This window comes from Pristiophorus japonicus, chromosome 2, assembly GCF_044704955.1.
Source record: "Pristiophorus japonicus isolate sPriJap1 chromosome 2, sPriJap1.hap1, whole genome shotgun sequence".
Taxonomy (NCBI): Eukaryota; Metazoa; Chordata; class Chondrichthyes; family Pristiophoridae; genus Pristiophorus; species Pristiophorus japonicus.
Window position 1 is genome coordinate 244,367,668 of NC_091978.1, and position 64,855 is coordinate 244,432,522.

Genomic DNA, 64,855 nt, shown 5'->3' on the forward strand with positions numbered 1-64,855 from the left:
TATCGTCCCCGCAAAAAAAGCCGAAAGTCGCGATCCCAAAAATGGGCGATGTTCCAGTGATCATGAAGGCTGAAACATTGCCCATTTTTTGGACACTAGCGATCTAAGTGCAAAGTCTAGCCCCTAGTCTGCGCAGGCACTGATCATCATTCAGATTCCTGTATGAGAATTGGTGACGGAAGACCCTTTGTCGATATTGTCTTCCGCCCCCACGTCTGTGCAGCCATCTTGCTCTCTGTTGTGCCTCAATGGCTTCTCCCTGCTGCTCTGCTGGCTCCTCCACCTCTGCAGGCTGCTGCTGCCCAGCATTTGCCTCCGCTGCAGGCTGCCTCCTGTCCCGCTGACCCAGGATCTGGTGCGGGGGGTCCACGTATCTCGCTCTCCTCCTTAGGGCATGCCCTTGCTGAGGGCCTTCCTGTGGCAGCTCTCTTGCCTGCCCTCTGTCGCCATCTCCCTGGGTCGCCATGATAACTGTGGCTCTTGCCTGCTGACTCTGCAGCCATTGGACCTAGTCCCACCTTCTCCTGTGTGCCTCAGCGGCACACACACTGTGCAGGAGCGTTGGCCTGCCAGCACTGCCCCCATTTCCAACCTCTTGCCAAGCCGAGCCTCCTCAAAGTCGGCTCCCTGTTCTGCAGTTGGAGGCGCCTCCAGCACTTGCAAACAATCGCGCACTGTATCCTTGCACTGCTTCTCAAACACGTGGAAAAAGTCGTCGACACAAATTCAACAAAAACCAACACAACTTTAAGGCATGCTGGCAGCATGCATCAGGAACTACGCACCACCTGAAAAAAACAATTCTTGGCACTGAGCGTTTGGACGATTTTTATAATGGAATATTGCTTCCGGCACAGGGCCTCAGCGGTGCGCACTGTGATGACGCACTTAAGAGTGCTGCCCAGCAACGCGGCCGAAGTAGGAGGAAGGGGTGCAGTGATGGGAACTGCCGGGAAACTGCGGCAGGGCAATTGGGCGGGCGACGGCCATTACATGAAAAGTCGGCGGCCACTCCATTCCGAAGCATGGCCACTGATTTCCGGTAATGGGTCTTAAGGAAAGGGACAATTTCAACCCCTTTTACTCTAGATTGTTTCCTGGCCTTTTCCATCGCTAATCTAAACCTTATGATGCTATGATCACTGTTTCCTAAATGTTCACCGACTGACATTTGCTCCACTTGACACACCTCATTCCCCAGAACTAAATCCAGCAATGCCTCCTCTCTTGTCGGCCCGGAAACATACTGATCAAGAAGGTTCTCCTGAACACACTTCCCCTTTTCTGCCCTTTACACTATTACAATCCTAGTCTATATTAGGATAGTTGAAGTCCCCCATTATCACTACCCTATAGTTCTTGCACCTCTCTGTAATTTCCGTGCAAATTTGCTCCTCCATCTCTTTCCCACTATTTGGTGGTCCATAGAATACACCTCGTAGTGTAATGACACCTGTATTTTTTCTTGACTCTAGCCATATAGATTCTGTCCTTGACCCCTCCAGGACATAGCAACATAGAAAATAGGTGCATGAGTAGACCATTCGGCCCTTCGAGCCTGCACCGCCATTCAATAAGACCATGGCTGATCATTCCTTCAGTACCCCATTCCTGCTTTCTCTCCATACCCCTTGATCCCCTTTAGCCGTAAGGGCCATATCTAACTCCCTCTTGAATATATCCAATGAACTGGCATCAACAACTCTCTGCGGCAGGGAATTCCACAGGTCAACAACTCTCTGAATGAAGAAGTTTCTCCTCATCTCAGTCCTAAATGGCCTACCTCTTATCCTAAGACTACGTCCCCTGGTTCTGGACTTCCCCAACATCGAGAACATTCTTCCCGCATCGAACCTGTCCAGTCCCGTCAGGATCTTATATGTTTCTATGAGATCCCCACTCATCCTTCTAAACGCCAGTAAATCAAGGCCCAGTTGATCCAGTCTCTCCTCATATGACAGCCCAGCCATCCCTGGAATCAGTCGGGTGAACCTTCGCTGCACTCCCTCAATAGCAAGAACATCCTTCCTCAGACTAGGAGACCAAAACTGAACACAATATTCCAGGTGAGGCCTCACTAAGGCCCGGTACAACTGCAGTAAGACCTCCCTGCTCCTATATTCAAATCCCCAAGCTATGAAGGCCAACATACCATTTGCCTTCTTTACCACCTGCTGTACCTGCGTGCCCACTTTCAGTGACTGATGAACCATGACATCCAGGTCTCGTTGCACCTCCCCTTTTTCTAGTCTGCCACCATTCAGATAATATTCTGCCTTCATGTTTTTGCCCCCAAAAAGGATAACCTCACATTTATCCACATTATACTGCTTCTGCCATGTATTTGCCCACTCACCTAATCTGTCCAAGTCACCCTGCAGCCTCTTAGCGTCCTCCTCACAGCTCACACCGCTACCCAGTTTAGTGTCATCCGCAAACTTGGAGATATTACACTCTATTCCTTCATCCAAATCGTTAATTTATATTGTAAAGAGCTGGGGTCCCAGCACCGAGCCCTGCGGCATCCCACGAGTAACTGCCTGCCATTCTGAAAAGGACCCGTTTATCTCTGCTTCCTGTCTGCCAACCAGTTCTCTATCCATGTCAGTACATTACCCCCAATACCATGCGCTTTGATTTTGTACACCAATCTCTTGTGCGGGATTTGTCAAAAGCCTTTTGAAAGTCCAAATACACCACATCCACTGGTTCTCCCTTGTCCACTCTGCTAGTTACATCCTCAAAAAACTCCAGAAGATTCGTCAAGCATGACTTCCCTTTCATAAATCCATGCTGACTGCGTCCGATCCTGTCACTGCTTTCCAAATGGGCTGCTATTTCATCCTTAATGATTGATTCCAACATTTTCCCCACTACTGAGCCAGGCTAACCGGTCTATAATTACCCGCTTTCTCTCTCCCTCCTTTTTTAATAAGTGCCGTTACATTAGCTACTCTCCAATCCATAGGAACTGATCCAGAGTCGATAGATTGTTGGAAAATGATCACCAATGCATTCACTATTTCTCGGGCCACTTCCTTAAGTACTCTGGGATGCAGACTATCAGGACCCAGGGATTTATCGGCCTTTAATCCCATCAATTTCCCGAACACAATTTCCCGCCTAATAAGGATATCTTTCAGTTCCTTATTCTCACTAGACTCACTGTCCCCTAGAACATTCGGAAGGTTATTTGTATCTTCCTTTGTGAAGACAGAACCGAAGTATTGGTTCAATTGGTCTGCCATTTCTTTGTTCCCCATTATAAATTCACCTGAATCCGACTGCAAGGGACCTTCATTTGTCTTTACTAATCTTTTTCTCTTCAAAAATTTATAGAAGCTTTTGCAGTCAGTTTTTATGTTCCCTGCAAGCTTCCTCTCATACTCTATTTTCCCCTTCTTAATTAAACCCTTAGTCCTCCTCTGTTTAATTCTAAACTTCACCCAGTCCTCAGGTTTGTTGCTTTTTCTAGCCAATTTATATGCCTCTTCCTTGGTTTTAACACAATCTTAATTTCCCTTGTTAGCCACCTTCCCAGTTTTATTTTTACTCCAGACAGGGATGTACATGTGATCTTTAAATGTTTGCCATTGCTTATCCACCGTCAACCCTTTAAGTATCCTCTGCCAGTCTATTCAAGCCAATTCACACCTCATACCATCGAAGTTACCCTTCCTTACGTTCAAGACCCTAGTTTCCGAATTAACTTTGTCACTCTCCATCTTAATAAGGAATTCTACCATATTATGGTCACTTTTCCCCAAAGGGCCTCGCACAACAAGATTGCTAATTAGTCCCTTCTCATTACACATCACCCAGTCTAGGATGGCCAGCTCCCTGGTTGGTTCCTCGACATATTGGTCTAGAAAACCATCCCTAATACACTCCAGGAAATCCTCCTCCACCGCATTGCTACCAGTTAGGTTAGCCCAATCTATATGTAGATTAAAGTCATCCATGATTACTGTCGTACCCCTATTGCACACATCCCTTATTTCTTGTTTGATGCTGTCCCCAACCTCACTACTACTATTTGGTGGTCTATACACAACTCGCACTAGCGTTTTCTGCCCTTTGGAATTCCGCAGCTCCACCCATACCGATTCCACATCATTCAGGCTAATGTTCTTCCTTACAATTGCATGAATTTCCTCTTTAACCAGCAACGCCACCCCGCCTCCTTTTCCTTTCTGTCTATCCTTCCTAAATGCTGAATACCCTTAGATGTTGAGTTCCCAGCCTTGGTCACCCTGGAGCCATGTCTCCGTGATGCCAATCACATCGTATCCGTTAATTGCTATCTGCGCAGTTAATTCATCCAGCTTATTCCAAATACTCCTCGCATTGAGGCACAGAGCCTTCAGGCTTGTCTTTTTAACACACTTTTCCTCTTTTGAATCTTGCTGTAATGTGGCCCTTTTTGCTTTTTGCCTTGGGTTTCTCTGCCCTCCACTTTAACTATTCTCCTTTCTATCTTTTGCTTCTGCCCACCTTCCATTTCACTCTGTCTCCCTGCATAGGTTCCCATCCCCCTGCCATATAGTTTAACTCCTCCCCAACAGCACTAGCAAACACTCTCCCGAGGACATTGGTTCCGATCCTGCCCAGGTGCAGACCGTCCGGTTTGTACTGGTTCCCCCTCCCCCAGAACCGGTTCCAATGTCCGAGGAATTTGAATCCCTCCCTTATGCACCATTTCTCAAGCCACGTATTCATCTGAGGTATCCTGCTATCCTGAGACATCCTCCCTCTCCAGCACTGTAACATTCTCCTTAACCAATACTGCCACACCACCTTCTATCTTTCCTTCCTTATCTTTCCTGAACACGTTATAAATGAAGTAATGCATTTGGGGGGGGGGCTAACAAGGAAAGGGAATACACATTAAATGGTAGGACATTGAGAAGTGTAGAGGAACAAAGGGACCTTGGAGTGCATGTCCACAGATCCCTGAAAGTAGCAGGCCAGGTGAATAAGGTGGTTAAGAAGGCATACGGAATACTTGCCTTTATTAGCCTAGGCATAAGAGCAGGTGGGTTATGCTTGAACTGTATAAAACACTGGTTAGGCAACAGCTGGAGTACTATCTGCAGTTCTGGTCACCACATTACACAAAGGACATGATTGCACTGGAGAGGGTACAGAGGAGATTTACGAGAATGTTGCCGGGAGTGGAGAATCATAGCTATGATGACAGATTGGATAGGCTGGGTTTGTTTTCCTTGGAACAGAGGAGGCTGAGGGGAGACCTCATTGAGGTGTATAAAATTATAAGGGGCCTAGATATAGTGGATAGAAAGGGCCTAGTTCCCTTAGCAGAGGGGTCAACAATCAGGGGACATAAATTTAAAGTAATTGGTAGAAGGTTTAGAGGGGATTTGAGGGGAATTTCTTCATGCAGAGGGTTGTTGGGTTCTGGAATTCACTGCCTGAAAGGGTGGTAGAGGCAGAAATCCTCACTACATTTAAAAAGTACTTGGATATGCACTTGAAGTGCCGTGACCTGCAGGGTTATGGACCTAGAGCTGGAAAGTGGTATTAGGCTGGATAGCCTCTTGTTGGCTGGCGCGGACGTGATGGGCGACATAGCCTCCTTCCATGCTGTAAACTTGAATGATTCTATGATATCCAGGAATATTTAATACTCAATCCTGTCCTTTGAGCCAGGTCTCAATTATTGTCACAACATCATATTATCAAGTTATAGCAATGGAGCAGGACCAGCTCCAAGGAAACTCTGGGCTATTGCGAACTAGCTTGTACCATGTGTAAATCTTCGTATCCTTTGTAAGTATCAGACCCTGATTAGGTCTGAGAAGGGCGGTATGCAAATCCTGGGCAGACACACTGGGTATGTTATGGTATATAAATATGGAGAAGCTGGAGGTGAACTAACAAGTTCAGATTGGTAATGAGGTGGTGGTGCACTTACACAACTATGCATTTTTCCTGTCTGCAGACATTTAGATGACCTCAAAGGTCTATCACAGTTCAATCACATTTAGCGATCACAAGTCAGATAGCACTCTCCTAAAATGAATGTCCTTTGTGTCCTTTACTGTTGCTAAAAGTTAACTGAATGAATTATCTGACAAGCATCCTGGTACTTTTGGAGGGTTCATCCCTCTGCCTGATTCACTCACCCCATTATGGCACCTAAAATCTTAAACTTAAATAAAGCCAATTACATAGGTATGAGGAGTGAGTTGGCTATGGTAGATTGGAAAATTACATTAAAATTACATGACGGTAGATAAGCAGTGGAAAACATTTTTAAAATTCTCAATGAATATATATTCCATTGAAAAATAAAAACTGCATGAGAAAAGTGATCCATCCATGGTTAACTAAAGACGTTAAGGATAGTATTAGATTAAAAGAAAAGGCTTATACATTGAGAAGAATAGCAGTAAGCCTAAGAATTGGGAGAGCTTTAGAAACCAGCAAAGGATAACCAAAAATATGGATAAAAAGGGAGAAAATAGAATGAGAGTAAACTAGCAAGAAATATAAAAACAGATTGTAATAGCTTCTACACGTATGTAAAAAGGAAGAGAGTAGCAAAGGCAAATGTTGGTCCCTTAGAGGCTGAAACAGGAGAAATTATAATGGGGAATAAGGAAATGGGATCGACTTTAACAAACATTTTATATCTGCCTTCACAGTAGAAGATACAAAAAGCATACCAAAAATAGTGGGGAACCAAGGGACAAATGAGATTGAGGAACTTAAAGTAAATAAGATCAGTAAAGAAAAGGTACTTGAGAAACTAATGGGACTAAAAGCGGACAAATATCCTGGATCTGAGGGATTACATCCTAGGGTTCTAAAAGAGATAGTGGATGAGTGATCTTTCAAAATTCCCCAGATTTGAGAATGGTCCCAGCAAATTGGAAGGTCGCAAATGTAACTATGCTATTCAAGAAATGAGGGAGAGAGAAAACAAGGAACTACAGGCCAGTTAGCCTGACATCTGTTGTCGGGAAATTGCTGGAATCGATTATTAAGGAAGTTGTAACGGGGCACTTAGAAAATCATAATGGGCCAAAAATTGCAGGTGGAGGCTTCGCACAGGCAGATGCTTCCGACCAAAATTATTTTTACAAACATACCTGATGGTCCCAGAACAACGTAGACTTGTACTCCAAGGCTTAGCTGTGCAGACCAGTGTACGGGCCCACGTATTCCAGGAGTGTATGTGCAGCCTGGGATCACGTGAGCCGGACCAACCAATGAAAATGGCATATCCCCATTCACAGTAATGGTGATCTCCATTTGTACGCCGATCACCATTTCTATGAATGGGGATACCCCCAAAAACAAATAAACATTTTAAATAAATAAGAAAAACACTTCACATATTTAAAATTAATTGAAATTTAATTAAATTATATGTTTTAGACAAAAAATTAATTTTTTGAATATTTTTTATATGTTTTGATAGGGGTAAAAAAGAACTTACCTTAACGGACAGGGTTTTTAATATAAAAATTATTGATAACATTTTATTTTTCTATCTTTTAAAATTCTTATGCTGGTAAAAGCAGGCCTTACGCCTGCTTTTGCCAGGCGTAAGATTTTGAAAGACATTCGCTGGGCAAGAGTTGGACAAACAGTCCAAATCTCCACCCACGAAGGCCCTTCTCCCGGGGATGTGCATTATGCGCCGAGAATCGGCACTTGCGGGGTCCCCACGGGTGCGTGCACACACCGTACTTGCCCGTAGAGATGCCAGTTTTTGGCCCCATATGCAAGGTAGAGTCAAGATGGTTTTATGAAAGGGTAATTTGAGTCAATATGGTTTTATGAAAGGGAAATCGTGTTTAACAAAGTTATTCAAGGTTTTTTGAGGATATAACTAGATAAAGGGGAACTTGTGGATGTTATATATTTGGATTTCCAAAAGGCATTCGATAAGGTGCCACATAAAAGGGTTATTATGCCAGATAAGGGCTTACGGGGTTGGGGGCAATATATTAGCATGGATAGTGGATTGGTTAACGGATAGAAAAAGAGAATAAGAATAAACGGGTCACTTTCAGGTTGACAGGCTGTAAATTGTGGGGTGCCGCAAAGATCAGTGATTGGGCCTCAGCTATTTACAATCTATATTAATAAGTTAGAAGAAGGGACCGGGTGTAAGGTATCCAAGTTTGCTGATGATACAAAGCTAGCTGGGAAAGTAAGCTGTGAAGAGGACACAAAAAGCCTGCAAAGGGATATAGACAGGTTAAGTCAGTAAGCAATAAGCTGGCTGATGGATTATAATGTGGGGAAATGTGAGGTTAATCACTTTGGTAGGAAGAATAGAAAAACAGAACATTTTTTAAATAGAGAGAAACTATTAAATGTTGGTATTCAGAAAGATTTAGGTGTCTTCATACAGGAAGCACAGAGAGTTAGCATGCAGGTACAGCAAGCAATCAGGAAGGCAAATGGCATGTTAGCCTTTATTGCAAAAGGATTGGAGTACAAGAGTAAGGATGTCTTGCTACAATTGTACACGGCTTTGATGAGACCACACCTGAAGTATTATGCACAGTTTTAGTCTCATTAACTCAGGAAGGATATGCTTGCCTTCTGGCAGTGCAGCGAAAGTTCACTAGATTAATTCCTGGGATGAGAGGGTTGTCCTCTGAGGAGAGATTGAGTAGATTGGGCCTATATTAATTATTTTGCTTTAGTGTTTACCAGGGAGATATAACGGGCCCAAGTTTCCACAAGAAAAAAAACGGGCGCCCCTCCAAGCTGGGCGCCCGTTTTTCACGCCTAAAACGGCGCCTAAAAAAATCCTTGGTATTCTCCACCTACTTGCAGGTCCTGTGGCCCTCGGCGCAGCCAGCACGAGCTATGGGGGGGCGGAGCCAGGTCCCGGCGCTGAAAACAGTGCCAGGACCTCTGCACATGCGTGCTACAGTCGGCACGCAAGTGCAGTAGCTCCAGGCGCCGAACTGTGTGGGAGGGGCCCGAAGCACGCAGCCCCTAGCCCTGGCCCAATGGCCTCACTGGGGCTGCGTGAATGAGGCTCCTCCCACGGCCAGCTCCTGCTCCCCGCCCGACCAGACCCGACACTCGCTCCCCCCGCCCGCCCCGACCCGAGACCCGCTCCCCCCCCCCCAACCAGACACCCGCTCCCCCCGACCCGAGACCCGAGACCCGCTCCCCCCCCCCGACACCCGCTCCCCCCCCCCGATCCGACACCCGCTCCCCCCGCCCCGACCCGAGACCTGCTCCCCCCCCCCGACCCGACCCGAGACCCGCTCCCCCCGACTGACCCGCGCTCCTGTTCCCCGACCCGACCCCCCCACCCCTGCTCTCTCTCTCTCTCTCCTTCCCCCCCCTCCCTCTCTCCCTTCCTCCCTCCTCTCTCTCTCTCTCTCCCTCCCCTCTCTCTCTCTCCCTCCCCTCTCTCTCTCCCTCCCTCCTCTCCGTCCCCTCTCTCTCTCTCCCTCCCCTCTCTCTCTCTCTCTCTCTCCTTCCCCTCTCTCTCTCTCTCTCTCTCTCTCTCCCTCCTCTCTCTCTCTCTCTCTCCCTCCTCTCTCTCTCTCTCTCTCTCCCCCTCCCGCTCAGCGGCACGAACAGCTGCAGAATTCTCCCTGGCTGAAGCACTTTCACACAGGTAGGAAGATGGTTTATTTAATCTTTTCTTGGCTTATAAATGTTTATTCAGGTTGGATTTATTTGTATAATATTTGTAGAAGTATAAATAAGGATTTATTGTCGAATTTAATGAGTTCCCTTCCCCCCCCCACCCAACTCGTTCTGGACGCCTAATTTGTAACCTGCGCCTGATTTTTTAATGTGTAGAACAGGTTTTTTCAGTTCTACAAAAATCTTCACTGGCTCCATTCTACTTTAGTTTGGAGTACATTTGCACTGTGGAAACTTTCAAATCAGGCGTCAGTGGCCGGACACGCCCCCTTTTGAAGAAAAAATTCTGTTCTAAACTAGAACTGTTCTACCTGACTAAAACTGCAGAAAAAAAAATGTGGAAAATTGCGATTTCTAAAATAGTCCGTTCTCCACCAGTTGCTCCTAAAAATCAGGCGCGAATCATGTGGAAACTTGGGCCCAACAGGTAGACATGACAATGGATGATGGGATTTATAATGAGATAAGTGCATTTAAAATAAAAAGAGTGGATATATTAAATAAACGAATCAAACTCAAAGGGGATAAAACCCTTGGTCCGGATGGATTGCATCCACGCAGTTTGAAAGAATCTAGGGAAGATATAGCAGAGTCATTACTACACATATTCAATAATTCGTTAGAAAAAGGTGTAGTGCCAGAAGACTGGTGGATAGCTAATGTAATACCTATATTTAAGAATGGGGATAGAACATGTCCTGAGATTTATAGACCAGTCAGCTTAACATCAGCAGCAGCTATCTGCCTTAAAGCATCAGGTCTGCGAAAAAGATGCTGCTTTGGAAAATGAAATGGAACTTAGACTAGTTGTTCAGAAACAGAACGAGCAGCTCAAAAGCACACTCATTGATATATACAAAAAATAATTCCACTTCTAACTGTTGACGGTGGCCTAGACCCTGGTCGCCGTTTTGGAGCGTGGGCAGGAACATCGACAGGACCCAGGTACAGAGGAATGGGAAGGTCGGGGCGGGGCGGATGAGCGGCGAGTGTTTGTGGCGAGATGCGGTGAATGTTTATTGCAGAGGAGCGGCGAGAGATCGTGGCGGAGGTGCGACAGATGAGGGTACGGGACCCAGAAGAGCCGAGGGCCCAGGGACAGCACGGGCCAGCCCACACTGCGATATGTGTGCGCATTAGGTCCGTGCAGCAGAGCTGGTCTCCAGTCGTCTTGGTTAATCTTTGCCACTGGACCAAGACCTAGCTCTGTCAAGCCCGTGTGGTAGCTGGTGTGCAACGGTCACCACGTTAAAAAAATCCACGCACAGGCATCTTCCAACCCCTCAATTGGAGTTCAGGACTGGAATACCAGGCCCTTCATCGAAACACCTGTGAACTCGTGGAAGCTAGTCATCCTCGTTCGAGGGACCGCCTATGATGATGATGATGCTGCAGTCCCATCAGCACCTGTCCCATATTGCTTTGTCTTTCATGTCAGTGCTCTCGTTTAGCTTGACGTCTGTCGCATTCCAATTTTCTGTACCCACTAATCCATGTGCGTGCACATTCCTCTTTCCTTCAACTTGACATAGCAGCATATCTCCGTGTCGGCCGTGGCTCAGTGGGCAGCGCTCTCGCCTCTCAGTTGGAAGGTTGTGGGTTCAAGCCCCACTCCAGGGGCTTGAGCACAAAAATCTCAGCAGTTTCAGACAAGATGTTAAGCCGAGGCCCCATCTGCCCTCTCAGCTGGACGTAAAAGATCTCGTGGCACTATTTCAAAGAAGAGTTGGGGAGTTATCCTGGTGTCCTGGCCAATATTTATCCCTCAATCAAAATAACAAAAAAAATGGATGATCTGGTAATTACCACATGGCTTTTGTGGGAGCTTGCTGTGCTCATTACTAACAGTGATTACACTTCAAAATTGCTTCATTGGGTGTAAAGCGTTTTGAGATGTCCGATGATCGTGAAAGGTGCTATATAAATGCAAGTCTTTTATTTGAGGTATCTGTCGGTGTACTGTTGCACTCTCATTGTCACCTGTCCCATGTTGCTTTGTCTTTCATTTCAACGTTCTCGTCGAGCTTGCCGTTTGTGGCCGGACCACATTCCCATTTTCTGTGCCCACTAATCCACGTGGTGTCACATTTCTCTTTCTTTCAACTCAGCAATGCAGCATATCAGAAATCGTTCCACAAAAAGTAATGAAACAAAGAAGTTGTGTTGTCAGTTGTACGCTCCGTGTGTGTGTGTGTGTGTGTGAATGAGCGACTAGTACGCATGGAAAGCAACTGCTGACTGAATCTACCTGTAGGTGTGGACGGAGAAGGAGATGGATCTTGGGCCTGACCCACTTAGTGTTGACCAGCGGCAGGCGGGCGGGCGAACATGTCCACGAAGGCCAGGTGTGAGTGTGTGAGTGGAGTGTGCTCGAGCTGCATTCGAAGGCGGGTTGGTTGGAAGCCGGCAGCTCGAGCAGCCTGTTGTGGGAGTGATGAGCACTAACCGGCCGCGCAGCAGCTTACTGCGTTAAAGCTTCAGGTCTGCGAAAAAGATGCCGCTTTGGAAAATGAACTGGAACTTAGACTAGTTGTTCAGAAACAGAACGAGCAGCTCAAAAGCACACTAGTTGATATATACAAAAAATAATTTCACTTCTAACTAACATAGTCTATTAGAGGGACATAGAAACATAGAAAATAGGTGCAGGAGTAGGCCATTCAGCCCTTCCAGCCTGCACCACCATTCAATAAGATCATGGCTGATCATTCACCTCAGTAACCCTTTCCTGCTTTCTCGCCATACCTCTTGATCCCTTTAGCCGTAAGGACCATATCTACCCCCCTCTTCAATAGATCCAATGAGCTGGCATCAACAATTCTCTGCGGGAAGGAATTCCACAGGTTAACAACTCTCTGAGTGAAGAAGTTTCTCCTCATCTCAGTTCTAAATGGCTTACCCCTTATCCTTAGACTGTGTCCTCTGGTTCTGGACTTCCCCAACATCGAGAACATTCTTCCTGCATCTAACCTGTCCAGTCCTGTCAGAATTTTATATGTTTCTATGAGATCCCCTCTCATCCTTCTAAACTCCAGTGAATACAGGCCAAGTCGATCCAGTCTCTCCTCATATGTCAGTCCTGCCATCCCGGGAATCAGTCTGGTGAACCTTCGCTGCCCTCCCTCAATAGCAAAAATGTCCTTCCTCAGATTAGGAGACCAAAACTGAATACAATATTCCAGGTGAGGCCTCACCAAGGCCCGGTACAACTGCAGTAAGACCTCCCTGCTCTTATACTCAAATTCCTTAGCTATGAAGGCCAACATACCATTTGCCTTCTTCACCGCCTGCTGTACCTGCATGCCAACTTTCAATGACTGATGAACCATGACACCCAGGTCTCGTTGCACCTCCCCTTTTCCTAATCTGCCGCCATTCAGATAATATTCTGCCTCCGTGTTTTTGCCCCCAAAGTGGATAACCTCACATTTAACCATATTATGCTGCATCTGCCATGCATTTGCCCACTCACCTAACCTGTCCAAGTCACCCTGCAGCTTCTTAGCTGCCTCCTCACAGCTCACACCGCCACCCAGCTTAGTGTCATCTTCAAACTTGGAGATATTATATTCAATTCCTTCATCTAAATCATTAATATATATTGTAAATAGCTGGGGTCCCAGCACTGAGCCCTGCGGCACCCCACTAGTCACTGCCTACCATTCTGAGAAGGACCCGTTTATCCCTACTCTCTGCTTCCTGTCTGCCAACCAGTTCTCTATCCACATCAGTACATTATCCCCAATACCATGTGCTTTAATTTTGCACACCAATCTCTTATGTGGGACCTTGTCAAAAGCCTTTTGAAAGTCCAAATACACCACATTCACTGGTTCTCCCTTGTCCACTCTACTAGTTACAGCCTCAAAAATTTCCAGATTTGTCAAGCATGATTTCCTTTCATAAATCCATGCTGACTTGGACTGATCCTGTCACTGCTTTCCAAATACGCTGCTATTTCATCTTTAATAATTGATTCCAACATTTTCCCCACTACTGATGTTATGCTAACCAGTCTATAATTATCAGTTTTCTCTCTCCCTCCTTTTTGAAAAAGAGGTGTTATATTAGCTACTCTCCAGTCCATAGGAACTAATCCAGAGTCAAGAGACTGTTGGAAAATAATCACCAATGCACCCACTATTTCAGGGACCATTTTCTTAAGTACTCTGGGATGCAGACTATCAGGCCCCGGGGATTTATCGGCCTTCAATCCCATCAATTTCCTTGACACAATTTCCCGCCTAATAAGGATATCCTTCAGTTCCTCCTTCGCACTAGACCTTCGGTCCCCTAGTATTTCTGGAAGGTTATTTGTGTCTTCCTTCGTGTAGACAGAACCAAAGTATTTGTTCAACTGGTCTGCCATTTCTTTGCTCCCCATTATAAATTCACCTGAATCTGACTGCAAGGGACCTACATTTGTCTTCACTAATCTTTTTCTCTTCACATATCTATCGAAGCTTTTGCAGTCAGTTTTTATGTTCCCTGCAAGTTTACTCTCATACTCTATTTTCCCCCTCTTAATTAAACCCTTTGTCCTCCTCTGCTGAATTCTAAATTTCTCCCAGTCCTCAGGTTTGCTGCTTTTTCTGGCCAATTTATATGCCTCTTCCTTGGATTTAACACTATCCTTAATTTCCATTGTTAGACACGGTTGAGCCATCTTCCCAGTTTTATTTTTACTCCAGACAGGGATGTACAATTGTTGAAGTTCATCCATGTGATATTTAAATGTTTGCCATTGCCTATCCACCGTCAACCCTTTAAGTATCATTTGCCAGTCTATTCTAGCCAATTCACGTCTCATACCATCGAAGTTACCTTTCCCTAAGTTCAGAACCCAAGTCTCTGAATTAACTGTGTCACTCTCCATCTTAATAAAGAATTCTATCATTTTATGGTCACTCTTCCCCAAGGGGCCTCACGCAACAAGATTGCTAATTAGTCCTTTCTCATTACACATCACCCAATCTAGGATGGCCAGCCCTCTAGTTGGTTCCTCGACATATTGGTCTAGAAAACCATTCCTAATACACTACAGGAAATTGTCCTCCACCATATTGCCATCAGTTTGGTTAGCCCAATTTATATGTAGATTAAAGTCGCCCATGCTAACTGTTGTACCTTTATTGCACGCGTCCCTAATTTCTTGTTTGATGCTGTCCCTAACCTCACTACTACTGTTTGGTGGTCTGTACATAACTCCCACTAGCGTTTTCTGCCCTTTGGTATTCCACAGCTTCACCCATACAGATTCCACATCATCCAAGCTAATGTCCTTCCTTACTATTGCGTTAATTTCCTCTTTAACCAGCACCTTTTCCTTTCTGTCTATCCTTCCTGAATGTTGAATACCCCTGGATGTTGAGTTCCCAGCCTTGGTCACCCTGGAGCCATGTCTCCGTGATGCCAATTATATCATATTCATTAACTGCTGCCTGTGCAGTTAATTCGTCCACCTTATTACGAATACACCTCGCATTGATGCACAGAACCTTCAGGCTTGTCTTTTTAACACACTTTGCCCTTTTGGAATTTTGCTGTAATGTGGCCCTTTTTGATTTTTGTCTTGGTTTTCTCTGTCCTCCACTTTTACTTTTCTTCTTTCTATCTTTTGCTTCTGTCCCCATTCTACTTCCCTCTGCCTTCCTGCATGGGTTCCCATCCCCCTGCCATATTAGTTTAACTCCTCCCCAACAGCACTAGCAAACACGCCCCCTAGGACATTGGTTCCAGTCCTGCCCAGGTGCAGACAGTCCGGTTTGTAGTGGTCCCACCTCCCCCAGAACCAGTTCCAATGTCCCAGCATTTTGAATCCCTCCCTTCTGCACCACTCCTCAAGTCACGTATTCATCTGAGCTATCCTGCGATTCCTACTCTGACTTGCATGTGGCACTGGTTGCAATCCTGAGATTACTTTTTAATTTAACTCCTAGCTCCTTAAATTCATCTTGTAGGATTTCATCCCATTTTTTACCTATATCGCTGGTATCTATATGCACCACGACAACTGGTTGTTCACCCTCCCGTTCCAAAATGTCCTGCAACCGCTCCGAGACATCCTTGACCCTTGCACCAGGGAGGCAACATACCATCCTGGAGTCTCGATTGCGGCCGCAGAAATGTCTAACTTTTCCCCTTACAATAGAATCCCCTACCACTATAGCTCTCCCACTCTTTTTCCTGCGCTCCTGTGCAGCAGAGCCACCCACGGTGCCATAGACTTGGCTGCTGCTGCCTTCCCCTGATGAGTCATTCCCTTCCACAATACCCAAAACAGTGTATCTGTTTTGGAGGGGGATGACCGCAGGGGACCTCTGCACTACCTTCCTTCCACTGCTCTTCCTGTTGGTCATCCATTCCCTAGCTGTCTGTGTAACCCTTACCTGCGGTCTGACCAACTCACTAATCGTGCTATTCACGATATCCTCAGCATCGCGGATGCTCCAGAGTGAATCTACCCGCAGCGCAATGCGGTCTGTCAGGAGCTGCAGCAGGACACACTTCCCGCACATGTAGTCGTCAGGGACACTTGAAGCGTCCCTGAGTTCCCACATAGTACAGGAGGAGCATAACACATTTCCGAGCTCTCCTACCATGACTTAACCCCTAGATTAACTTAATTTGGCAACAACAATGAAAAAGGTTGCCTACCGATAAGTAAAAGAAAAACTACTCGCCAATCACTTACCCCCTTGGCTGTGACGTCTCTTTTCGATTTCTTTCTACTTCATTATTTACCTTCTGCCCCTGCACCAGCTAGCCTCTCCCGACTGCCTCATGAACTCCTGCTGGGCTTTTTTATAGGCCTCCAACGCTGCCCCGGACCCCGCCTCTCCGACTGCCTCACGAACTCCCGCTGAGCCGTTTTATAGGTCTCCGATACTGCCCCAGACTCCCGCCTCACCGACTGCCTCACGAACTCCTGCTGGGCCTTTTTATTGGCCTCCAACGCTGCCCCAGACTCCCGCCTCACGAACTTCTGCTGGGCCTTTTTATAGGCATCCGACGCTGCTCCGGACTCACGCCTCACCGACTGCCTCGGGGACATAGTCTTAGAATAAGGGGCCGCCCATTTAAAACTGAGATGGGGAGGACTTTCTTCACTCAGAGGGTTGTAAATCTATGGAATTCTCTGCCCCAGAGAGCTGTGGAGGCTGGGTCTTTGAATATATTTAAGGCGGAATAGACAGATTTTTGAGCGATAAGGGAGTAAAGGGTTATTGGGGGGGGGGGGGCGGGGGAGCGGGGAGTGAGCAGGGAAGTGGACCTGAGTCCATGATCAGATCAGCCATGATCTTATTGAATGAGGGAGCAGGCTCAATGGGCCAAATGGCCTAATCCTGCTCCTATTTCTATGTAACAGAAAATAGAGTTTTGGGGTAAATGGGTCATTTTCCGGTTGGCAAACAGTAACTAGTGGAGTGCCACAGGGATCGGTGTTGGGGCCTCAACTATTTACAATCTATATTAATGACTTGGATGAAGGGACCGAGTGTAATGTAGCCAAGTTTGCTGATGATACAAAGGTGGGTGGGAAAGCAAGTTGTGAGAAGGACTCGAAAAATTTCCAAAGGGATATAGACAGGCTAAGTGAATGGGCAAAAATTTGGCAGATGGAGTATAATGTGGGAAAGTGTGACATTATACACCTTAGCAGAAAAAATAAAAAAACAAATGATTATTTAAATGGGGAATTTAAATTCTGAAGTACAGAGTGACCTGGGGATCCTTGTGCATGAAACACAAAAAGTTAGTATGCAGTAACAGCAAGTAATCAGGAAGGCAAATGGAATGTTGGCCTTTATTACAAGGGGATGGAGTATAAAAGCAGAGAAGTCCTGCTACAACTGTACAGGGAATTGGTGAGGCCATACCTGGAGTACTGCGTACAGTTTTGGTCTCCTTACTTAGCGATATACTTGCATTGAAGGCAGTTCAGAGAAGGTTCACTCGGTTGATTCCGTAGATAAGGGGGTTGACTTATAAAGAAAGATTGAGTACGTTGTGCCTATACTCATTGGAGTTCAGAAGAATGAGAGGTGATCTTATTGAAACATATAAGATATAGGGCTCAAATTTGCCCAGGAGTTGCTCCGTTTTTTTTTGGAGCAACTTGATTTTTCTGGAGTATCTTAAAAATCCACATTTTGCACATTCAATTTGCGCCAGTGTAAGTGAGTTAGTTAGGATTTTTTAAATTTTGTTTTCTTTTCAAAAGGGGGCGTTACCAGCCAACTACACCCATTTTGGCCATTTAAGCCACTTTGGACAGCTAACAGTTGCTCCAAACTAACTTAGGCCAGTGTATGTGGCCACTTGTGGCCGCACAGAAAACCCTTGCGGAGGGTTAAGAAATCAGCGCAGGTAGGTACATCCGAGACCATTCGGCCATAGATAGGGTCGGGAAGGGAAGCGGAGAGGACCTTGCAAAGCACTAAACAAATGCATTCAAGAAGCATAAAAATATTCAAGAAGAAATAAAAAAATAAAATTAGGTCCTACCTTCCTATCAAAACTCGGCCCGGGAAGTCAGCGGGCCGGCCGGTGCGGGAGGCCACTCGGCCGGGGATGGGTGCGGGACGACCAGGGAGCGCACAGGGAACTGGCCACAGGCTCGCAGAAGACACAGGCTCACAGAAGACACAGGCTGACTGGCTGGGCTGGGCTCACAGAAGACACAGGCTGGCTGGCTGGGCTACAGGAATCAACCTCACTCACAGACAGCGGGCCGGCCGGTGCGAGAGGCCACTCGGCCGGGGATAGGACTGCGCACGCGCGAATGCTCTAATGCGCATGCGGACAGCTGCCGGCACTGTTTCTCGCGCAGGGTCCTAGCTCTGCCTCCAATCGACTGGCCGCATCGCATCAAACCCCAGGAGAGGCAACACAGCGGACAGAATCGGGGGAGATTTTTTAGGTGCCGTTTTCAGCCCACAAAGTCAGCGCACTCAAAACGGGTGGGCCAAATTTGAGCCCAATGAGGGGGCTCGACAAGGTAGATGCAGAGAGGATATTTCCACTAATCGGGGGATCTAGAACTAGGGAGCATTGTTTAAGAATAAGGGGTCGCCCATTTAAAACTGAGATGAGGAGGAATTTCCTCTCTCAGAGGGTTGTAAATCTGTGGAATTCTAGAAAGTGCAGGGATGCAATTAATAAGGAAATTAGGAAAGCAAAGCAAGAGCATAAAAAAATGTTGGCGAGTAAAATCAAGGAAAACCGAAAGGTGTTTTATAAATACATTAAGAGCAAAAGGATAATTGAAGAAAGAATGGGGCCTATCAGAGACCATTAGGTTATCTGTGTGTGGAGGCAGAAGACGTGGGTATGGTTCTTAATGAATACTTTGCATCTGTTTTCACAAAAGAGTGGGGCGAAGCAGACATTGCAATCAGGGATGAGGAGTGTGAAATATTTAATGAAATAAACATAGTGAGAGAGGAAGTATTAAAGGGTTTAGCAGCTTTGAAAGTGGATAAATCCCCAGGCTCGAATGAAATGTATCCCAGACTGTTAAGAGAAGCAAAAGAGGAAATAGCAGAGGCTCTGACCATCCTTTTCCAATCCTCTCTGGCTACAGGTGTGGTGCCGGAGAACTGGAAGACTGCTAACATTGTACGTTGATTAAAAAGGGAAAAAGGGATAGACCGAGTAATTACAAGCCAGTCAGCTAATCTCGGTGGTGCGAAAATTATTGGAAAAATTTCTGAGTGACAGGATAAATCTTAATTTAGAAAAACACGGAACAATCAAGGACAATCAGCATGGATTTGTTAAGGGAAGGTCATGTCTGACTAACTTGATTGAATTTTTTGAGGTAGCATGGAGGGTCGATGAGGATAGTACGTTTGATGCAGTGTATATGGATTTTAGCAAGGCTTTTGACAAGGTCCCACATGGCAGACTGGGAGGTTATAAGAACATAAGAACATAAGAATTAGGAACAGGAGTCGGCCATCTAGCCCCTCGAGCCTGCTCCGCCATTCAACAAGATCATGGCTGATCTGGCCGTGGACTCAGCTCCACTTACTCGCCCGCTCCCTGTAACCCTTAATTCCCTTATTGGTTAAAAATCTATCTATCTGTGATTTGAATACATTCAATGAGCTAGCCTCAACTGCTTCCTTGGGCAGAGAATTCCAGAGATTCACAACCCTCTGGGAGAAGAAATTCCTTCTCAACTCGGTTTTAAATTGGCGCCCCCGTATTTTGAGGCTGTGCCCCCTAGTTCTAGTCTCCCCGACCAGTGGAAACAACCTCTCTGCCTCTATCTTGTCTATCCCTTTCATTATTTTAAATGTTTCTATAAGATCACCCCTCACCCCGACCTTGAATGAGCGCCGCACAGCTATGCCGCACACACTGAAAACACAGTGCACCGACAGAAAAAGTTGTCGGGGGCACCGCCCGGCAGGACAAAGATTTTTGCAATGGAATTCATATGGCGGTGCAAGAGATAGGCTGTGTGCACTTTGGATTACGCACTGAGGAGGGGTTGGCAGCATCGGGGTGGAAGTGGGGATCGCTGGAAACCACCCCTCCCACCGAGGTGAATTTCGTTGGAAGCGGCCATTCGACTACAAATCGGCGGCCACTCAACTCCGCCGCTTGGCTGCCGAATAAGAGGCCTTTTCGGGAGGCTGAATTTCGGCTCCCAAGAGTCCTACATATAGTTTAAGGTGCACTCACTTCTTTTAAGGACATTCGAGTTCTTGATTAGTTTTATACTAGTTTACACATTACCAGAATTATTATATTCTGACGAAAGGTTTCAGACCTGAAATGTTGACTGTTTCTCTCTGCACAGATACTGCCTGGCCTGCTGACTGTTTCCTGCATTTTCTGTTTTTGTTTCGGATTCCAGCATACGCAGTATTTTGCTATGGTATGTTATTATATTCAATGTCTGAATTCATGACCTCTGGGTTGTTAGTTTAGTACTGTAACCAGGAAGGTACCATACGCACCATATATTACAGCCTGGGTTGGGAGAATGCCCTAACTGTGCAGCTTGGCCCCAGAGCGCGCGCTGCCCAGGCTGCGGACTTCCTGCGCAGGCGCGGTCTCCCTCGCTCAGCAGTCGCTTATCCTGCGCAGGCGCGGTGCGGAGCGTGGTTTGAAAGTGATGGCGGGTAAAGTGGCGGTGCGAGAGGGGATCACCCTGCGGGGCAGCGCGGCCATCGTCAGCGAGTTTTTCTGTGAGTGAGTGAGTGACCGGGGGACCGGGACAGGGGGAGACCGGGCACCGGCCGGTCGGCGCTCACTGCCTGAGCGACTCCGAGGGCCAGGCCGATAAATTACTGCTGGCCCGCGGCGGGCGGGGAGTTGGAGCATTAATGCTATGCTGGAAGAGCGGGGGTCATTGATGCTGTGTGGGGCATTAATACTGTGTGGGGAGGGTGGGGGGGCATTAATGCTGTGTGGGGAGGGCGGGGGGGAATTTATGCTGTGTGGGGAGGGCGGGGGGGCATTTATGCTGTGTGGGGAGGGCGGGGGGGCATTTATGCTGTGTGGGGAGGGCGGGGGGGCATTTATGCTGTGTGGGGAGGGCGGGGGGGCATTAATGCTGTGTGGGGAGGGCGGGGGGGCATTAATGCTGTGTGGGGAGGGCGGGGGGGGCATTAATGCTGTGTGGGGAGGGCGGGGGGGGCATTAATGCTGTGTGGGGAGGGTGGGGGGGGCATTAATACTGTGTGCGGAGGGCTGGGGGCATTAATGCTGTGCGGGAAGGCCCAAGGGGGGCATTAATGCTGTGTGGGGAGGGCGGGGGGGGCATTAATGCTGTGTGGGAGGGGCATTAATGCTGTGTGGGGAGGGTGGGGGGGGCATTAATACTGTGTGCGGAGGGCTGGGGGCATTAATGCTGTGCGGGGAGGCCCAGGGGGGGCATTAATGCTGTGCGGGGAGGCATTAATGCTGTGTGGGGAGGGCGGGGGGGGCATTTATGCTCTGTGGGGAGGGCCATTAATACTGAGGGCGGGGAGGCATTAATACTGTGTGCGGAGGGCTGGGGGCATTAATGCTGTGCGGGGAGGCCCAGGGGGGGCATTAATGCTGTGCGGTGAGGCCCGGGGGGGCATTAATGCTGTGCGGGGAGGGCGGGGGGCACTAATGCTGTGTGGGGAGGGCGGGGGGGCATTTATGCTGTGTGGGGAGGGCGGGGGGGGGGTCATTAATACTGAGGGCGGGGGGGCATTAATATTGTGTGCGGAGGGCTGGGGGCATTAATGCTGTGCGGGGAGGCCCAGGGGGGGCATTAATGCTGTGCGGGGAGGGCGTGGGGCACTAATGCTGGGCGGGGGGGCACTGATGCAGCGCGTGAGAGCGGGAGGGCACTGATGCAGCGCGTGAGAGCGGGAGGGCACTGATGCAGCGCGTGAGAGAGGGAGGGCACTGATGCAGCGCGGGAGGGCGGGAGGGGAGGGCACTGATGCAGCGCGTGAGAGCGGGAGGGCACTGATGCAGCGCGTGAGGACACTGATGCAGCGCGTGAGGGCACTGATGCAGCGCGTGAGAGCGGGGGCACTGATGTAGAGCGGGAGGGCACTGATGCAGCGCGTGAGAGCGGGAGGGCACTGATGCAGCGCGTGAGAGCGGGGGGGCACTGATGCAGCGCGTGAGAGCGGGGGGGCACTGATGCAGCGCGTGAGAGCGGGGGGCACTGATGCAGCGCGTGAGAGCGGGGGGGGCACTGATGCAGCGCGTGAGAGCGGGGGGGCACTGATGCAGCGTGTGGGGCGCGTGGTGCAATAATGCTGTGTGTGGGAGAGTGGGGGGGGCATTAATGCTGTACGCATCCCCGTGCCCACAAAATGAAATGAAGGACGAAACAAAGCAAGAATTTGTATTTATACAGAGCCTTATCACATCATTAGGATGGCCCAAAGCACTTTGCAACCAATAGATTACTTGTAGGTAAACATGGCAGACAATTTGTGACCAACAGGTTCTGGTTAGCTGAAATGTACAAGCTGATACTTTGCGATATGAGTAGGGACTATTTCCGTAAGACATTATTTTAGGTATGATACTGATTTAAATTTAATACAACTTCAATAGTTATGTAATATTTTCAAACTTTTATTATAAGGCCTTTTCACTTGGAGCACAATAATAGCTCCATAATAGTCAGAAAAAATAGAAATGCAAATTATAATTTAAATGGAGAAAAATTGCAAAGTGTTGCATTACAGACAGACCTGGGGGGTCCTTGTGCATGAAACAGAAAAAGTTAGTATGCAGGTTCAGCAAGTGATCAGGAAGGCAAATAGAATGTTGGCCTTTATTGCAAGGGGGATCGAGTATAAAAGCAGAGAAGTCCTGCTATAACTGTACAGAGTATTGATGAGGCCACACCTGGAGTACTGTGTACAGTTTTGGTCTCCGTATTTAAGGAAAGATACACTTGCATTGGAGGCTGTTCAGAGAAGGTTCACTAGGTTGATTCTGGAGATGAGGGGGTTGACCTATGAAGATAGGTTGAGTAGGTTGGGCCTATACTCATTGGAGTTCAGAAGAATGGGAGCTGATCTTATCGAAACATATAAGATAATGAGGGAGCTTGACAAGGTGGATATTTCCACTCATAGGGGAAACTAAAACTAGGGGTCATAGTCTCAGAATAAGGGGCCACCCATTTTAAACTGAGATGAGTTGGAATTTCTTCTGAGGGTTGTAAATCTCTGGAATTTTCTGCCCCAGAGAGCTGTGGCAGCTGGGTCATTGAATATATTTAAGGCAGCGAAAGACAGATTTTCGAGTGATAAAGGAATAAAGGTGTTGTGTATGTAAACCTGTAACTACCATGTCTAACCACCAGAGGGCTTATCCCCTGGACTCCCAAGGGATCCCACAATCCCTTCGGAGCACCTGTATATAAGGAGGCCTCACAGGCTGGAGAGGCACTCTGAGATCTGTAATAAAGGACTACATAAGAATTAGGAACAGGAGTAGGCCCATCTAGCCCCTCGAGCCTGCTCCGCCATTCAACAAGATCATGGCTGATCTGGCCGTGGACTCAGCTCCACTTACCCGCCCGCTCCCTGTAACCCTTAATTCCCTTATTGGTTAAAAATCTATCTATCTGTGACTTGAATATATTCAATGAGCTAGCCTCAACTGCGTCCTTGGGCAGAGAATTCCACAGATTCACAACCCTCTGGGAGAAGAAATTCCTTCTCAACTCGGTTTAAAATCGGCTCCCCCGTATTTTGAGGCTGTGCCCCCTAGTTCTAGTCTCCCCGACCAGTGGAAACAACCTCTCTGCCTCTATTTTGTCTATCCCTTTCATTATTTTAAATGTTTCTATAAGATCACCCCTCATCCTTCTGAACTCGAACGAGTGAAGACCCAGTCTACTCAATCTATCATCATAAGGTAACCCCCTTATCTCTGGAATCAGCCTTGTGAATCGTCTCTGTACCCCCTCCAAAGCCAGTATATCCTTCCTTAAGTAAGGTGACCAAAACTGCATGCAGTACTCCAGGTGCGGCCTCACCAATACCCTATGCAGTTGCAGCAGGACCTCCCTGCTTTTGTACTCCATCCCTCTCGCAATGAAGGCCAACATTTCATTCGCCTTCCTGATTACCTGCTGCACCTGCAAACCAACTTTTTGGGATTCATGCACAAGGACCCCTTCCCTTTTATAGGGGGCACCGGAAAAAATTTGATTTTAGCGCCCCAAAAAAAAAAACAAAAAAAAAGAAAAACACAAAAAAAACAAAAAAAAAAGGGGGGAAAAAAAAAAGGGCCTTGTAATGTCTGGAGTGTCACCCAGGTCGGGTGGCACCGTTTAATGTTTTTATGTTTTGCAGGTAAACTTAAAAGAGTTTCATGCACAAGGACCCCTTCCCTTTTATAGGGGGCACCGGAAAAAATTTGATTTTAGCGCCCCAAAAAAAAAAACAAAAAAAAAGAAAAAAAAGGGGCCTTGTAAATGTCTGCTGTGTCATCCAGGGCGGGTGGCACGGTTTAATGTTTTATGTTTTGCAGATAAACTCCAAAAAGAGTTTCATGCACAAGGACCCCTCCCCTTTTATAGGGGGCACTTGGAAAAATGTGATTTTAGCGCCCCAAAAAAAAACCAAAAAAAAGAAAGAAAAAAAAAGGAAACAAAGGGCCTTGTAAATGTCTGGTGTGTCACCCAGGTCGGGTGGCACGGTTTAATGTTTTATGTTTTGCAGATAAACTCCAAAAAGAGTTTCATGCACAAGGACCCCTTCCCTTTTATAGGGGGCACTTGGAAAAATGTGATTTTAGCGCCCCAAAAAAAACCACAAAAAAAAGGGGGGAAAAAACCACAAAAAAGGAAAAAAAAAAAGGGGCCTTGAAAATGTCTGCTGTGTCATCCAGGGCGGGTGGCACGGTTTAATGTTTATGTTTTTTTTCAGGTAAACTCAAAAAGAGTTTCATGCACAAGGAGCCCCAGGTCCCTTCCAAAAAGACTTTCATGCACAAGGACCCCCAGGTCCCTCTGCACCGCAGCATGTTGTAATTTCTCCCCATTCAAATAATATTCCCTTTTACTTTTTTTTTCCCAAGGTGGATGACCTCACACTTTCCGACATTGTATTCCATCTGCCAAACCTTAGCCCATTCGCTTAACCTATCTAAATCTCTTTGCAGCCTCTCTGTGTCCTCTACACAACCCGCTTTCCCACTAATCTTTGTGTCATCTGCAAATTTTGTTACACTACACTCTGTCCCCTCTTCCGGGTCATCTATGTATATTGTAAACAGTTGTGGTCCCAGCACCGATCCCTGTGGCACACCACTAACCACCGATTTCCAACCCGAAAAGGACCCATTTATCCCAACTCTCTGCTTTCTGTTAGCCAGCCAATTCTCTCTTTGTGTGGCACCTTATCGAATGCCTTTTGGAAATCTAAATACATCACATCCATCGGTACACCTCTATCCACCATGCTCGTTATATCCTCAAAGAATTCCAGTAAATTAGTTAAACATGATTTCCCCTTCATGAATCCATGCTGCGTCTGCTTGATTGCACTATTCCTATCTAGATGTCCCGCTATTTCTTCCTTAATGATAGTTTCAAGCATTTTCCCCACTACAGATGTTAAACTAACCGGCCTATAATTACCTGCCTTTTGTCTGCCCCCTTTTTTAAACAGAGGCGTTACACTAGCTGCTTTCCAATCCGCTGGTACCTCCCCAGAGTCCAGAGAATTTTGTTAGATTATAACGAATGCATCTGCTATAACTTCCGCCATCTCTTTTAATACCCTGGGATGCATTTTAGCAGGACATGGGGACTTGTCTACCTTGAGTCCCATTAGCCTGTCCAGCACTACCTCCCTAGTGACAGTGATTGTCTCAAGGTCCTCCCTTCCCACATTCCTGTGACCAGCAATTTTTGGCATGGTTTTTGTGTCTTCCACTGTGAAGACTGAAGCAAAATAATTGTTCATGGTCTCAGCCATTTCCACATTTCCCATTATTAAATCCCCCTTCTCATCTTCTAAGGGACCAACATTTACTTTAGTCACTCTTTTCCATTTTATATATCTGTAAAAGCTTTTACTATCTGTTTTTATGTTTTGCGCAAGTTTACCTTCGTAATCTATCTTTCCTTTCTTTATTGCTTTCTTAGTCATTCTTTGCTGTCATTTAAAATTTTCCCAATCTTCTAGTTTCCCACTAACCTTGGCCACCTTATACGCATTGGTTTTTAATTTGATCCTCTCCTTTACTTTCTTGGTTATCCACGGCTGGTTATCCCTTCTCTACCGCCCTTCTTTTTCACTGGAATATATTTTTGTTGCGCACTATGAAAGAGCTCCTTAAAAGTCCTCCACTGTTCCTCAACTACGGTCACACCTTACTTTGAGCTTGCAGTATCTAGTCTGACTCTTTTATTCAAGACATAACAAAAGGGTTATGGGGAGTGGGCAGGGAAGTGGAGCTGAGTCCATGATCAGATCAGCCATGATCTTATTAAATGGCGGAGGAGGCTCGAGGGGCCAGGTGGCCTACTCCTGCTCCTATTTCTTATGTTCTTATGAAACTTCTGCTCATCAATACTGGGTGTCAGACAAGCAGCGTGACAAATCAGAGGAAGTGGAGGGGTCAAGAGCGGTGGTGTTGAGGTAGAGCTGAGTGTTATCAATGTTCATGTGGAACCTGATGTGTTTTTGGATGATACCACTGAGGGGTTGTCGATGAGAAATAAGAGAGGACAAGGATAGATTATTGGTGGACTCCAGAGGTAACTGGGATTGGGAAGATAAGTCATGGCAGGAGATTCTCTGGCTTTGACTGGATAAATAAGAATGGAAGCAGGCGAGGGCAGTCTCACTCAGCTAGACAACGGAGGAGAGGCGTTGGAGGATGGTTTGATCAACTTTGTCAAAGGTAGCTGACAGGTTGTGGAGGGATAATGCACTACGGTCACATTGCATAGGATGTCTTTTGTGGCCTTGTATAGGGCTGTTTCAGTGCTGTCCAGCGATGCATTGCAGCCATTATAACAAACTATTCATAGTAAAATGGTTGATTTAATATGTAGCAGTAAGCCAAAATAGCTGATAAAAGCTGACATTCTTTTTCTGTTTTGAGGATGTTACATTCAAAAATAAATAATTGTTTATTGGCTCACTTGGTTACATACTTACCTGTGTCAGAAAATTTGTGGACTCCAGCGCCAACTTTAGCTTCATATTCAAAGCTGTACTAACTACATGCAGTGCTGCTGTTCTTAAGATGAGGTGTTAACTCGCATTCCTTTCAGCCTGTTCAAATAAATGTTGAAGATCCCACATCATTAGTTGAAGAGCAGCAAGGAATTCTCCTTTTATCCTGGCTCGTTTCCTCTGTCTACTATTACACCACAATAACTGATCTTCATTTTGTAGATGTTTGAAATGTTGCTGTTTACAGAACTGCTGCCTTTGGCCATACTTTAGCCACTGTACTGAAAAGTAATTTGTTGTATGTGCTTTGCAGTATTTTCGATATGTGATAAGGTTCTGTGTAAATGCAAGTGTCGCTTTCTTTAGTCTGCTTAACAAGATGTAGTTAGTATAGATTACCCTTTATCTCTGGATTGTGTCAGGAGAAAACAGACTTATTGATGATTTGTCATCACTATTAATCTTGCCTCAGAAGAGGATGTTACATAGAATTACTTCGAAACAGGTCATTCAGCCCAACAGGTCTATTCTGGTGTTTATTCTACACAGGAGCATCCTCCTACTTGCTTCATCTAACCCATTCAGCATAACCACCTAGTCCTTTCTCCCTCATGTACTTACCTAGCATCTCCTTAAATGCACCTATGCTATTCACTTCAACTACTCCTTGTGGCAGCAAGTTCCACATTCTAACCACTCTGAGAAAAGAGTTTCTCCTGAATTCCCTACTGGATTTATCAATGTCTATAATGTCCTACTGCATTATGAGCTACCTTTCCTTCCCCTACCACTGCCCGCCCCCCCATCATCCATTTCCCATACCAGACAGTCTTTTGGTCTCCAAGTGATACTTACATTTCAGGTATGAATTTAAGTCAGATTTGTGTCAACTGTTAACAGCCTTCATTTTGCTTGGGGCCCAATGGTCTTGGGATATTCAATTTTATCCACTCACTCTGGTCTGATTTTGCATTCCATCTAGTTAAGGGACTGATTACTACAGCCAACTCTACTGTCCAGTCTTTTAATTTTTTTTTAATGTTACTTTATGATCACAAGTGAAAATAATATGTTTATGTCCAGGAATACTGTGACATCTGTCATTAAATGCTGTTTTGTATAACATTTCAGTAACTTTTCTGCTCTAAGGAAGTAGATGGTTGAGGGTTTTGCTACAAATACAGTAATTTTCTCCAATATTGGGAAGACTGAAACCATTGTTTTCAGTCCCCACCACAAACTCCGTTCGCTAGCCACTGACTTCATCCCTCTCCCGAGCACGTGTATCATATCTGACCCTGAAATGTCCATACATCCGAGGCATAACTAAGATCACCTATATCCACCTCTAACATTGTCTGTCTCCGTCCCTGCCTCAGCTCATCTGCTGCTGAAACCCTCATCCATGCCTTTGTTACCTCTAGACTTGACTATTCCAACGCACACCTGGCTGGCCTCCCGCATTCTACCCTACGTAAACTTGTGATCCAAAGCTTGGCTGCCCGTGTCCTAACTCGCACCAAGTCCCGTTTATCCATCACTCCTGTGCTCACTGACATACATTGACTCGTGGTTAAGCAACGCCTCGATTTCAAAATTCTCATCCTTGTTTTCAAATCCCTCCAAGGCCTCGCCCCTCCCTATCTCTATAATCTCCTTCAGCCCCACAACTCTGAGATCTCCACTCTCCTCAAATTCTGCCCTCTTGAGCATCCTTGATTATAATCGCTCAATCATCGGTTTCCATGCCTTCAGCTGCCAAGGCCCTAAGCTCTGGAACTCACTCCCTAAACCTCACTGCCTCTCTACCTCTCTCCTCCTTTTAAGACGCTCCTTAAAACCTACCTTTTTGACCAAGCTTTTGATCATCGGCCCTAATTTGGTCTTGGGTGACTCGGTGTCAAATTTCTGTTTTATAACACTCCTATGAAGCGCCTTGAGACATTTTATTATGTTAAAGGCTCTATATAAATACAAGTTGTTGTAATATTAACATCAGCGTCTTCCTGACAACGGAGGCAGCGCGAGCCTGGAGCAGCTGGAGGGAGATTTAAACATCAGACTCTCCCTGATAACTGAGGCAGATCGAGCCTAGAGCTATTACAGATCCTATCAAGAGTACAAAATGAGAAATAAAAAGTAATAAAATTATGACATCACAAGGATGGAGGACAGTGATTGGTTCTTCCAGGTAATTGAATCACTGGACAGGGAAGGAATCTTAAAGACAGCTAATAACTGATTTAATTTGATTCAATTGCCGATTTTCTAATTTTAACTTGATTTATAATTATGGTATATATTTAATTTTGTTTAATTATAATCAATCTTTATTATACTGATTTTACTATTGTATACTCCTTATTGCATTATTTACAATGTAATTTGAATTTCTTTTTTAAAAAATTTTTTGCCTGTGTCTTATCTGCATGCGCATTTTGGCTGCCGCTTCAGACCCGAGCCTTTAACCTCTTTTTACACGTCTCCTGCTTTTTCTCGTTCCCTCAATGGTCAATATCTAACGTGTTGTAAAATTGTTGTGAAGCGCCTTGGGACGTTTTTCTACGTTAAAGGCGCTATATGAGTAAAAGTTATTATTATATTGCATAGTAACCTGAAAAATCATATGGTTTGGTTTTACTTAATAGCAGGTGTCAATTGTTAATGTTTTAGCTTATGGGATCAACAGCATCTTGTACCAGCGTGGAATCTATCCACCAGAATCTTTCACACGAATACAGAAGTATGGGCTTACAATGCTTGTTACAACGGATCCTGTCCTTAACAACTATTTGAAGAATGTAGTTGGCCAGTTAAAAGGTATTGTTCTGGTTGATTTCAATTTTGCATTGCAAGATTTTGAGCATCTGTTGTTTGTGAAATGTTTTTGCAAGAGTAGGCCAAGTCTGGTCTATCGTCACAAATGTATGATTTAAAACTCTAGTAACCTTAATTTTGAAAGTCTGATGAAATAATTCAGGTGTCTGCTGTTGACCATGTATTCTGGCTTCACCTAAATAATGTTAATATGTTGGCTGTGGCTCAGTGGTAGCACTCTCGCATCTGAGTCAGAAGATTGTGGGTTTATTCCCACTCCAGAGACATGAGCACATAATCCAGGCTGATACTCCAGTGCAGTGCTGAGGGAGTGCAGCACTGTCAGAGGTGCTGCCTTTTGGAGGAGACGTTAAACCAAGGCCTTATCTGCCCTCTCGGGTGGATCCCATGCCATTCTTTTGAAGAAGAGCAGGGGTGTTGCCCACCTGTCCTGGCCAATATTTATCCCTCAACCAACATCACTTTAAAAAAAAACCTGATTATCTAGTCATTATCACATTGCGGTTTGTGGGGCCCTGCAGTGGGCATATTGGCTACTGTGTTTTCTACATTACAACAGTGACTACACTTCAAAAGTATTTAATTGACTAATACATCTTGGGATATCCTGAGGTCGTCATCATCATCATAGGCAGTCCCTCGAAATCGAGGAAGACTTGCTTCCACTCTAAAAATGAGTTCTTGGGTGACTGAACAGTCCAATACGGGAATTACAGTCTCTGTCACAGTTAAGACAGACAGTTGTTGAAGGAAAGGGTGGGTGGGACTGGTTTGCCACATGCTCCTTCCGCTGCCTGTGCTTGATTTCTGCATGCTCTCGTCGATGAGACTCGAATTTCTCCAGCGATTTGAGGTGTCTGCTGTATATGATCCACGATGAGGTCGTGAAAGACGCCATAGTAATGCAAGTTGTTAACATGCACCAACGTACTTAATCTTGGAGGGGTCTCAATTATTTGGATGACTTAAGTTTCTCGAGTATAGCTCTGAAAGTTAAGCCCATGGACCCTGAGCCTATAGTAGCAGAAGCTCTGCTACTTTATTCATGTATGTGACATTCAAACTTTTTCTTTTAGACAATTGTTCTTAGCGTAATCACTTGAAAGGGAGAAAAATGGAAACTACAAAAACCTAGGTCCTCTGGGTGTAGTTACCATTGCATGTCCTCGTGGAGGAGAGTTGCATTTAATTTCCTTATCATTTTCTCCTCCTCCCTCTCCAAGTGGTGCAGCATTAGATTCATTTTTTTAAATGACAGGGATGCAAGTGGACAGCTGCAGTTGCAATTAGACACATGCCTGTGTGCTCCATGTACAATGTGTTACCTACTGGCCTGCAAATGCTGGTGAAATAATTTTATTTTAAATTGAGATAACTGGCTTTTTATCTCTTGGGTACTGCAGCGAATCATTTAAGTCCTTTTTTAAGATTGAGTTTAAAAAGTTGTCTGCACTCTATGTTGCAACTAATTTGTAAGGAAGTTATGCTAAATATTTATAAATCATTGGTAAGGCTTCAGCTGGAGTATTGTGTCCAATTCTGGGCACTACACAGGAATTTGACTCCTTTACTGCTTTTTCCTTGTTCTAAATCTGTTTTTGTGTTTCAGATTGGTTATGTCACCACTTCGTTCAAAGGCTTGTGGTGGTTATCAACAGTATTGAAACTAATGAGGTTCTAGAAAGATGGCAGTTCGATATTGAGTGTGACAAAACCATGACTGAAAACAGGTAAGTATTGCTGAGAACTATTCATATTAAAACATCTTATGGACTAGTCCAAGCTGTAAAAAAAAAACCCAAGCATCATGTTTTAAGGTTGCTGCCTCTAGAGCCATCTTTGATTCAAAAAGGTTAGATCTGTCTTAGCTAATCACTTTCCTTTTTGAGAAGGATTGGAGGTGTCTCGAAATGTTCATGAGTGCTTTTCCTTTTTGTGTGTATGTAAATGTCATTTGTAAACAGATTTGCAGTAATAAATGGATCTCATTTAAAATAATTTTCCCTCACACAAAAAGTTCTGTCTCCCTTTGTTTGTCTACGTCTCGAAAACAGCCCCTTTGAGACAAGCAGAATATGGATCTCCAGGCTGAAGCCTTAAAGTGATGAAGAAAAATGTGCAAGAGCTCATAGTTAGCCCTCTTCCTTAGTAACCTTTTACACCTAAACTAAATAAGCAATAAACTAATAATTCAAATGTTATATGTATAGCCTTTGTACGAATAGACTACACACTGGGTCAGGTGATTGTTGCAATGATCACTTGTTATGTTAGATCAAGCTTACTAGTCTCTGCAACATTACAGAGTTATGGGGGCAGTGCCATTCTGTGATTTATTTTCCATAGGCTGCACAGGTGCTAGATAGATGGAACTTACCTTCATGTCCAAAAGCGCTTTATAGCCAATGAAATACTTTTGAAGTGTAGTCAATGTTATAATGTAGGAAATGCGGCAGCCAATTTGTGCACAGCCATCTCCCGCAAAACAGCAATGAGACAAATTATCGGTTGAGAAATAAATATAAGCCAGGACACGGGGAGAACTCCCCTGCTCTTCGAAATAGTGCCATGGGATCTTTTATGTCCACCTGAGGGGGCAGACGGGACCTCGGTTCAATATCTCATTCGAAAGCCGGCACCTTCAACAGTGCAGCAGTGTCAGCCTAGATTTTGTGCTCATGTCTCTAGAGTGGGACTTGAATGCACAACCTTCTGACTCGGAGGTGAGAGTGCTACCCACTGAGCCACGGCTGACACTGCTTCTATTTTAATCCACATCTTACCCATGTTCTGCTGTGAAAATTAGGTAAATACGGTGATCCTACAATTGTTCAAACTGCATAGTGCTTGTCTTGGAAAAAATGGAAAGAGTAGAGACAGTGTAAGGTTGAAATCTCATGTAAGGGTTCAGACATAAGCTGCTTGAGCTTGGTTATCTCCTGAAGATGAGGTGAGATTATAGCCTTGCACCCATTATTTTTTATGTAGGTTCAGTAGTCGGAGCATTAAGTACTACAAGGAGGCAGCTGTAGTTGTATGTCTGCTTGCACTTGTGTGGGGAAAGCCAAATATACTCTGAACTCCTGCTTGCAATGCTGCTTATTCGCCTGATTGCCACGGATGTTTTTAATGGTTTAAGAATAGATCTGACTGTAAGCTTCATAGTGGCTATTGTTATAATGCAACATTACTGTCTCAATCACCTTTTTTGGGTAGTGTGCTATAGATTCAGATTTGTATTGCAAATGAAATACCAATCAAAAAGATGGTGCCACACCAGCACCATATGAGTATATGGTATAAAGAGCCTGGGTAGTATTACTCCTTTGTTCCTTCCAGCCCCCTCCCCCATCCAGTGGTGGGTATTGTGCTGTATGTAGTTTATACATGATGTCCGTACTGAAGAACTAGCAATTATGATATAATCACTGAAGGTTTTTGAAGTGATTGACAGTTAATTATGAAGAAAGAACAGTCCCACAGACATGTATGTACATGACCATAAACTTTATGCGGCTAAAATTGCAGTCTCTGACGACGTATTCTGTATTTTGTCTTTAATACTCTTATCACTGACTCCACGAGGTCTAATATTGTATTTGAGCTGTTGTGACCATTTATTGTAACTCCAGAGTGAGGCACAAGCATGGTGGGCAGCCTTTTATACTGGGCCCTGCACACCTATGCAGGTGTCCCTCAGGCCTCCCACCGCAGTGCCCTCTGGTGGCACACCTTGTGTGATTATACAGTTACTATACATGGTCTACATACATGACATCACTCCCTCCCCCCCCAAGTCTTTAATGCAAATTGACTTTTACATTGACGGTGACCTGGGCTTTGCTCTTCCTGATTGACCTTTGGAGGGTCGCTTCTAGCTTGGGTGGGTTGGTAGTGAGATTTGTTGCCAGTGGTTTCTGGTTGTGAGTCCATGACTACTCCATTCTCCCCCACCCCCCTGCCCCACACAGAGATTATGCTAATGACCCGTTGCATTCAAGTTCATCACATGGGTTTTACATTTACATCTTGGTACATTTGTTGGGTGGATTACAGTTGTGCTTCTTTGTGTGGTACATTTACAATATCAGTACAAGTACACAAGAACAGTCTAGTTCCAGCTTGGCCGGAGGAGATCCAGGTCATCGTCCCATGCTAGTGGGCGAGGTGATCTCATTTTGCTCGCGTTGCCGGAGCTCAAGGCTCTTGCTGTTACTCCTAGTGTCGGGCAGGCCCAAAGACAGCTGATGTGTCTGTGACCGCCCTGTCCTTTTCATTTGCACAGTGTCGCTGCTGCTCCCTGGGAAGCGGTCTGAGTGAGTGAGTGTTTCGTCTAAGCAACGGTGCGGCTGCCTCGTCTTGTCTAGCAGTTCGCAGGGGACTGCTGACTCGCGTTCCTTGAGGGCACCGTTGCGTGCATTCTCTAGTTTGGGATCCTGGCTGGTCCAGGTCCCGTTCGGAGGAGCCGTTGCGGGTGACCCTTCGCTCTTGGGCATTGCCGTGATGGCAAGTGGGTTTTTGTGGCTGCGCCTTTTCCACCCAGGTGGTGGGCGACAGTCGTCGACTGCGAGCATAGGCACAGTTTACTGTTTCTGGCCCGTGGCGGTTCATGCCATCGGGTGCCTGCAATGTTAACCCAATCTGAGGCAGGGTATCGCTACCGGTGCCTCTGCTCGTTTATTCTGCGGCTTGTCTACTTCTGTCAGCTGTGGGGACGCTTTATGATACATCGTTCTGGTCCCGGGGACACAGGCTACAGCATTGAGTAGCCTGCTGTATACGACCATTACGTGTTCGCCCGCTACATTGGCTGATTGCAATTTGCACCTGACATCGCTCAACAACATTTTGCTCGTTACAGCTGGACTTTTACATTGGTTGCCAATTTCAAGCAGTTCATTCAAAAATGGTGGGTTGCTGGTCTCCTCTAAAATGGCCTTACTACTTTTACCCCAATCGTCTTCCTTGTGTGGAACCATGTGTCGTTGCTCCATTAGCGCTACGCCTCATGGTTTGGCCGCCATATTTTCCCTGTCCATGATGTCGACTGCCGCAATCTTCTTTCCCAGGGATTCTGCCACTGAAGCTGGGAAGGTGCCCTCGGATCCAATCTTCCTCCCCAGGAGTCCTGCCACTGAAACCGGGAAGGGGCGTTCAGGTCGTCTCAGCCGGATCATCGGCACGCAGTTGTGATGAGCGGTCTGTGCCTTGGGAGCTGCGCGGATCTGCTGTCCGGTGCCTGATCCAACCGAAGGTGGGGGCTTGCTCTGCCTCTGAGCACGGGGGACGTCGATCGCTGGAGGGATGAAGTCTTCCCAGTTCCAATGAATTTTCCCCATCCATCTTCTTCCAAGTAGCGTTGGTCCAGCACCTGAAACAATCCACAATGTTAAATTGTGCACTGTGCCATCATGGGATATACTTACATCTGTACTACCAATAACTGATATCAGTTCCTTGGTGTAGGTGCGCAACTGCCTGAACCGGGACCAGCTTGGGTCGTTCAGCTTGATCGTACCATAGCCTTTTAACGGCTTCCTGGCTCATTACTGACTGACTCGCCCCCGTGTCTACTTCCATGAAGACTGGAACGCCATTTATCTTGACTTCCATTATCACTGGAGGACAATCTGTGGTGCAGGTAGATACTCCATACACTTCGTCCTGGGACTGAGCTGCCTCTCGAGCCATCTCCTCGTAATCTGCACTGGGTTCACGGCCATCTGCTGACTCCTCTTCCACGTGGTGAGTCACAGCTCTCTTGCACATTCGCTGGAGGTGGCCCTTTGTGCTGCAGCATTTGCACAGATAGTCTCTGAACCGACACTGATGAGCCCTGTGATTACCCCTGCAACGCCAGCATGGTGCTACTCGACTTGCGTTTGCACCCCTCAAGACTCTGAGTTAAAGGACTCGGGGGCCTGTATACTCTGCCCTGATTCATAATCAACAGTTCTGCCTGTGAAAGGCACCATTCTATTTACAGTACTTGTGGGGTTTGAGTTCTGAGAGTGAGTCATCATCTGCTTGCAGCTGTAGCTTGAGGTCATGAACGCCTGGCTGATGCTGATGGCCTTCTGCAGAGTGACGGTGGTTTCGGCAGACAGTAGCCTGTGAAGAAGGGCCTCATGACCGATGCCAATTACGAAGACGCCCCGCAATGCATCGGTGAGGGATGCGACGAATTCACACGGTCCTGCCAGCCTCCTGAGGTCGGCAGCGCACTTTGTGATTTCCTGGCTCTTGGGGCGGCGGTGTGTATAAAATCGATACCTGGCCGTGAGGATGCTCTCCTTCAGTTTGAGTTGGTCCTGAATTAGCACTTTCAGCTCCTCTTATGACTTGGTCGTTGTTTTCTCTGGTGCAAACAAGTCCCTGATGAGGCCATAGACCGCAGGCCCTCAACAGGATAGCTCTGCGCTTATCTGCTAGTGTGGTCAGATCATCGCCTACCAGGTCGTTTGCTACGAAATATTGGGCGAGCTGCTCCGTAAGGGCTTCCCAATCTTCACCCTCTCAGAACTTTTCTAATGCAACGTTGGTCATTTTTGCGTGAAAGTTCGTAATCTCATCGCCAGTTATTATGGAGTCATTCATAAGGGTATTAAAGACATGAGGTCTAGTATTGTACTTGAGCTGCTGTGACCTTAGTCCTATTGTAACTCCAGAGTGAGGCACAAGCATGGTGGGCAGCCTTTTATACTGGGCCCTGCATACCTATGCAGGTGACCCTCAGGTCTCCCACCGCAGTGCCCTCTGGTGGCACACCTTATGTGATTATACAGTTAGTATACATGGTCTACATACATGACACTGAGTCCGCATGCGTGAAATCCAGAACTTGCCTGGTACACCATGACAGATCCTCAGAATTCAGTATTCCTGGTGCAGAGTTGGGCTATTTGCCCAACAACTGCCCAGCAATTGCCCGCACAACTCATACAGCTGGTAAAAGCAGGCGTAGGGCCTGCTTTAGCCAGCATAAGGGTATAGGCTTAAATAAAACATTTAAAAATCCAAAATAATGCATATACACTTTAAATTAGTTTATGCAAATATTGATCTGGATTAAGATGTTTAAAATTATTTATCAAAATATGACATTTTTATGAGGTTGGTGCAAAGAAGGGACTTATGAATAAAATTGCAATTCAGTACATCTTTAATTATTAGAATTTTATTAAATATAAAATTATTTGGAAATTCCATTGCATATCATTAAGGAATTCCCTTCGTAAATGATTGCAATGGAATCTTCCTTTGTGATTGGAGGACCGGGCCCACGTGATCCCAGGGACACTTCTGAACCGCCTGCGTCCCTGGGATCCATGGGCCTTTACGCTGCCGTACGCCTGAAGGCCCGAGACCGCAACTCTACGCAGCCTGGAGGTAGGTTCGTAATTGTTTCGCAAGTCAGAGGCTTGGATGAATTACAACAATTGTACATTCCTGTCTGGCGTAAAAATAAAAAAGGGAAGGTGGCTCAACCGTGGCTATCTAGGGAAATCAGGGATAGTATTAAAGCCAAGGAAGTGGCATACAAATTGGCCAGAAATAGCAGCGAACCTGGGGACTGGGAGAAATTTAGAACTCGGCAGAGGAGGACAAAGGGTTTGATTAGGGCAGGGAAAATGGAGTACGAGAAGAAGCTTGCAGGGAACATTAAGGTGGATTGCAAAAGTTTCTATCGGTATGTAAAGAGAAAAAGGTTGGTGAAGACAAACGTAGGTCCCCTGCAGTCAGAATCAGGGGAAGTCATAACGGGGAACAAAGAAATGGCAGACCAATTGAACAAGTACTTTGGTTCGGTATTCACTAAGGAGGATACAAACAACTTTCCGGATATAAAAGGGGTCAGAGGGTCTAGTAAGGAGGGGGAACTGAGGGAAATCTTTATTAGTCGGGAAATTGTGTTGGGGAAATTGATGGGATTGAAGGCCGATAAATCCCCAGGGCCTGATGGACTGCATCCTAGAGTACTTAAGGAGGTGGCCTTGGAAATAGCGGATGCATTGACAGTCATTTTCCAACATTCCATTGACTCTGGATCAGTTCCTATGGAGTGGAGGGTAGCCAATGTAACCCCACTTTTTAAAAAAGGAGGGAGAGAGAAAACAGGGAATTATAGACCGGTCAGCCTGACCTCAGTAGTGGGTAAAATGATGGAATCAATTATTAAGGATGTCATAGCAGTGCATCTGGAAAATGGTGACATGATAGGTCCAAGTCAGCATGGATTTGTGAAAGGGAAATCATGCTTGACAAATCTTCTGGAATTTTTTGAGGATGTTTCCAGTAAAGTGGACAAAGGAGAACCAGTTGATGTGGTATATTTGGACTTTCAGAAGGCTTTCGACAAGGTCCCACACAAGAGATTAATGTGCAAAGTTAAAGCACATGGGATTGGGGGTAGTGTGCTGACGTGGATTGAGAACTGGTTGTCAGACAGGAAGCAAAGAGTAGGAGTAAACGGGTACTTTTCAGAATGGCAGGCAGTGACTAGTGGAGTGCCGCAAGGTTCTGTGCTGGGGCCCCAGCTGTTTACATTGTACATTAATGATTTAGACGAGGGGATTAAATGCAGTATCTCCAAATTTGCGGATGATACTAAGTTGGGTGGCAGTGTGAGCTGCGAGGAGGATGCTATTAGGCTGCAGAGTGACTTGGATAGGTTAGGTGAGTGGGCAAATGCATGGCAGATGAAGTATAATGTGGATAAATGTGAGGTTATCCACTTTGGTGGTAAAAACAGAGAGACAGACTATTATCTGAATGGTGACAGATTAGGAAAAGGGAAGGTGCAACGAGACCTGGGTGTCATGGTACATCAGTCATTGAAGGTTAGCATGCAAGTAGAGCAGGTGGTTAAGAAAGCAAATGGCATGTTGGCCTTCATAGCGAGGGGATTTGAATACAGGGGCAGGGAGGTGTTGCTACAGTTGTACAGGGCCTTGGTGAGGCCACACCTGGAGTATTGTGTACAGTTTTGGTCTCCTAACTTGAGGAAGGACATTCTTGCTATTGAGGGAGTGTAGCGAAGGTTCACCAGACTGATTCCCGGGATGGCGGGACTGACCTATCAAGAAAGATTGGATCAACTGGGCTTGTATTCACTGGAGTTCAGAAGAATGAGAGGGGACCTCATAGAAACGTTTAAAATTCTGACGGGTTTAGACAGGTTAGATGCAGAAAGAATGTTCCCAATGTTGGGGAAGTCCAGAACCAGGGGTCACAGTCTGAGGATAAGGGGTAAGCCATTTAGGACCGAGATAAGGAGAAACTTCTTCACCCAGAGAGTGGTGAACCTGTGGAATTCTCTACCACAGAAAGTAGTTGAGGCCAATTCACTAAATATATTCAAAAGGGAGTTAGATGAAGTCCTTACTACTCGGGGGATCAAGGGTTATGGCGAGAAAGCAGGAAGGGGGTACTGAAGTTTCATGTTCAGCCATGAACTCATTGAATGGCGGTGCAGGCTAGAAGGGCTGAATGGCCTGCTCCTGCACCTATTTTCTATGTTTCTATGTTTCTACTCTGGAGGTATGCCTCTGATTGCAGTTTTTTGCCCCAAATAACTGCAAAGATCACTATAAATTTCTCTTCATTGAGAATAATGAAAGTTAGTAATATTTATGTCTAAACTCTAGAAAACTTCTGCAAAATGTGTATCATTTGTTTTTAATAAATGTATTTCTAAAGATGTGGGAAAAGGAAAAACATGCAGCTTACAAGCTAATCTGGAATAGTTTTCCTGCTATAAATTTGACCCAGTTGGATTGTTTTGGGGTAAGATTGACAGCTTTCGGGTGGAATTGCCTCCCTGAACTGTTTAGTGGAGGTTTAAATAATTACTGCTCCGCTCTCTTTGTTTTTATTTAAGCTTTCCTTTATGTAACGTAGCAACTGTCAGCTAATTGTATTATTCGTTATCAAATCTGGCAAGTTAATTTGTCAGTTGGAAAATCCAAATGGAATTAACTGAAGTGTGGAATCATGAAGTAATTATAGAGATAGGAAAAGTTACAAAACATTGCATTAAAATACAGAAGTATAATGCTTTAACTGACTTGCACACACTAACTTTATTATTCTGTGGACTTTAACAGCTTGGCTTAAGTGTCAGCTTGGCTCAGTGCCTCCGAGTCAAGCTGATTCCATGAGCACATTATCTAGGAAGACTGTTCAGTGCAATACTGAGGGAGTGCTTCATGGTGGAAGTGCCCAATCCACTTGCTCAGGTGTTTGGAATGGATTCTATGGCACTTTCTCCAAGGAGATCTTCTGGTGTACTGGCCAACAATCTTCTCTGAACCAGATTAAGTAGATATTCATCTGTGATGTTTGTGGCACCTTGCCATGCAGAAATTAACTGCTGTATTTAATTGCAAAGTGAATATTTTCAAAAAATAATTCAGTGGCAACGAGGCACTTTTGGGCATTCTGAAGGTGTGAAAGGCTCTATCTGGATGCAAATTTTTTCTTTCTTTGCATTTGTTTTTATTACCGACATTTCTTCACTACATTCCTCCCTCTGCCTGTGCACCGAACGACTTCTCATCCTCAGTGATTTCAACCTCAATCTCATTCATCATGCTCTCTCTCCTCCGAGTCCACTAGCCTCCTCTCCTCCCTTAATCTCTCCCGCCATACAGACTCGCCAACCCATTTCACTGCCAGCCCCTCGACCTTGCCATCTCTCGTGGCCTCCCTACTCCCATCGTGTCAATCGCAGATAAGGCCATCTCTGACCACTTACATAAGAACATGAGAAATGGGTGCAGGAGTAGGCCATTTGGCCCCTCGAGCCTGCTCCGCCATTCAATAAGATCATGGCTGATCTGATCATGGACTCAACTCCGCTTCCCTGCCTGCTCCCCATAACCCTTTACTCCCTTATCGCTCAAAAAATCTGTCTATCTACGCCTTAAATATATTCAATGACCCAGCCTCCACAGCTCCTGGGGCAGAGAATTCCATGGATTTACAACCCTCGGAGAAGAAATTCCTCCTTATCTCAGTTTTAAATGGGTGGCCCCTTATTCTGAGACTATGTCCCTTAGTTTTAGTTTCCCTTTGAGTGGAAATATCCTCTCTGCATCCACCATGTCAAGCTCCCTCATTATCTTACATCTTTCAATAAGATCACCTCTCATTCTTCTGAACTCCAGTGTATAGGCCCAACCTACTCAACCTATCTTCATAAGTCAGCCCCCTCATCTCCGGAATCAACCTAGTGAACGTTCTCCGAACAGCCTCCAATGCAAGTATATCCTTCCTTAAATACGGAGACCAAAACTGTACGCAGTACATCCTGTACAGTTGTAGCAGGACTTCTCTGTTTTTATACTCTATCCCCCTTGCAATAAAGGCTAACATTCCATTTGCCTTCCTGATTACTTGCTGTACCTGCATACTAACTTTGTGTGTTTCATGCACAAGGACCCCCAGGTCCCTCTGTACTTCAGCACTTCGCAATTTTTCTCCATTTAAATTATAATTTGCTTTTCTATATTTCTGCCAAAATGGATAGCCTCATTTTCCCATTTATATTCCATCTGCCAAATCTTTGCCCACTCACTTAGCCTGTCTATATCTCGTTGCAAATTTTTTGTGTCCTCCTCGCACATTGCTTTTCCTCCCATCTTTGTATCGTCAGCAAACTTGGCTACGTTATACTCAGTCCCTTCTTCCAAGTCATTAATATAGATTGTAAATAGTTGAGGACCCAGCACCGATCCCTGCAGCACCCCACTAGTCACTGTTTGCCAACTGGAAAATTACCCATTTATCCCGACTCTCTGTTTTCTGTTCGTTAGCCAATCCTCTATCCATGCTAATATATTATCCCCAACCCAGTGAGCTTTTATACTAACTCTTATCGCTCTCCCCCCCCAGCCCCCAAACCCTTCTGTGTCCACCCCTGGGGGAAAAAACTCTCCCGCACATCAACTCCCAACTGTCCAGCCTTTGGCCCTCCATTCACCATGACATTTCTGCAGTTTACCGATCTGCTCAACCACACCCTCACCACCGCCTTTGATGCCCTAGTCCCATTAAAACAATGACTCTCTCTCACCCTGGTTGTTCCCCTGGTGCAGTCCTGATCTTCGCTCCCTTAAGTCCAAGAGACATAGGGCCCAAGTTTCCACATGATTTGCGCCTGATTTTTAGGAGCAACTGGTGGAGAACGGACTATCTTAGAAATCGCAATTCTCCACATTTTTTTTTCTGCAGTTCTAGTCAGGTAGAACAGTTCTACTTTGGAACAGAATTTTTTCTTCAAAAGGGGGCGTGTCCGGCCACTGACGCCTGATTTGAAAGTTTCCACAGTGAAAACGTACTCCAAACTAAAGTAGAATGGAGCAAGTGAAGATTTTTGTAGAACTGAAAAAATCTGTTCTACACATTAAAAAATCAGGCGCAGGTTACAAATTAGGCGTCCAGAACGAGGTGGGGGGCGGGGGAAGGGAAGTCATTAAATTCTATAATAAATCCTTATTTATACTTCTGCAAATATTATACAAATAAATCCAACCTGAATAAACATTTATAAGCAAAGAAAAGATTAAATAAACCATCTTCCTACCTGTGTGAAAGTGCTTCAGGCAGGCCTTTCGGGACCGAAGGCTGAACGGGCCGGCCCGAGACTTCGGGCAGGGGCCGTCCCCAGCACCAGATTTACAGGTAGGTGGCGTCGGGTCGGGGGGAGGGGGGGGGGGGGGGAAGGGGGAAGAAGAGGAAGAGAGAGAGAGAAGGAGGGGGTGGAGAGGGGGAGCGGGGGGGTGGACAAGGGGAGGGGGGGGGGAAGGTCGGATCCAGTCCGGGAGCGGGAGTTGGGTAGGGTCCAGTGGGGCGGGAGTCAGGTCTGGTCAGTCGGCGGGGGGGGGCGTGGGTGTCGGGTCTGGTCTGGAGGCAGGGGGGGTGGCGGGGAGCGGGTGTCGGGTCTGGTCTCAGGCGGAGGCGGGGGGAGCGGGTGTTGGGTCTGGTCCGGAGGCAGGGGGGGTGGCGGGGAGCGGGTGTTGGGTCTGGTCTGAGGCGGAGGCGGGGGGAGCGGGTGTTGGGTCTGGTCCGGAGGCAGGGGGACTCGGGTGTCGGGTCTGGTCCGGAGGCAGGGGGGGGTGGCGGGGAGCGGGTGTCGGGTCTGGTCCGGAGTCAGGGGGACTCGGGTGTCGGGTCTGGTCCGGAGGCAGGGGGGGTGGCGGGGAGCGGGTGTCGGGTCTGGTCCGGAGTCAGGGGGACTCGGGTGTCGGGTCTGGTCCGGTCCGGAGGCAGGGCGGGGAGCAAGTGTCGGGTCTGGTCGGGGGGGGGGGAGCAGGAGCTGGCCGTGGGAGGAGCCTTATTCACGCAGCCCCAGTGAGGCCATTCAGCCAGGGCTAGGGGCTGCGTGCTTCGGGCCCCTCCCACACAGTTCGGCGCCTGGAGCTACTGCACTTGCGTGCCGACTGTAGCGCGCATGTGCAGAGGTCCCGGCACTGTTTTCAGCGCAGGGACCTGGCTCCGCCCCCCCACAGCTCGTGCTGGCTGCGCCGAGAGCCAGAGGACCTGCAAGTAGGTGGAGAATACCGAGGATTTTTTTAAGCGCACTTTGTGGCGCGAAAAACGGGCGTCCAGGTCGGGACTGCGCCGTTCTAGGCGAGTGTGGAAACTTGGGCCCATTGACTTGAACAGATATGGCGGAAAACTGGTTTAGCCATTCACCGCCAGATCTGGCTGGACCACATAAAGCACGATCGGATCCTGCTCTCGTCTGCCAAAATCGCTCACTCTTCGAGAATCATTCTGGAATGTAAAGATAAACCCCAGCTTCTATTCTCCACTGCTAACCGTCTTTTTAAACCCCTCTCTCCAGTCTCCACCCTCATCTCCGACAATATGTGTGAGGAGCTCGTGGACTCTAAGATTGAGACCATCTGTTCGGCTGCCTCTACCTCTTCCCTTCCTTCCCATAGCCCACTGGGCCAAACTTCCTCTCAGGATCTATCCTGCCCTAGCCCTGACCTCACATCTTTCTCCAGTTTCTCTGCGATCTCCCCTCATAACCTTACCAAGCTCATCCTGTCCATGAGAATCACTTCCTGCTCCCTTGAACCTATTCCCACCAAACTGCAGACCACCCAACTTCCTTTTCTGGCTCCCATGTTAGCTGACATTGTTAGCGGTTCACTCTCCTCGGGTACTGTCCCCCTCAAATCTGCCGTCATCACCCCTTTCCTCAAAAAAACCAACCCTTGATACCTCCGTCCTTGCAAACTACCGCCCCTTCTCCAACCTTCCTTTCCTCTCAAGTCCTTGAACGTGTTGTTGCCTCCCAAATCCATGCCCAACTTTCCCGCAATTCCATGTTTGAATCCCTCCAATCCGGTTTCCGCTCCTGCCACAATGGCTCCCATCATAGTCACAAATGACATCTTTTGTGACTGACAAAGGCAAACTATCCCTCCTCATCCTTCTTGACTTGTCTGCAGCCTTTGACACGGTTGACCACTCCATCCTTCTCCAATGTTCCTCCAGTGTCGTCCAGTTGGGTGGGACTGCATTTGCCCCTTGTTCCATTCTTTTCTATCTAATTGTAGCCAGAGAATCACCTGCAACAGTTTATCTTCCTGCTCCTACATAGTTACCTCTGGGGTCTCCCAAGGATCTATCCTTGGCCTCCTTCTATTTCTCATCTACATGTTGCCCCTTGGCGACATCATCTGGAAACAGCGTCAGTTTCCACATGTATGCTGATGACACCCAGCTCTACCTCACTACCACTTTTCTCGGCCCCTCCACGGTCTCTAAATTGTCAGGCTGCTTGTTCGAAATCCAGTTCTGGATGAGCAAAAATTTTCTCCAATTGAATATTAGGAAGACTGAAGCCATTTTTTCTGGTCCCTGCCACAAACTCCGTTCCCTGGACACTGACTCCATCCCTCTCCCCAACTCCTGTCTGAGGCTGAACCAGACTGTTCGCAACCTTGGTGTCATATTTGAACCTGAAATGATATTTCGGCCACATATCCGCAGCATAACTAAGACTGCCTATTTTCACCTTCGTAACATCGCCCGTCTCCGCCCTTGTCTCAGCACATCCGCTGCTGAAGCCGTTATCCATGCCTTTGTTACTTCTAGACTTGACCATTCCAATGCACTCCTGGCTGGCCTCCCACATTCTAGCCTACATAAACTAGAGGTGATCCAAAACTCGGTTGCCCGTGTCCTAATTCACACTAAGTCCCATTCACCCATCACCCCTGTGCTCACTCACCTTTTTGGCTTCCGGTTAAGCAGCGCCTCGATTTCAAAATTCTTGTCCTTATTTTCAATTCCCTCCATGGCCTCCCTATCTCTAATCTCCTCCAGCCCCACAACCCACTGAGATGTCTGCGCTCCTCAAGTTCTGCCCTCCTGAGCATCCCTGATTATAATCGCTCAACCATTGCTGGGCGGGCCTTCTGTTGCCTAGGCCCCAAGCTCTGGAATTCCCTGCCTAAACCTCTGTGCCTCTCTACCTCTCTTTCCTCCTTCAAGACACTTCTTAAAACATAGCTCTTGTCACCTGCGCTAATTTATACATATGTGGCTCGGTGTCGAATTTTTATCGTATAATACTCCTGTGAAGCGCCTTGGGACATTTCACTATGTTAAGGGTGCTATATAAATACAAGTTGTTGTTGGATTTCATAAATGTAGATATCAATTTGAAAGGAAGGTTTGAAATTGTGTCCAAATTATTATTGTTTGGAACAAAAATAGGGAATGCTGGAAACCCAGCAGGCTTGGTAGCACCTGTACAGAGAAAAGACTGGTTAATGCTTTGTGTGTAATTCCTCTTTTCATTTCAACTGAATTGTTTGAACAGAGTTGTCACTTACTGTTTTTTAGACAGTGTACTTTCTAAACGCTATCAATCCACAATTTCTATGTAGATATTTTTCCTACTATTATGCTTGCCAAATTATTCCATAATGTATGGACAAACAAAACGTCGTAAAATCCCAGTAGGCTTGGGCTCTTTGTAATAGCTCAGCAGCACCACCTGCAGGAACTTGGTAGTAAAGTACCAATTTTGAAACTGTAGATCAGGCGGTTTGTAGTTTTACAAGGTAAAGGATGAGGACTTCATTCGGCCCTCCTTAGCTCATATATCCTGATTAGCCCTATAGCTCCCCTTCCCCATGTGTCCAGTTATTTCTTAAATAGTTCTAGACTTTTTGCTCAACTGCTCTACTCATTTTATGTGTGAAAATGTATTTATGACATTGGTCCTAAATGTGCCTTTTACAAGATTGAAGATGCATCCTCTTATCCTATTCTCAGTTTAGTTTCCAGATTTACCTTTGTGTGCTGTTTATTACCTTACGTACTTCTGAGGTCACCTCAATCACCTTTCAAGGCTATAAAACCAATGTTTCTCCACTTGTTTCTCATACCTCAGGGCTTGGAATTTTCCATGTATCTTGACCAGAACTGGACACAGTATTCAAGGAATGGTCTGACCAGAGCACTGTGTAGTTTGATTCTTTTTTACTGAGTTGTACTGTACTGCTTTGGCTGTATAGTTCAGCATTCAAATGTTCAGCCATGACCTCATTGAATGGCGGTGCAGACTCGAAGGGCCAAATGGCCTACTCCACCTATTTTCTATGTTTCTATGTAATTTGCTTTGTTGATTGCTGCTCTGGTCAGTTACATGTCCGATTTAGCAAAGCCCTTTGGTCTCTTGTAGCTATTTCAACAGTGCCTCATGGTGTACTTGTGTACTATTTCTCCCCCCAGCCCCCCCCATGTTCAGTACTTTATACTTGTCCAAGTTAAATTTCATCGGCCATTGAACTATTAATTTGCATTTTTGTCCAACTCCTCAATCAACTGCTCTACCTAGTTTGGTATCGGCTACAAATCTGAGCAATTGAGTTTCTGAATCCAAGTCATTAAGGTAAATTTAAAAACAATAGGGCTTGTAACTCAAATCCCTGGGGCATCTAAGTCAGTACTTTAGGCAGCCATGATTCGTTAAAAATACCTGTTGCTTTCTACACAGCAATAAATTCCTTGTATTCAAATTTTACCCTGAATCCTTCCTGCTTTGAGCTTCGTTTGGAGCCTTTCCTGCAGAATTTTATCAAATTCTTTTTGGAGGTCCCGGTGAAGTGTAATACCTTATAATAAGGAGGGAGAGGGATTAACTTCAGTAATTGGGAACAGCAATTGAGTCTTGATAAAGAAATATGTACTAATGTTGTTTGAATCCAAATTTTGAGAAGAAAACTCGATTGATATTTTGAAATACTTTGCCTGGATCAGTTATGTGTTTATAGCCAGAGTCCTGTTTGTGAGTGGGTTTTAAATGCTGACACATGAGAATGTGGGCAAGTTTCAGTGGTACAAAAACAAGAGTCTGAAAAGATCTCTCAATCTTCTGTATTTAATGCGACTAGGGAGAAAACAGCATTCAATCTTCATTCATTATGTCCATCAACAATTATATTTTTTTAAATTTAAAATTAAGGTGGGGAAGGGTTGGTAATTAAAAGGAACAGATGCGAGCCGTGGTGGTAGAGTTGGGAGAGGTGACCAAAAGCTTGGTTGATTGGTTTTGAGAAGGTTTTTAATAGTGGAGGCTTTAAGGAGGGAGTTCAAGAGTAAGGCTAAAGACTCTGCCAGCAGTGGGGTGAAAGGAGGAGGCCAGAGTTAGCCTAGGATGAGAAGTGGAGAGATTTGAAGATGAGGACAAGGAATTTAAATTCAATATTTTATATGATGGGAGTGATGGATAATTGGAATAATGGGCCCAAGTTTCCACATGATTTGCGCCTGATTTTTAGGAGCAACTGGTGGAGAACGGACTATCTTAGAAATCGCAATTCTCCACATTTTTTTTTTCTGCAGTTCTAGTCGGGTAGAACAGTTCTACTTTGGAACAGAATTTTTTCTTCAAAAGGGGGCGTGTCCGGCCACTGACGCCTGATTTGAAAGTTTCCACAGTGAAAATGTACTCCAAACTAAAGTAGAATGGAGCAAGTGAAGATTTTTGTAGAACTGAAAAAATCTGTTCTACACATTAAAAAATCAGGCGCAGGTTACAAATTAGGCGTCCAGAACGAGGTGGGGGGGGGGGGGAAGGGAAGTCATTAAATTCTATAATAAATCCTTATTTATACTTATACAAATATTATACAAATAAATCCAACCTGAATAAACATTTATAAGCAAAGAAAAGATTAAATAAACCATCTTCCTACCTGTGTGAAAGTGCTTCAGGCAGGCCTTTCGGGACCGAAGGCTGAACGGGCCGGCCCGAGATTTCAGGCAGGGCCTGTCCCCAGCACCAGATTTACGGGTCGGGTCGAGGGGGAGAGGGGGAGGAGGTCAGGTCGGTTCCAGTCCGGGAGCGGGAGTCGGGTCGGGTCCAGTGGGGGAGGGTCGGGTCGGGGGGCTGGAGCGCGGGTCGGGTTGGGTCCAGTCGGGGGGCCGGGGAGCGGGAACAGGAGCGCGGGGGGGGAGGGGGAGGGCGCGGGTGTCTGGTCTGGTCCGGAGGCGCGGGGAGCGGGTGTCGGGTCTGGTCCGGAGGCGGGGGGGTGCGGGGAGCGAGTGTCGGGTCTGGTCCGGAGGCAGGAGGGAGCGGGTGTCGGGTCTGGTCTGGTCCGGAGGCGGGGGGGGGTGGGGGGGGGGAAGGGAGCGGGTGTCGGGTCTGGTCGGGAGGCAGGGGGGGGGGGGCGGGGAGCGAGTGTCGGGTCTGGTCCGGAGGCAGGGGGAAGCGGGTGTCGGGTCTGGTCTGGTCCGGAGGCGGGGGGGGGGGGGAGCGGGTGTCGGGTCTGGTCGGGAGGCGGGGGGGGGGCGGGGAGCGAGTGTCGGGTCTGGTCGGGGGGGGGGAAGCAGGAGCTGGCCGTGGGAGGAGCCTTATTCACGCAGCCCCAGTGAGGTCATTCAGCCAGGGCTAGGGGCTGCGTGCTTCGGGCCCCTCCCACACAGTTCGGCGCCTGAAGCTACTGCACTTGCGTGCCCACTGTAGCGCGCATGTGCAGAAGTCCCGGCACTGTTTTCAGCGCAGGGACCTGGCTCCACCCCCCTACAGCTCGTGCTGGCTGCGCCGAGGGCCTGCAAGTAGGTGGAGAATACTGAGGATTTTTTTAGGCGCACTTTGTGGCGCGAAAATAGAGGGGCGCCCGTTTTTTTTCTTGTGGAAACTTGGGCCCTTAGTGTGGGACAAGATATGGGTGGTTGAATTTTGGACAAGCTGGAGTTTATGAAGGACGGGAGGCTGGCAAGGAGAGTATTGGAGAAATCAAATCTAAAGGTGACAAAAACCTGGATCAGGATGTCAATGGGGTAATGTAAGGCTAATGGTTGAAATAAGTAGTGTTGGTGTTGGATATTGGATTTGAACTTCAGGTTGGCATGTACAGGGTGGCAAAGTTTTGCAGTCTGATTTAGCCTGAATTGTCAAGGAGGGGGATGGAGTTGGTGTTCAAGGAGCTGTGTGTGTGACAGGGGTCAAACCTGGTTTCAATCTTCCAGTGACCAGCTGGAGGAAGTTTTGACAATGTCAGACAGGCAGTCTGGTAGTATAAAAGTGATGTCTCAAGCGAGGCGGTGAAAAGGTAGAGTTGTGTTGTCGGCATATATATATGTATGGAAGCTGATCCCACACCTGCAAATCCTATCTATATGCTACCCTTCAGTAATGATGAAGAGGTGTAACCAAGCATAGATTCTTGGGAAATTCGAGAGTTGACTACGGGACGGAAAGAGAAGCCAATACTGGAGATGTGCTTTCTTCATGGGACAACGAGGAATGGAACCACACTAGAACAGTCCCACAGAACTAGTCATTATAGGAGACCTAATGGAGGAGGATGACGTGGTTGACCATATCAAACACTGGGCAAGGTTAGGTTGAGGAGGACAAGGAGGGATAATGCATCGCTATGACAGAAGATGCAATTTGTGGCTTCAGCTGTGCAGTGAGAGGGGTGGAAACCAGGCTGAAGGTATGTAACTTGAGAGTTTTTAGGTGGTAGAGGTGTCATGATGTGTGGAGTTTGAGTTAATCAGGGATTTGGAGAGGTTTTTTTTCTTTGGCCGAAAGGTGAAGTTAGTGCAATTGGAAATAGGCTGGGAAATGTGTGTGATAAGGGAGATCAGAAATTATTCAGTCATATTGGTGATTGGGTTCTTGGTCGTGCCCCTGATGTTGGTGTCCCAATCCTACTAATAGATTTGCAGGATCTTGCGGAGGCAACGTTGGTGGTACTTCTCCAGTGTTTTGAGGTGCCTGCTGTACATAGTCCATATATCTGAGCCGGTCGGGTATTACTACTGCTCTATAGACCATGAACTTTGTGCCGGGTTTGAAGTCCTGGTCTTGTGAGCTGAAAAAATGAGTGGCTGGCTCATGGACTGTAGCATTGTCATCATTCTAAGAGATGAAAGGGGAATAAAGCTTATATCGAGACGGAAGGGAGGCAGAAGAGTCTTGGCTCCAAGTTAACCTCATCAAAATATTCCCATTTTAAGATTTGCAGCACGTGTGCTGTTTCAAAGAGAGCTTCAGTTTTCAATATTGACTAAATAAAGATCAGGAATATTGAGATTACTGATTGTTGTTTGGCCAGTACATTGCTTTCAATGTAATAATTGTCTCATTGCAGCCAAGCAAGGGAGAAATCTGAGAAAGCGATTCAAGATGAGATTCGGTCCGTCATTAGACAGATCACTGCTACGGTGACTTTCTTGCCTTTGCTCGACACTGCATGTAAGTGAATATTTTTCTTGGTATTTATATAAGGTATCAAAAGATTTGTTCCTGGTCATTTTGGTTTTCTTCCCCTTCTGGACCCTTCAGCACTACACCACTAGGCCGAGGGGACTGGCAACCAACCTGCTTCCAAATCTGTTAATTGCTGTAGTGTATAGCGAGGTGCTGAACGAGAGCAGTGCTCTGTGAATTTGTTTTCCAGCTCATGGTTCTGTCGGATTATGTCCAGCTTGTGCTTGGTTTCTTTTTCCAAACAGCAGTGCTTGGTTTCTTTTTCCAAACAGCAAAGCTAAGGTCAGCACCCTGCCATGTGGGGAATTTGCAAAGAATAATTTTATATTCTGCCCTCCATAATACCATTTGTTATACAGGTACAATGTCCAGAATCCTCGCGTCTGAGTCTGTGCCAATTTTTGGGTTTTTCCGGATTTCAGACAAGAAAATTAATAGTCTGAAATCCGGAATCGTCGACCGAATCTGTGCCGGTTTTTGAGCAGCGAGGTCTGAAATCCAGCACAGGTTCGGTCGAGGCTTCCGGATTTCAGACTACTGATTTTCTTGTCTAAAATCCGGAATCCTCGACCAAATCCATGCCGGATTTCGGGTTTTGCCAGATTTTGGACCTCACCGCTCGCAGATTCCCGCCACTTCTCGATTCCCGTGGCGCCCCCCGGCGCTGCGCTTTGTACCGGTTTCTTCGTCCCTCACTGCCCGATGTCGCCATCTTGGCCGCCTCAAAAATGTCCGGTTTTCAGACACTAATTCCGGATGACTCCATCTGGGATGCGCAAAATGTCCAGTTTTCGGACAATAAATCAGGATTCGGGATGTTGCACCTGTATATAATCTCTCTGATGTAACTTTTTTTGTGAGCTGTATTAGTTTAGGCTTGGAATTTCTTACTATACTTTGTTTCTGTTCCAAGTTTGACGTACCTCCCCATACCACCTCCTCTGAGCCCCTCAACAGAACCTGCTCCTGTAGGCTGTGGAATGTTGCCAGATCTCGGATTCAGCATCATTCTATTTCCTCTTGGTGTCCAGTGAGAGAAAGCAAGGGAATGCTGTCGGGGGAAAAAGGTTATTTCAACACACTTCGAACAAGCGAGAGTGCACTTTTAAAATATTGGTCCTACAGTTTTAATAGTTATTTATCCTGTAGCTTCTTCCCCTTCCTGTATGTAAATGCCCGTCTTTCACACACACATGATCTACATTGGCAGCTGAAATTGGGAACTCGCTGCATGGTTTCACAGTAAAATATATTTAGTATTCCTGAGAGTAGTCCTGGCTCAAAACTTAGTGAAAGACTCTAAAACACACATCCAATTGTAGAGGAGCCTCTCCCTTTGTTACAGTAGGTCTTTGAAGACTTTCAATGTTAACGTTGGACCAATCTTGAATAAGTCAGAGGTCAAAAGGCTAACTGCATTTCTTATTTTTGTTGTCGTGTTGGTAACATTTCTGAGCAAAATATCGTAGAGAAGCTGAATTAATAAATTGTATTAACAGTATTTCAACATAATAACATCAAGCTATTTCAGAAATCATGGGTAGTGGGAATTTTCTTGCCCAGCAACTATTGCTTGATTTAAATTATTTTGTTCTGACCGTTCTAAAAAGCAGCTGAAATAATTAGTATCAGTTACTCATAGTTGATGAAGCATACAAGCTCTAGGATAATTGGTTACTGTGAAACTTGGTGTTGGTTCCTTGTCAATTTATTAGTGTTAAAGGTTGAAGCTTTGACTTGTCTGAGGTTTATGGTTTGGTTTTCTTTGTATTTGGATCTGTAGGGAAGTTAGTTATCATGTAAGAAGGAAAAAATGGACAACACACATTCCATGGATGGAGCTGAAGTATCTGAGGTTGAAGTTGAAAGAGACCTAGGAGTTTTAACCAAAATCAGAGTGCAAGTAGGAGATATCAGAGGAAGCAACTGTGTAGTACTCTGCTCAGATCGCACTTTGAATACTGTGTCGAGTCACTCAGACACAAGGGAGACATCTATATGTTGGTAGTAGTTCAAAGAAGAAGCATGAAACTAATCCCTAGTGCCAAAAAGTCTTGAGTTATGAAAAAAACTAGAGGAACTTGGGCTTTTCAGCCTGAAAAGGGAGCATTGGAGTAGTGATCTTGTAGTGATGTACAAGATAGTAAACGGTATGGAAAAGGTAAATCTGGAAAACTACTTCAATTTAAATTGCGAGAATAGGATGAGGAAATATTTTCACTGGTCAATACCTGGAATGGATTTGTGGATAGAATAGCAGAGATTTTTTTAAATATTTGCTCCTGGGATGTGGGTGTCACTGGCCAGAATTTATTGCCCATCCCTAATTGCCCTTGAGAAGGTGATCGTGAGCTGTCGTCTTCAACTGCTGCAATCGTTAAATGAAGGAGGGAGTTGCAGGATTTTGACCCAGTGACGATGATAGAATGTCGATATATTTCCAAGTCAGGATGGTGTGTGACTTGGAGGTGATGGACATTCAAACCCTGGAATCATTTTGAGTGCTGAACTGGGGAGACTTTAGGATCGTTCTGGATGGCTGAATGACTTTACTCGTCTGTATTTATCTTGTGACCGTACTGTCAATGTTTTCATTTCAATACAACTCATTGTTGGTTTTACAGGTTCTTTTGATCTTCTGATATACACAGACAAAGACCTGGAGGTACCAGAAAAGTGGGAAGAATCGGGGCCACAGTTTATTAACAACTCCGAAGAGGTTCGCCTGCGATCTTTCACCACCACCATACACAAAGTGAATAGTATGGTTGCATACAAAAAAAATTAATTCTTTCTAATGGGCCACAATGTACAGAATTGTTGCTCTTGTACAGTAAACTGTTTTTGTATAAATTTGTTTCATTGCCAGTTTGTGGATACTTAGGAAGAACACAGTAAAGCATCTAGCTTGTATTTGTCCTTAATCTTTCTATTTTCTATTTTAAAACTGCAGTTCCCCATAGTTAAAGAATTTTCTTTTTAACTTTTGCTTCCTTTAGTGTATAATTCAAAATTGTTTTAACAGGATGAATTATTAAGATACTATAGTATTTGCAGTAGAGGCCAGTTTCAATAAGACGTGGGTTGTAGACCTGAACTTCTAATTCCCGCACTTGCTTCAGAGTCTGGGGACTGCTGATGTTACACTGGTGATGCTGTTAACCATGACGACTTTGCCCGCTCACACTGCCTGTTCACGTTCTAGGAATCAGAATTGCATTGCATTTGATTCTTGTGCATTTCAAATCTCTCTAATACTAATGTTGAATGTTCAGTGTACCAGCAGCAGACCATATGACAGCATCAGCTCCTCTCTGAAAATGTAGATACCATCATAACAAATTAGTTTATTTAGTTCTTACCCACATGTCAAAATAATTCCATACTAACTGTGGGGCACTGATGTTTGAAATACTTGTTTTCAATCTTTATTTTTCAATCCAATGTTGTCATTGTAGGATGTATTTCAATTTTAAAATATATTTGGATATTTGTGACATTTTTTAAGGTGAATAAAATCACTGCGGTAATGACTAGGTAAATACTGTCTTTTCTAATTAAGGGAATGATTTCAATGTTTATTTTGAAGAATAAAATATTTGCTCTTAAACTCTAGCACATTCCAGCTCTGCAGAAGTGGACTGTAATGAGCACTTTTCAATGTTTAGGCTGATGTAAACTTAGTATAACCTCAGTGTGTACTACAGGCAAAAACATCAGTTCTCCTGAAGGAAAGACTCAGTCCATCCTTCATCTTTCCACAATGTGTAAACATAACTGGCACCAGTTAGATGTTTCGTCCATCATTTGCTGTTGAAACTTGTTAATATGCTATACTATATTTTTCAACATTTCAGGTAATATGAATAGAAAACTAGTTAAATTAAAATCTTAAATAAAAATATCATTCTGGAAATACATAGCATCTTAAAAAATGAAAAGCTAAGTTAATACTTTATGACTAGACCTTTTCAGCGCTCATCATTGCGGAGTAAATCAGACTGCAACTTCTGTCGTCCGCACATGCGCAGTTAAACGCAGAAATCCGGAAGTTGCTGTCTGATTTACCCTGCTCCTCCATATGCGTCACTACATTGGTGCCTTGCTGATAGATTCAGCATTCAAACACAGGAAGGGCTTGAAATTGCGGTACTTGCCCACTATTATGTGTGAAAAATTGAGTGCTGGTGCATTCAGGTGTAAGTGAATTTTTAATGGCATCATTGATAAGTCTTAAATATTGCCAAACAACCTCTCTGGCCCTGAAAATGTAATTTATAAGTGTGGAGTGTCACTCCTTCAGAATTGAATTATTGTTGGTGATTTTTTTTTTTTAAATTGAAACTTTTAAAAATTCTTTCTGTCTCTTATCTTTCAATCCCATCTTTCATTCGCTCTCTTCAATTTGCTTTCTGTACATGATTTTACATTGAATTAAATATTCTAATTTATACTTTCTGGCTTAGACTGCAGGAGAACGGGGCGCTAACTTTAAAAATTTCGTGGCAGGCGCAAAGGCTTTTGAATTTCTTCTAAATTGGGCTTTAGCGCCCCTGGCGGGGGTGGTGGTAAATCAAACGCTAATTATCGCAGTGGGGTGCCACCACCAGACGCTATTGAATTTCAGGTGACTTGCAATCATTCACACTGGCTCTCATTCCAGCTCTTAAATGGGAGGTTGTTTCAATGTGCAGCTGCTCATTTTCATCATTCCTGGAACTGAAGTCAATCTGAGAGTAAGTGAAACACCCCGCGGCTATGGTTGTTCCCAATCCAAATCCAAGGGAGAAAGTTCATTGGTTCACTGACGTCGCATTGGTGGCAGCAGTGGAGCAAAGAAGGGAAGCACTATTCCCAGCCAGTGAAAGGAGGCCATTGTCCCAGGTCTTCAAGGTAACGTGGAGGGAAATGGCACAGGAGGTCTCGGCCAGTAGTGTCGTGCAACGCAGTCTGACACAGTGCTGTAAAAAAATTCAATGACCTCAGTCGGATGGTCAGGGTGAGTGCATGCTTCAACAGGTCCTACATATTAGCACCTGAACCTCTGCACACTGCGCGAAGCACCACTCACCCACCAAACATCTGCACCTACTCAAGCTCACATCCTCATCTCGTGCCTTGACTACATTCACAGCTTTCAATGGTGGCAGGCATATCTCCCAGATACATAGCTGGACTCTGACTCGCACATTCCTTTCTTTTGCAGGCCAATATGGCACACAATAGGAGGGAGCAGCAGAGGACAGGCGGTGAACCTTAGCTGCAGCAGATGGTAGGCGCGTGGCCGTCAGCGACGTCGATCCTGTTGGGGGTAACAATGGTATCTTCATCCCCTCCTTTTTCATCCCACTTCCCCCTCACACCAGAAGGCTTTATCACTTTCCAACTCCTGATACTGTCTGCATTCCTTGTTCCATTCCTGCCATCACCTTAATGAAAATCTTTTGCCTTTCAGATAATCACCAGCCTGTCCCTGAACTCATCCCTCCCCCCAAATGAGTGATGAAGGAGAAGAGGAGGGCCCAAGGACCACATCACTGCATCTCTCACCTGCAGGCACCACCCCAGAGACTGGCACTACGCAACCCCAGAGGCAAGCTTAGCAGAAGCGTCTGGGCTGGTGATGCACCGGGGACAAGCAAGCTGCAGCAAAGCCAAGGGGAAAGGGTAGCTTGGGAGCCTGCTCCCTGGAGGGAGTTCGCGCGTGAGTTCTGTAGCACAGAATTCAGATGAGGACCTCGATGGGGGAGGCGTTCACAACAATGATGATGGCCATGCACTCCTGTTGTCTTATGATGACAGCATTCCTGATCCTGCCACTCCATCATTGCACTTGTCGCTGCCTGTCATCCAGCCAACCCAGACCGCTGCCGCCCAGCCTGAGGTGGTGCAATCTACAGCCAGGTCTTCCAGGCCAAGAGTTGGTTGATGGCGCCCTACAAGGCCATCTGTAGTCTCTGGCCCTGACACTTAGCAGCCTTCCACTAGCCGTACTACAACCACTGGGGAGACACTATATAGGAGCAGTAGAATAGGTAAAGGCAGTGTTAAGAGGGGATTATAAAGTTTTGTACAAGAGTGAATAGTAAATGTAATTGTTTATATATGTGGTTAATGTTAGCGGATAACATTTGAATTGGAATGTTGCATATTTGAAGCTGTCTCATTTCAGTTTTGGGGCTGTGATATGAAATGAGAAATTGATGTAATGATGGGGTCATGCAGAGCAACCAGGAATTGGGCTGAAATTCATTGGAAATGAAGTCTGATGGATGGTTGTGGATTGCCCTTGCAGAAGGCCGATTGAGTGCCCGTCTCCTTCGTTGCTGCTGTTGCTGGTCCTCCTCCTCTCCTGAAGTGGTGGAGCTATGCCTAGTGGCTATGGCTGCGCTCACATGATGGCCAAGTTGTGCAGCATGTAACATGACGACGAATAGGGACGCCCGCTCAGTTGAATACTAGAGGACTGCTGAGCGGCCAAGGCAGCAGAATTGTTACTTGAGCACTCCGATGATCTGCCCAATGATGTTCCTGGTGGCAGCATGGCTCTCAGTATATAAGTGCTGGGCAGGAGTGTTGGGGTTGCGGAGGGGAGTGATGAGCCAGGTGCAGAGCAGATAGCCCTGGTCTCCGAGCAGCCAGCAGTGAGCTTCGTATGGTGGCTGGAAGAGAGCTGGCACACCGGTCTGGCACAGGATGAATGCATCGTGGCTGCTGCCAGGATAGCGGGCATTGACGGTGAGGATTTGGCGGGTGTGGTCGCCTTTATGGTTACAGAATACCTCAGGATTCTTATGCGGTGCCTGCAAAGCGATGTGGGTGCAGTTAATGGCACCCTGCATCATGAGGAAACTTGCTCTTCTGGTAAAGCCATGTAAAGTCTGTCCGGTGATGGGGAAGGAAATGTGCTTCCTCCTTCTGTAGAGAACATCTGTGACCTCATGGATGCAGCAGTGGATGGCAAACTGGGAGATGTTGGAGGTGTCTCCTGTTGCACACTGGAAGGATCCACTGGCGTAGAAATTAAATGCAATGGTGACCCTGACTGCCACTGAGAGCGCTGTCCTCACCCTGGTCTGAGGTTCGAGGTCTGGTTGCAGGAGGTGGCAGAGCTCTGTGACCACATCCTTGCTGAACTACAGACTTCAAACACACTGTTCCTCAGTGAAATTGATGTTGGAGAACTGCTGCTGGAATACCTCCTGTTGGCCCTCCTCCCTCTGCCACATTTTGCCTACTTTCTCGGTGCCTCCGACGGCGACGCTGGAGCATGAGGTGCAGTGCCAGCACCGCCCCCATGAAATGATATAAATGTTGGACTTTCAAATCTGCCCTCAATGAAAGTCGCGAATCTTTGAGCCAGAACACACTTTCAATTGCAAATCACCCAAATCTGTCAAAACGCCTGTCTGCCTATGTGAAGCTAAGAACGAAACATCATTGGCTGACTAAAACTAAACTGGATACAGGCGCCTTTAAATAGCGCTTCTCTAACCAACATCTGACTGAAACCCGACTTCTGAAGCTGTAGTCAGTGCCAGGTGCAAAACCAGGGGGTGAGGGTCAATTTTTGTTCCGGTGGGCTGTGCACGGTGATGATGTTAGCATCGACAGGTGCAGCAAAGCAGGGCGCTACATCTTACCGCCGCTGCAAAACCTCGACGAATTTAGTGGGGGGTGCTGTCCTTGCTGTGCCCGGTCACAAACTAATTTGCGCAAAGGAGCTCAAGTTCTCCAGCGTGTCTCAGTGAGGATTCTTCATTCTGGTTGATGAGACACGCTGCTGCTTGACCTCTCATCGAGGGTGCTGTGCTGAAAAGGAACTCTAAATACAATGGGGGAAAATTGCGGTCGGAGGCTTCCTTGATACGAACTCCTCCGACCCGAAAAAAATCTATGAAAGTACCTGGTGGTCCCAGAGGAACATAGAGATCCCATTCAGGCCTAGATTCGTTGCACAGTGCATGGGACGATGCCTTTCAGGTATAAGCTGGAGTCACGTGGGCCCGGACCACCAATCACCATGCAGTATTCTCCTTGATAAAAATGGAAGCTTTGTACGGACTCCCATTACTGTCAATGAGAAACACCACAATAAATAAATAAAACACCTATTTAAAATTAAATGTAATTACATGTTTTAGAACAAAATGTTTTTTGGAATTTTTAAAAATGTATTTTAATAGTGTTAAAAATAAACTTACCTTAATGAACAGGGTTTTAAATATAAAAATGAGTGTTTAAATTTTAATTTTTATGTTTTAAAACTCCGGCTCTGGTTTAAAAAAAATAAGCAATGCGTAAGAGTTTGAAGGACATTCACTGGGCTTAAGTTGGGCAAATAGCCCAATTTCTCCCGCGCAGATGTCCTTCCTGCGGGGGTGAGCAGGATCTGTCAAGAGAAATCTTGACCGATCGGAAAAGCTGTTTTTTGGAACATGCGCATCACACCCTGAAAACCGGCTTTTGCGAGGCCTCGTGAAATTTAATGTGGAAATGTGCAAGATAATACATGTTGAGAACATGAACACTAAATGGTTAAAGAGTTGGTTCAATTACACAAATCTTTTAAGTTGGTGAGCTGTTTTTCAAAGAAATAAGGACATGGAATGTGTTACATATGCAGACTATAGATATACTCTCTGTGTAGTCACTGTATAGTTGCATAAGATGGAGACTTGTTTACCTGATGTACTATCAATAAGGTTTACACTGTGTATATACATGCTGGCACCACTAGAGGGTGCAATTGGTTGAGGCTGGGATTTCCTGCCCTGGTGGCAGAGGCTGTATAAAAGGAGAGTCACCATGCGGCTGCCTCACTCTGGAGTTACGAATAAAGGACCAAGGTCACTGCAGTTTGAGTCCAACACATTGCCTCGTGGAGTCATTCATAGGTACATTACAGACATAATAGAATGCGAAGTTTCAGAATATTGACCCAGTAAGGGCGAAGGAACAGTGATAATTATTCAAGTCAGGATGGTGCGTGCCTTGGAGGGAAACTAGCGGGTGACATTGCTGTGCTTATCTTGGTGGTAAAGATCATGGAGCTAAGCGGTGCTGTTGAAGTTGGCTTGGAGATTAGTTACAGTGCATTCTATAGATAGCATGTACTACAGCCAAAGTGTATTGGTGCTTGAAGGGATGTTTATTGAGTTCAGTTGCAGGGGTGCCGATCAAATGGGCTGCTTTCTCCTGAATGGTATTGAGTTTTATGAGTGTTGCAGCAGCACCTATCCAGGAAAGTGGTGTGTATCAAACTGATCTCAAGTTTTGTAGATGGTAGTAAAAGGCAGCAGCCCCCCTACTTGTGGTCTTTTAATATTGCTGCTAAGTACAATTCAAAGTTGCTTAATTCTAATTCGGATAATTCAAAATGTTTTAACATTAAATCTCCATTTTACTATGTTATTTACATTGCTTAATTCAAATAATTGGATAATTCAAAAGTTTTAACCACTAACATTGAATTATCAGGAGTTGCCTACAGTGATAGACCTATAAATTCTGCTGTAAATTTGCTGGAGAGCAACAGAGCCCTAAGAGAAACAGGATAAACTTATGGCAGGAGAGTAGCAGAATCGCTGCAGAATTTCAGGACCATAACACTGTGTCATTGCAAAATGAAATCAGTTGAGCCACGAGGTGGTGCTGTCCCAGTGTTATACAATAATCAAGGATTATGTTTCTACTCAGTTAACTCAAATTATAATTATTTCATAAGTGAGTTGGGTACAAGTACTGAAATACTTATGATAACAATAACCAAGACTCTACCATTTAAACAAGTCACACAAAGCTAGTGAAGCCCTGGTGGATATAGTAGCTCTGATTTTGCGATCCCACAAAAATTGGAGCTGCACATTCCTGCATGGCGGGGAAGAAAGTACAGGGCCATATGGAATTTTGAAAGGTCCATCTCGCTTATGAGGAAGACTTTTCTTTTCCCCACTAAACCAGCATTTCCCCCTGAAAGAATTACTGAAAGGAGCAGCGTAGGCAAAACTGTCCCTTCCAGTGATGAAGCTCAGGAGGACCCGCTATGAGCTATAGCAAATTATAGAATTATAGAAGTTTACAGCACGGAAGGAGACCATTTCGGCCCATCATGTCCGTGCCGCCCAACAAGAGGCTATCCAGCCTAATCCCACTTTCCAGCTCTAGGTCCGTAACCCTGCAGGTCACAACACTTCAAGTGCACATCCAAGTACTTTTTAAATGTGGTGAGGGTTTATGCCTCTGCCACCCTTTCAGACAGTGAGTTCCAGACCCCCACAATCCTCTGCGTGAAGAAATGTCTCCTCAAATCCCCTCTAAACCTTCTACCAATTTAAATTTATGCCCCCTGGTTGTTGACCCCTCTGCTAAGGGAAATAGGCCTTTCTATCCACTATATCTAGGCCCCTCATATTTTTATACACCTCAATGAGGTCTTCCCTCAGCCTCCTCTATTCCAAGGAAAACAACCCCAGCCTATCCAATCTGTCCTCATAGCTAAGAATCTCCCCTCCCGGCAACATCCTCATAAATCTCCTCTGTACCCTCTCTGGTGCAATCATGTCCTTCCTGTAATGCGGTGACCAGAACTGCACGCAGTATTCCAGCTGTGTCCTAATCAGTGTTTTATACAGTTCAAGTATAACCCACCTGCTCTTATATTCTATGCCTCGGCTAATAAAGGCCAGCATTCCGTATGCCTTTTTAACCACCTTATCCACCTGGCCTGCCACCTTCAGGGATCTGTGGACATGTACTCCCAAGTCCCTTTGTTCCTCTGCACTTTTCAATGTCCTACCATTTAATGTGTATTCCCTTTCCTTGTGAGCCCTCCCCAAATGCATTACCTCACACTTCTCTGGATTAAATTCCATTTGCCACTATTCTGTCCCCCTGACCAGTTCATATCTTCCTGCAGTCCGCAACTTTCTTCATTATCAACCACACAGCCCATTTTTGTATCATCTGCAAACTTCTTAATCATGCCCCCTATATTCAAGTCTAGATCATTGATGTATACCACAAAAAGGTCACCCTCCTGCAAAGACAGTAGCAAATGCTACCTGGAAGGGCATGGAGCAGGTCAGTGCTGTATTCCAGATCTGCCGGACCTGCGAGTGGTTGCGTAAAATGTTTTCAGGCATTCACAGAAATGACGGGTAAAGCAGATTCTCCTTTGCACATATGCTGGCTCTTTGCTCGTGGAAGGTCTGACACACAGGATCGGCTACTCCCTTCCCTCCACAGGATACAGAATGAGGAAAACATGTTTCTCTTTTCACTCTTGAAGGTGCAGGACACATTTGCACTGGGGCTTCCAAACATTATCTTCCTCTGTACTGAATGCACACAGCATTCGTAACAAGATAGATGAGTTGGCGGTACAACTAGAAATAAATGGGTATGATCTGATGGCCATTGCAGAGATGTGGTTGCAAGGTGACCAAGGCTGGGAATATTCAGGGATATTTGACATTTCAGAAGGATAGGCAGTAAGAAAAAGGAGGTGGGGTAGCTCTGTTAATGAAGGATGAGAGTGCAGTCATGAGAAATGATATTGACCCAGAAGATCAAAATGTGGAATCAGTTTGGGTGGAGATAAGAAATAGTAAGGGAAAGAAGTCACTAGTGGGAGTAATCTATAGGCCCTGCAACAGTAAGAGTATAAATCAAGAAATAATGGTGACTTGTAAGAAAAGTACTGCAATAATCATGGATGATTTTAATCATACCACATTGGACAAAGAAAATTGGCAAAGGTAGCCTTAAGGATGAGTTCATATAGTGTGTGCGGGATGGTTTCTTAGAACAATACGTGTGTAACCAACCAGGGAGCAGGCTACTTTAGATATGGTAATTTGTAATGAAATAGGATTAATTAATGATCTCATAGTTAATGATCCTCTAGGGAAGAGTGATCAAAGCATGTTAGAATTTCAAATTCAGTTTGAGGGTGAGAAACTGGAGTCTCAAACTAATGTCCTGAACTTAAATAAAGGCAATTGTTAGGTATGACGACTGAGCTGGCATAAGTGGACTGGGGAAATAGATTAAATGAGCAGTGGCAGACATTTAAGGAGATATTTCATAACTCTCAGCAAAGATGTATTCCAGTGAGAAAGAAAGACCACGAGAAGGATGAACCATCCGTGGCTAAGGAAGTTAAGGATGGTATCAAATTGAAAACAAAGGCATAAAATGTTGCGAAGATTAGTGGTAGACCAATGGATTGGGACATTTTTAGAAACTCGCAAAGGACAACTAACAAAAAATAACAGAGGGAGCAGATAGATTTAGAGTAATCTAGCAAGAAATATAAAAAGAGACAGTAAGTGCTTCTGCAGGTATATAAAAAGGAAAGTGTAGCTAAAGTAAATGTTGGTCCCTTAGAGGATGAGATTGGGGAATCCGCTCCGATGGATGGGCCACATCTTCCACATGCACGATTCGAGACTCCCAAAACAAGCGCTCTACTCTGATCTACACAGCAAGCGAGTCCTAGGTGGACAGAGGAAACATTTCAAGGACACCCTCAAAGCCTCCTTGAAAAAGTGCAACATCCCCACCAACACCTGGGAATCCCTGGCCCAAGACCGCTCAAAGTGGAGGAGAAGCATCCGAGAAGGCACTGAACACCTCGAGCCTTCACTGGGAGCCAAGCGCTAACAACGGAAGGAGCGCAAGACAACCCAAGCACCCCACCCACCCGTCCCTTCAACCACCGACTGTCCCACTTGTGACAGAGACAGTCGGTCCTGCATTGGACTCATCAGTCACCTGAGAACTCATATTAGTGGTGAAGCAAGTCATCCTCAACTCCGAGGGACTGCCAACCAGAGAGAGAATAATGCAAAACGGGGAAATGGCAGAGACTTTGAACAAATATTTTCTATTGGTCTTCACGGTAGAAGACACTAAAAACATCCCAATAATAATAGTCATGGGGCTATAGGGAGGGAGGAACTTAGTACAAATAGTCACTTTGTTGTTTTAACGCTTTTCTGTTCCTTCTGTGCGTGCGTCCTCTGTACTCCTCCCCCCGTCCAAAACCAGAAACGAAAGTGGGGCTCCGCAATTAGCCGACCATGTCGTTTCTCCGAGCCTGTGGCCGGCGGCAAGGTGAGAGAAAGAGCCCGGGGGGGAAAGAGGGAGAAAGAGGGCGGGGTTGTGGTGGGTGGGAGAGAGAGAGAGAGAGAGAGAGTCTGGAAGGGGGAGGGTGAAGAGAGAGAGCTGGGGAAGGGGAGGGGGGGTAGTGAGGGAACTCGGTGAAGATGGATCATGTTCTTCCAACTCCCTTTACACCCACACCTGATTTCTCAGAAAGCTTGGTGCGTGTGTTACAAGGGACATCATTGGAGTGGATGAAATCCAGAAGTCAAGAAAGTGTCACTATTCACTTAATACCCAATAAACCTGTAAACAATTCGCACACACTGCCCCATCTGTGGGGGGGGGGGGGGCAGGGCAGGGCGGTAAGGTCATACAGTTGCGCTGGGATAAGGGACTTCGGCTGGGGGAGGGATGCACTTCCATTGGGGTAAGGGACTTCGGCTGGAACGTGGCAGTGTTTTGTTTGGTTGTTCTAGATCTGTCCTCTATGGTTTCACAAGTCAGAATGGATCAAATTACAATTTGCAGTCAGTCAGAACTTGGGTTGAGCAGTTCAATTTACATTAGTACAAATTGTTTTAGGAACACAACTATCACTAGAGAAAAAGTACTAGGCAAACAATGGGACTAAAGGTGGACAGCTCCGCTGGGCCTGATGGCCTGCATCCTAGGGTCTTAAAAGAAGTGGCTGCAGAGCTAGTGGATGCATTGGTTGTAATCTACCAAATTTCCCTGGATCCTGGAGAGGTCACAATGGATTGGGAAACTGCAAATGCAATGCCCCTATTCAAGAAAGCAAGAAACTATAGACCAGTTAGCCTAACATCTGTCGTTGGGA

General features: G+C 45.8%; 1 protein-coding gene across 1 annotated transcript; it reads left to right on the plus strand.

The window, feature by feature from the left end:
• Nucleotides 1–20,753: 20,753 nt before the first annotated feature.
• Nucleotides 20,754–59,777, plus strand: mad2l1 (MAD2 mitotic arrest deficient-like 1 (yeast)). The gene is made up of 5 exons (XM_070871109.1): nucleotides 20,754–20,858; nucleotides 29,988–30,134; nucleotides 31,762–31,882; nucleotides 50,789–50,892; nucleotides 53,532–59,777. The coding sequence occupies exons 1-5, from the start codon at nucleotides 20,786–20,788 to the stop codon at nucleotides 53,693–53,695; spliced, it is 609 nt and encodes a 202-aa protein (XP_070727210.1). The 5' UTR covers nucleotides 20,754–20,785; the 3' UTR covers nucleotides 53,696–59,777.
• Nucleotides 59,778–64,855: the final 5,078 nt, after the last annotated feature.

What these genes read in the sequence shown, in the direction of transcription:
- mad2l1 (XM_070871109.1), top strand. Translation starts at nt 20,786, where the DNA reads ATGGCGGGTAAAGTGGCGGTGCGAGAGGGGATCACCCTGCGGGGCAGC. An exon ending in CATCGTCAGCGAGTTTTTCT is followed by an intron (nt 20,859 to 29,987) that starts GTGAGTGAGTGA and finishes TTAATGTTTTAG; the next exon opens with CTTATGGGATCAACAGCATC. An exon ending in TGTAGTTGGCCAGTTAAAAG is followed by an intron (nt 30,135 to 31,761) that starts GTATTGTTCTGG and finishes TTTGTGTTTCAG; the next exon opens with ATTGGTTATGTCACCACTTC.